We start from the raw sequence: 72,089 nt of genomic DNA, 5'->3' as shown, positions 1-72,089 counted from the left end.
TGCACATTGTCCTGTAATTGTGATGTTAAGGATATGTGCTTAAATCGGATTACAAAACAGATCAAGCAATGTTAGTAACCCTGGACAGCATTTCTTTCTCAAAGGTTTTGCTTCCTGAAAAACATTTGTGGAGTATGATAGAACTCTCCAAATGGAACAGAAATATAATTTTAGAATGACTATATCTTGTAGGAGTCTTGAATAACATGAAATTAACTTTTAATGACTATAATGTATGTAATTGCATAATGTTTTTGACATCTGCATGAGTTCTACAGGATTAAAGGTATTGCTGATTTTCTCAGCAGCTCAGTACTCAATGTCCAATGTATCTAGCTGCAGGGTTTAACAACAGGTAGCCAGTGTTGATGGATTCTACTTGCCCAGAAATCATTTTTCCATTGTGTCAATGTCCTGGTGAAATCCAAGTGTGAATGTAGAAAATATCTCTTCAGTGACATGTTGTACTGCATGGTCTTGTATGCTGTAAGGCAGGGGTGTCAAACTCACATCATCACATGATATATCGGGACTTTTCCCCCTTCGGTAAACCAGGTGTGGGCGTGGTCAGCACGTGACGCATCCGGTCCATGAGCCAGGAGTCTGACAGCCCTGCTGAAAGGATTTTTTTCAACCAGTTGAATATTGTTTGGTGCTCTATTGTTGCCAAGAAAATTCTAAACATCGTTGAATGCTTTCTCAGAAATTTTTGCTGGCCTGACTAACAGATCTTCAAACCATTGATGACCTATTTGATTCATGGAATAACAAAAGTGTCTTCCTTAATTTTAGAATCAGTTATTTCTGGAAACATCTCCCTCAAATAACAAAAACCTTTACCTTCCCTTTTCATCACTTTCCCAACATTTTTCATCTGTTGGAGTTTTAAGTGGAGGAAAAAAAATATCTATGTCAGGGAAACAAGTGATTCATGTGCCACATTTTTCTGTCTTAGAACCATATTCTTTTAGGGTGACCATTTCTTTTTTAATATAATGCAATTCTCCTGCAGGACCATTAAATTTTCATGGGTAACAACACTTCTTGGTAGATCCAAACTGCATTCCAAGCAAAAGAGCCACTGCTTTTACATCTCCACAGATATTCCAACTGTAGTTGGTGTACAAAATGTACAGAATAGGCAACACGTACTGAAAGGCACATGTTGCCATTGTGTTCCATGTTGATTAAAGCTCTTTTGGCCCATAAAAATCTTAAAGGGTCCCTAAATATATTGATGGTGTCTCACATAGAGCTCAAATTGATCGACATCACAGAATTGTTTTACACGGATCCCGGTTATCTCTGCACTGCACTATCCCTTCAAAATGATCCCTGTAAAAATTTCATAAAATCGGGAAAACTATTTTTACCTTTTAGAATGTTGAGACTAACCTCTTGGAGTAAAAGAATTCAAATCTGAAAATTACTAAAAATGCCTGTTCTCTACTTCCTCCAGGGAATGGGAACCAGACATCTCATAGGAGACGTTTTAACCTGGAGACAGTCTTATAATTAGGAACTTTCCCCCCTAATATTTAATTGGACTCCATCTTCCAAAAGCTAATTTTTATGCCCTATATTGTATAATGTTCATTGGCTTCTTCTGTGTGACTTACTTCAGGTAGTTTAACTCTGATATGGTATTCTTTCTTTCAGTTGAATTTGTTCAAGGTTAAATGTATCTTGTTCCTTCACTCCTTCCTTGTAGAGATTCCCCTTGTTGTGATTGTGGTGCTGATATGCAAACTATTTAACAGTTTTCCCACAATGTGCATTCTCTGGGACTCTATAAGACCTGCACAAAGCAATGCCAGAGATGATTGCTAGATAGCTGAATTGGAGATCCAGTTAGGAAACCACTGACATCATCCTATAGAAATTTTGTATATAATCACATGGATTGTTTGAGAAAAATAATCAAAATAGAGCTGGAAGGAACCTTGAATTTCTTCTAGTCCAGCCCCCTACTCAAGCAGGAGACCCTATATCATTTCAGACAGTTTAGCTGTTCAGTCTTTTCTTAAAAACCTCCAAAGATGAAGCACCGACAATTTCTGACAGCAAGCTTTTTCCACTGGTTAATTGTCCTCACTGTTAGGAAGTTTCTTCTTAATTCCAGTTTGCTTTTCTCCTTGATTAGTTTCCACACATTGTTTCTTAACTTGCCTTCTGGCATTTTGGAAAATAAGTTGGAAATAAGGTTGAATATATGGACTTTTCTTCTGTCATATTCTCATCATATATCTATGGAGATTCTCAATCATCCTGGTCATGGTTGTCCCAAATATGCTTTTTCAAGAGACAACTGGACTTTCTGGTCTTTCTTTGAAGATATCCTAGAAGCTTCTTCAGCTTCTTCAGTTGCCTCTTGAAAAAGCACTTTTGGGATTCTCATTATATGCTAAATAAATAATAACTTCTTTCTTTGATAAAAGTAGGTGGATAATTAAGGACCCCAGAATTAGGAATTAAATGGATAGCCACACCCTAATATAGAATCATGTCCATTGTATGAGTATAGGCCAATGTTTGCACAGGTCTTTTGGTATTTCCCTAAGTTTGCAATTTAGGATGCTGTAATGTTCTTCTTCCTGTTCTTAATATTATAGACAGGAAATAGACAAAGCCATCAAATGTGTTCACTCTCTCAATTTTCTAGTCATATGTAAGTATGTTCTGCTCCAAGTGTGCATTAATTTGCTTTTTTTTTTAAAAAAAGGAAGACATTCTTGGCATACCTCTCCTAATATATAGATGTGTATATATTCTTTTTCTAATGTATGCAACTTTGCCAGACATTGTCCTGAATCAAAATATATGCATTTAAAGTATATATGCACTCAAGTGAAACTTTTCTCGGATACATTCTGGGTTGTTGTTTTTTTTCCTAAATTGAGAACTGCATCGCTTCATTCAGGAAAGGGATGGTAATTGTGTTTAACCTGGCATGTATGTAGGTTTTTAGAATGTGAATGGAGTAAAACCACATCAAAATGCAAATGAAGCCCATATTTCTCTCACCCCTACTTAGACATGTGCTCCAATGCTTAATTCTTCAAGACAACTGAATTGGTTGCATTGCCTCCAGGAAAAAATATTTGGGAGTTGTGGAAGTTTCATTACAAAGTGTGTCTGTATACTGAAGAATAAAATACCCATTGTGGTATGTGCTTCAGACTTGCTTCCCTCCTTCTCCATCTCATCATTAACAAAACCATCCTAATTAGGACATTAAGTCTGATTGAGTTTGGATACATTGCCAAGTATAGAAATGTATTGGCAGAGCACGTTTATCATGGATTTCTTCCATTGCTTTTCATTGGTGCCTAATATGCTCAAAGGGGCAGGTTGAAATTGTAAAATACAGTTTTTAAAACATATATTTGTAGTTAGAGTTGAGTTCTGTCTCTATGTACTAATAATACAGTTAATCTCATTTCTGTTTAGAGGTAGTCCTCCTTTTACAATCATTTGTTTAGTGATCATTCAAAGTTTCAATAGCACTGAAAAAAAGTGACTTATAACCACTCATAACCACACTTATGACCATCACAGCATATCCATGGAAATGTGATCAGAATTTGAGCACATGGCAGCTGGCCTGTGTTTGTGGAAGCTGCAGCATTCTGAAATCATGTGCAACCTATCCAGGCAGCTTTTGACAAGCAAAGTCAAAGGGGGAAGCCAAGTTTACATAATGAAGCCATGATTCATTTAACAACTGCAGTAATAAACATGGCAAAAAGTCATAAAATCAAGCACAGCCTATTTAACAACTGCCTTGCTTAGCAACGAAAGAGCTGGTCCCTTTTGTGCCCATTAAGTCAAGGACTACCTGTATTCCAGTGGTGGTATTCAGCTGGTTCACACCGGTTCAAGTGAACCGGTTGTTAAATTACCCACTACCCCACTATCAAACTGGATCCTGAGCACTGCGCTGCAATGGAGAAACAGGCAATGGAGCAGCTGGCACAAGGGAAGGAGGCCACTTTCCCTCTTTCTTCTCCCTGTTCATCCTCTTTCTCTCGTGCTGGCTGCTTATTGCCCGTTTCTCCATTGCAGAGCAGCTCAGCACCCAGAATCCACCTTGACAGCCAGAGGGGTTAATTTAAGAACCGATTCACCCAGGTTCAAGTTGGGCCATGCCTCCCATGACAGCCAGCCTCATCCTGGGCAAACCAGTTGTTAAATTATTTGAATCCCACCATTGCTGTATTCCATCTTGGAATGTCCATGTATCTAGGTAATGCTTTGCTTGTTTGAAGACTGTGTTAGTCCCTTGCTTCATTTTGGTTTCCTAGGCTGTACAATCCAGTTGTGTTTTTGACTGTACTATCTACTATTTTAGCACTCCAGCCTTCAATTGTGAGCAGCACCTCTCACTTGCATGCTCTGTAGATTTCAGGTGTAACTTAACCATAAAGCTCAACAACTTCCTTTCCCAACTTTCCTTTGTGGTTAGAATATAAACTTGGATAATTGTCATATTAAAGGCTTGATAACAAAGTCAATCCAGCCATTGTTTTCTTCTTGCTTTTTGCCTTTTCTTTTAGTTACTCATGTCCTGAGTAGTAAGCAGTATAATGTTCCTTTTTTTAAAATAAAGTTTTATTTGGGTTTTCACACATACAAAATACAAGTAAAACATCTTTTCTGAAAATAGCATGGTCCCGGGTTGAACTTCTTTATACAGACACAAAACTCAATTTCATGCTCCTTTTTGTATTCTATTCCATATCTTATACTATTTTACATTTTCTATATAGTTTTTCCCCTCTTTTAATTTTCTCAATTTTATTTTGATTATCTCATCTCAATTCAAATCATTATATTTATACTTTTGTCTGTTCTGTTTCAATTTCATATTATCTTTTCTCATTAAACAAATTTTCTCCTGTAGTTACTAATTGAAGTATGACACCTTTATATCTTTTAATTACATCCATTCAACTCTTATTTAAACTTCAATATATACCTTAAGTTTATGACCTTCAATATAATGCATAATACATAACTTCCAATTGAATTCTCCTTGGTACATTCTTATAATACACACTATATTCTTTAAAAAAAGAAAGAAAGATTGTAAATATATGCAATTATAAACACTCATTCCATTCCAGTTCAGTTCTATCATTAATAATCATTAAAACCATAACATCTTTAACACTTCTTTTCAATTAAATATCATAGTTCCTTAAAAACACCTATAATCTCCATAATTAATTTTTTTCCTTATTTCTCTTCACATATGTTTTATAAATCATTAAATATACTTTTTCTTACATTTATTTATTGACAAGCATTCCACTGAATTACGATAGCTATTTTATCAGACATTTTAATTATACATTGTTTCATATTTTCTAAAATTATTTCTGCTTCTAATATAACCATACTATCTTATGTACCTTTGCAGAATCCCTTTTTCCATTAAGTTTTCACCCATTATCTCTAACTAGGCCCTGTTTCTCTATATTTTGCTTCTGTCCTTTGTAACTTCTTTTCCTTTCGTTTTTCCCTCTCATCTTCTCCCTCCCCCTTTTACCCCCTTGTCTCTCTACTTCTAATTCTCTCTTCTGCATTTCCCTCTTCTGTTGCTTTCTGATTTTATACTTATTTCTCTCTCTTTTTTGGTGGGGGGGGGAGTTGTTTTTCCCAATCTTAAACTTTCCATTCTCTTTCCCCCCTTTCCTTTCCCCCCCCCCATCTAAGATTTCTTGTTCATTAAAGATGGCTTCTTCTTTGTCACAATCTTCTTGTTCTGCAGGCATTTCTTGTTGTTTCTCATAATTCCAAATCTCCATTTCTAAAAGCTGAAATATGAAGCCAAAAGAACCTCTCCCTTCTTGTGCATCTTCTTTGTACTTTTTAAGTTCCATTTTCAGTTCTTCTAAAAGTGGAGCCATTTTAAACAGTTTTAAACAACCACCCGATTGATTTTAGTCATTCAAAACAATAACCAAGAATCCAGAAATCATCAAGTAATCCAAATAGTCCCAAGTTATATCTTCTTATTTCTTTTTTGACTTTCTCTTCCTGGGGTTTTTGTTGCGATATTTCAGTTAGAATGTATCTTTTGGACGTCTTGTTGAGATTTTGCTGTAAGTTCTTTTTTAATTCCAGACAGTCTTCTCCCTTCCAGATCCTACGCTTTTATTCTTTTTCTCTCCTTTCCTGTTTTCAAAAGCTTTTAATTATCCAGAAATCTTTATTATCCCTTTGACTTTTTATTTTCAGCATTAAATGCCTATTGATGTCAAAGTGGATTTTTTTCCAATTTCTTGCTTAAGTCTCTTAGCTGTCAGTATAGGAAAAGGAGAAAACCAAATCTTTTCCCTTTTCTTTCTCTTTCGCAGCTTAAAAATCTTCCTAGGGAACAATGTTATTGTTTTTTAACAGTTTCAATTCCAGGGACCTTATTTGTTGCTTTTGCTGTTTGACCCGGTTAACCAAAACTTTCTCTTCTTATCTTCCTCCTGCAGAAGTATAATGTTCTTATCACAGTATCCAATTTAGTCAATTTCAATTTATTTTTGCCTAAGATGTCAATATATAGTTGATCTATTTCATCCTTCAACATGCAGAACTTTCTTCCATGCCTTCATTTAATTCTGTCTTTGGTGCTTCAAATTTTTATTTTTATTTCATAACAAATTAATTAAATGTATTTAATTAATTTAAAGGCTTTAATAGCAATTAAATGCATTGAAGGCTTTAATGTTGCCACCTCGTAGACACCATTATTACTCTGAAAAATGCTTAGCTCTTCCTCAGTAATATGTTAAGTCCCATCCAGCCTTAGGAGGCTATCAGCTCGCACTGTATCATCAACCATTTTATCTTTTTTATCCACATGGTTTTCTTGGTAAAATAAATGAATAGCTGATCATTGCCTTCTCCTGCACAGTGTGAAATTGTGCTTTTTCTGTTGTTATTATTAATGTGATTATCCACTTCCAGCATCCACTATATTACTTCTGCCCAATACAGATGCATAATGTTTTTAAGTGGATGGCCTAAATGACCTTCACACATCGATGACTCTTTTATATACTCTTGGCTTATGACAATGAAGATTCTCAGTCATCCAAGTAGAGTTGTTTGGAATTTGATTCATAGAAACTGGACCTATTTTCTTTTTGTTTCGAGACATTTCACTACTTATCCAAGTACCTTCTTTAGACTGAGCAAGTTGATTAAGAGAAACCCTATCTATGTCCTGAGACCAACCTGGATGACATATATGGGGTCCCACTAACCAACTTACTCAGAATGAAGAAGCTACTGAGATAAATATTCTTGGAGATTCTCAGCCACCCAGGTCATAGTTGTCTCAAAGGAGCTTCTTCAAAAGGCAAGTGGACTATTTTTTGAGAAGAAAGATGGCCACTTTTCATCAACTGATGAAGCTTCTTGGATGAGAAGTGAAATGTCTTTTTCCTCTTATTAAAAAAAAACAGTCTAGTTGCCTTTTGGAAAAGCACCTTTGAGACTACTTGCAGAGAAACTTTTCAAACCAAAAAGAAAAGAAAAAAGAAAAAAATGTCCAAGTTCCATTATTCAGTTTCCAGATACTCTTGGTATGCATTTCTTGGTATGCTCATCAGTCCCAGGAACACACCACAGACCCTGACTGCAATGAGGAACTACAGCAGAACAGATGCAGGGATAAACTGTAACTAGCGATAAGTAAACAATTCAAGACAGGGAATAGAAAATTAGATCAGTACAGGTACCAATTATGTACAGATGGAATTGCACTGACTTTGAGACAAAAATCCCATTCTTATTTCCATCACAACCCAGGCCCTAGCACTGCTCCCTAAACCCATTATAACCTGGTACTCTTTAATTAATTGTTCCACAGGTCTCCAAAGAGAATACAGTAGAAAAACAGGTAAAACAACTAAAGTATGGTGCAGACTGATAAGAGTTTGCCAGATAAAGATATGAACCTAGGTGCTACAGATCTGGTTGCACAAGTCTACAATTAAATGAAGTCAGAAAGAGAGGAAGTAGGACCCTTTAGGAAGCTTAGTTAAATAAGGGCAGAAATGATGGGGCATATTGTTAGATTCTTTGGACTTAGTGAAGAAAATCAGAATTAGGAAAACTCCAATGGAAAAAAAATGGTTCCAAACAACCATGTGACTAACACTCCCCCCCACCCCAAACAACAGTGTGACTAACATTCCTCCACAAAAAACAACAACACACACCCCAATTCAATTCTGGAAAAATATTAAAGCATTGCATAGAAAAGAAAGAAGAAGAGTAAAAGAAATTTAATCATGGCTAGGAAAAAAAGAGGCAAAAGAAGAGATTAATTTAGAAAGAGTCAGCATACAGAGGCAAAGAGAATAAAAGGCAAAGCTTAAACTCTACTTCCGAGTAAATAAGAAGTAGAAACAGAGAAAATATGAGGTTTCCACATTTCTATTCACCTTTAGTATTCATGAACTCATTAAACATTGCAGTTCAGGCATATTCAGATAACCCAAGGAAGCAAAAAGATGAGTGGCTTTCCTGAATTAGATTGTGTCAGCAGAATAAAAGACCTATTTGCTGGTATCTGAAGTCTGTTTTGTGGCTTAGAATAGTGACCTGTTGTCACCTTTTTTATAGTTCTTCAAGAGGCATTGCTGGTAGAAAATTATGTGTGGAAAAAAGAAGCAGCTTTTTTTTTAGTCCATTCAATAGAACCTTTTGGGTGAAGTCTATAATCTGGTCAGAATAACAAAACAGAATAATAGAGTTGAAAGGACCTTGAAGGTCTTCTAGTCCAACCCCCTCCTCAAGCAGGAAACCCATTTCAGACAAATGGCTGTCCAATCTCTTCTTGAAAACCTCCAGTCTGGAGGCAAGCTGCTCCATTAGTTAATTGTTCTCATTGTTAGGAAATGTCTCCTTAGTTCTAGGTTGCTTCTCTCTTTGATTAATTTCCATCCAAGTCAAGACTGATATTGTGAATGTATGTCTCTTCATTAGAACCCCAAATCTGATTTAACATTCATTCATTCTATACTCTGTATTTCTATTAAACCAGATGTTTCGAGGCATCTGTCAGGGTTCCAAGTAATACAGTCCAGTGGTGGAATTCAAATTTTTTTACTACCGGTTCTGTGGGTGTGGTTTATTTGGTGGGCGTGGCTTGTGGTCATGTGACTGGGTGGTCATGGCTTGGTGGTCATGTGACTGGGTGGGCGTGGCCAACTCAATGCCACTCACATCAAGGGGTGTCTCACCTGGCCCCTCCCCTCCCAGCCATTCCTTGTCACCCAGCCTCAATTTATCTTTAGTTCTGTAAAAATGTTGTTCACCTTTTTTGACTTTATCATCTGCATACTATAGATGTACTTTCATGGACCACCGAAAGGAGGAAATGGCTCACATGCTTTATTCAAAAGTGTGATAGGCAACAGGCTTTTAAGGGGCTGCCACGAAGAAAGGAGGACAATGTATTTTCCAAAGAAGCAGAATGCAAACAAGAAGCAATGGATGGAAACTGAACAGAGAGAGAAGCAACCTAAAACTAAGGAGAAACTTCCTGACAGTGAGAACAATTAACCAGTAGAACTGCCTCTCTCCAGAAGTTCTGGGTGCTCAATCAGTGGAAGTTTTTAAGAAAAGACTGGACAGCCATTTCTCTGAAATGGTATAGGGTTCACCCCAAGGTCCCTTCTAAGTGTTATTCTGACACCCTTCCCAGGATTTCTACTCAGAGTTTGGCATCCTCAGTTTTCTTGCCTGAGCTGTGGGTTGGACTAGAAGACCTCCAAGGTCCCTTTCAGCTCTTGTAAAACACATGTGTATTTTATGCTCTGGACTATTGACATTGAATGCATGTAAACCCTGAAAAATATGTGGTAGCCCTGGGCAAAAGAAAGGTAGAAAAATCACTCTAGGTGTAGGGACAGTGTAAAATATTAACAAATGATAAATAATGGAACAATTAAAAATAATAGCACAGAGTTTTATCTCTCTCTCTCTTCCTATTTTTTTTCTTTCTTTCTCTACCTTCCTCTTTCTTTCTTTCTTTCTTTCTTTCTTTCTTTCTTTCTTTCTTTCTTTCTTTCTTTCTTCTTTCTTTCACACACACACACACACACACACACACACACAGAGCACTTAACAGACAAGCATTTTGGAAGCAGCTCCTTTAAATTTCTCCAAGGCTTGAGTGGATTCCCCCACCTCATCTGTCAGACTGCACTCCTTCTCACTCCAGCACTTTAACTCACAAGGGGAAAGTGATACTTTCCATGTGGAATCCTTGGAGAAGTTTTTAAAAGACCTGCTTCCAAAATGCATTTCTTTTATGCTGCAAAAGTGCTCCAAGGCTCATTTCACCCCCACCCCCTCTATCAAACCGCACTCTTTCTCACTTCCGACACTTTAACTCACACGGGAAAAGCGATACTTGCAGCGTCCATGCCTTTCTTACTTTTCCCCGGGGAGAAAGAGGACGCGGGGAATAGAAAGCTAGGAGAGCGATTGCAAGTGAGCGACCGGGAGACCGGGTTGGGGGCATGGCCAGTCAAGGATTGCCACCAGTTTGGTGACCCATGCCAAATAACAGCTATCAGTTTGCCCGAATAGGTGCAAATTGGTCAAATAGCACTTCTGACACAGTCATAATAAGCAGAACTCCGGGGCAAGCAGTTTCCTCAAAGAACAAGTTTTTTAGATATATCATATTGGCACAGGCTGCTGAAAACTGACTCTAAAGGTTCCCATGGTTTTCACCTAATTAAAAGTTTTGCCCCTTTTCCCCAAACAATCAGTCACATAATGGGGGCCACGGTGCCTCACATGTTAAGACCATGGCTTGCACATTGCTGAGGTCAGCAGCTCGGTGGCTCAATTCCCATGAACAAATAAATCACGGAAAGACAAGAAAGGAGCCTCTACCAATTGCCTGCTGGCATTCAGGCATCCCACAGGTAAAGATAACACTGCCCCCCCGCCAATTCTTTACACAGAATTCTTTTTTAAAAGAAATATTTTCAAAGAAATTCTTTTCACAGAAACTTCACTTCTCCTCTCTTCAGCCACCTGTGGGAATGTACTTGGTTCACAGGGGAAACTACTTAGTTTGTGCTACAAAACGCTAGCTATTTCTATTCACCCCTCCCTATCCCTATAAAAAACGTGCAGAGAAGAGCAACCAGGATAATTAGGGGACTGGAGACTAAAACATATGAAGAATGGTTATAGGAACTGGGTATGCTTAGTGAAGAAAAGGACCAGGGGAGACATGATAGCAGTCTTCCAATATTTGTGGGGCTGCCACAGAGAGGAAGGGGTTCAAGCTATTTTTCAAAGTGCCTGTAGTCCAGATAAGGAATAATGGATGGAAACTGAACAAGGAGAGATTTAACCTGGAAATACGGGAAAACTTTCTGACAGTGAGACAAATCAACCAAGGGAACAGCTTGCCCTTGGATATTGTGGGAGCGTCATCTCTTAAGACTTTCAAGAAGAGATTGGACTGCCATTTGTCAGAAATGGTGTAGGGTCTCCTGCTTTGGCAGGGGGTTCAACTAGACCCTTGTGGCAGCACTGAAGCCTCCAAAATGGCCCCGGTCAGGCTAGCTTCAGAGTTGACAGGAGCATTCATGCTCCACAAAATAGTCATTGCTGGGGGAAGAACTGAGAGCCAATAGTATGTCAATAGTATGTTAATAATATATGTTTATATTTAGATCTTACCTAAAGATAAGAATTCCCTTTTATGTCAAGAAGTGGGATACAAGGCAAGTCAAAAGTAGAAACATCTTATTTTTCTATTATTATTATTTTCATACCAAGCCTACCACCATTATTGCTCTCTATTATCTCCTTTCATTCCTTTAGATATCTTTTCTACCCTCTCTCTCCATTTAGTGATTATTAAGGCAGGTCAGATTGTTCTTGCAATAGGATTTGTTATTATTTGCAGAAGATTTTTAGATGTAAGGTAAGGGCTACAGCTTAATTATCCCAGGAAACATAATGCACTACCAATAAATAGCAGCTGTGAAAATAACTTCCATAACTTCCATATTTATCCCAAGAAAAGTGCATGAATATGCCCATAATGTCATCAGCATCAAACTCAACTTGAAGCTCATATTATATATTGAATTTGATAAATAAATTAGATGTTTCATGTAATGCATTTTATCTTTGGCATAATATTTTTGGTATCTTATTATGCCAAATTGCTAGACATGCAATTCTTTTTTTCTAAGTTCATAGTATAATGTTTTTGTAAGTGCTCTATTTCCCTTAGGTCAATCAAATTGATTCCTCAGCTTTCCAAAAAAAATCAAGCACAAAACAAGCATATAGACCATTTCTTTGGCAGGCAGGGAGGGAGGGAAAGGGTATGATGGAAGAGGGAAGGAAGGAGGAAGGAAGGGAAGGAAAGAAGGAACAAAGGAAGGAAGGAAGGAAGGAAGGAAGGAAGGAAGGAAGGAAGGAAGGAAGGAAGGAAAAGAAAGAAAGAAAGAAAGAAAGAAAGAAAGAAAGAAAGAAAGAAAGAAAGAAAGAAAGAAAGAAAGAAAGAAAGAAAGAAAGAAAAGAAAAAGAGAAAGAAAATAAATAAATATTTGGGGAAACCCTCATTCACATATCATGCATGACAACAAATGAAATGATAACAATTGATGCAAACAATGTTCTGACACATTTAATGTACCATTGGTAATAATGGACATCTCTTCCACATAAGTCTGTAGAGATTCTCTGTCATCCAGGTCAGGGGTCGCTAACCTTTTGAATCTCAGGGACCACCAAACTCTATGAAGAGTTGTATAAATCTAAGTGCTAATAAAAATATTATAATAAAAAGAAGTTAAAGACAAGAATAAAATGATTACAATGAAAAAGGTGAGAGAAGGGCTTCAGGGTGCTAATAAGCCCCATGGCTATGGGCTCTTCTTACATAGTCATATCTGCTGTATGTTGTCTCTGTGTGTGATTTTATATAACAATTTCAGTATTTCATTGTAGTTGTCCATCCATAATGTATGTCTTCAATCAATTCCTTCGTAAGTCAACACCAGGTCTTCAGTCAACTGAGTCTCTGGAACTGTAATGAAATTCATTTTAATAAATCATGCCAATTCATAGTCATGAAAATTATTTTTCTCTTAGAAAACCCCCTGAGAAATCCTTTCCAAGCAGTCAGCATTGGTAGTAGGCTACTTCTTCAAAAAGTAGGTTAACATTCCAATATATACATAATTTATTTTAATGCCAATTTGCATTTCCAGAATCGACATATGATCTCAAATACTTTCAAACCTTAATCTTCACATTTTCTCAATTTTATAATCCTCTTCTGCTATCAAAAATGTATATAAAATCACGGACATTTGAGAAAATGTAGACGGAAGTGTTTCCCTTTTTAAAGAAAATGTCTTGCAATTATATGTACATGCAAGGACATGCATGTGAGAAAAAAAATTAGCACGATAATGGTTGAATTCACTGCTGATGTAATTTACTTGGATTTAATTTAGTGTGAAAGTAGGAATGAGCTGTGGCTCAAGTATCCATGATTTATGATTTAGTATTTTATGTGAATCAGGCTATTATGCCTGGTTCAACAAACCAGGGCTTAGTACAGTGTCCAATCCAAGCTTATGAATGCATAGTGTTTATATATGGCATTTCTCTGTACTATTATGAAATCTCTCTGTACCATCATGAAATCTAAAAAAAAAAAAAGTGGCTGCTGCAAAATACAGCAAAAGGAAGAAAAAAAGAAAGAAGAAAAAAGCAAATACTTTTTCAAATATCCCAGTTTATAATTAATTTTTTTTAAGTCTATGAATATTTCAGGATTTTAACTATATGGAATCAATTGCTCACTTTTGTGGCTGCCATTCATATGTTTTATCGACTGTATGTAGTGTCTGGATTTTCCTTCCTGCACCTTTCTTTCAATAGAAGTCAGGAGTTTATCGATCTTCTTAGGTTAATGACGTTGTCTTAATTTATGCTGGCCACCCCTGTGGCAATGTATCCACTGTCTGAATCATCAATAAGGGCAATGAAGACCAGCAACCATTATTCTATCAAAGGAGGTAACTTAAAATGTAATGTTAGAAAATATCCTTTCACAGAAAGAATAGTGGAAGTTTGGAGCCAACTTCCAGTGGAGGTGTGTGTGTGTGTGTGTGTGTGTGTGTGTGTGTGTGTGTGTGTATGTATGTATGTATGTATGTATGTATGTATGTATGTTGTGGCCCCGATTCCCGAGCCTGTGCTGTCAGAGGAAGAGGACCTGGAAGATGAGGAGGAGTTTAACCTTACTTTGTGGACTGCCTCGTGATTTTCTGTGAGTAAAATTTTATTTACTATCAGTTTGGACTTGGCAGGCAGGACGTGTTGGAATGCCAAGAATATAATCAGTTCCAAATAATTAACTCTGTGAAGTCTGAGCCAGCTTGCCTGCCTGTGTTTGTGTGTTTGTACTCTTTCATCTTTTGGGAAAGAGGAAAGGCGAGACAGAACGTGTGTGTGTGTGTGTGTGTGTGTGTGTGTGTGTGTGTGTGTGTGTAAAATAGTATTCAGCTTTGTTCAGGTATTTTCCCACATCATTATAGTTGTGCTTTTAAAGTTGTAGCAAAGTTTCAGCAGACTCTCATCTGCCATTATCAGGCTTCTGTATTCTGTTCGTCTGTGAGTCAGACTTTCACAGCCGTTTCTGTTTGGCTAGCACCAAATTTAAAACAGAAACGGCTGTGATAGTCTGACTCACAGACGAACACAATACAGAAGCCTGATGATGGCAGATGAGATTCTGCCGAACCATTAGGTCTTTTTCTGCCATCAGTTGTCTATGTTTCTATGTCTCTAAACAGTTCTAGGAATAGACAGTTACAAAAAAAAAAAAAACCCTTTTCACCACCATAAAGACTTTTTCCTTTGCAAATCTGTCTAATGCACCATTTTGGAGTGGAATTTTTGTTTAGTGCAGACATGGGATTAGGGATCATATTTTACATTCAGGAGGAACCCAAGGGAGATACAGGGAGGAATAAAACTGCAGATATGCAATTGATTAACATATATTACCATATGCTAAGGCTATCTGGGTGCTTACCTTAGCAGCTATTAATGTACTAGTTTGCTAAGCCTATGTTACTGCTTACATGCAAAAATGGCATACAACTGCACTACTAATCATTAGTAGTCAGGGAAGTTCTTTCCTAGTTTTCCCACATGATGCTCACTATTTTCATCATAAATATGCAAGTGTGATAGTTATGATTGCAGTTTCTTTTCTTTTTTTAAAATAAAGTTTATTTAAGTTTCATATATTTAAAACATTTAAAAAGAAACAAACAAACATATAAACAAATATATATACATATATACATTTTGCAGCAGGTATTGAGCATTGGTTACACTTTTCTTTTCTGATTTTTTCCTTTTACCCCATAACATTGATGTGCTCTACCTTGTTACAATACCTTCCTCGTTCTTTTAATGTTTTATTTTCATAGAATACTTTATGATTAAACACACATCCTTCATAATTTCATAACATATTCAGCTGTCAAATGTTGCTTTTCTTTAACCATTCATACCAACAGTTCCAAACTTTGTAGTATTCACTATCTTTGTTATTTTTTAGTAATTTGGTTAGGCTGTCCATCTCTTTGCATTTTCATTCACATAATGTTTTCAATGCATAATAATAATTGGAGTTTAAACTAATTTATCTCCATCCCTGATGAGCCTTATTTACTGACCTAGGTCAACTGAGATCATGATAGAGGAAGTCCTTGATCGCAACTTCAACTGGCATCAGAATAACAGAATTGGAAGGGACCTTGGAGGTCTTCTAGTCCAACCCCCGCTCAAGCATGACATTCTATGACATTCCAGACAAGTGGCAATCCAGTCTCTTCTTAAAAGCCTCCATTGATGGAGCACTCACAACTTCTGGGCAAGTCATTCCACTAATTAATTGTTCGAACTGTTGAGAATTTTCTCCTTGGTTTAAGTTGGATCTCTCTTTGATGAGTTTCTATATGTTACTTGTTGTCTTGCCCTGAGGTGCTTTGGGGAATAAGTTGATGGCCTCTCCCTTGTTGCAGCTCCTCAAATATTGAACACTCCTAGTCAAATTTTTTTTACTAACCAGGCATACCGAATTCCTGCATCTATTCTTCATATGTTTTATTCTCCAGACAGGCTCCTAATCATCTTTGTTTCTCTTCTCTGCACTCTTTCGAGATTCTCAACAACTTTTTTACATCTTGGTGACCAAAACTGGATGCAATATTCCAAGAGTGGTTAAGTGAGGCAGCTGTTAAATGAATCGCACCAATTTTACAACCTTTTTGGCCAAAGTTGCAAAGTGAATCATGCAGTTATTAAGCGAATCCAGATTTCCCCACCGACTGCACTTGTTGGAAGTCAGGGAAAAGGTCACAACTGGTGAACACATGACCCTGGAATGCTGCATTCATTGTAAATACATGCTGATTGGCATGTATTTACAATGGAATAAAATTCCAGGCACTTGAATTTTGATCACCTGACCGTGAGGATGCTGCAAATGGTCATAATAGCAAGGATGTGTCATAAATGACCTTTTTTCAGTAGTGTTATAATTTCAGTCAAATGAATGACAAACAGTCATTAAATGAATGTTTGTAAGTAGAGGATGACCTATATGTGCAAGGGAGCCATTGCCTGGGAAGTCTGAATGCTAAATTCCCCCAACCAGCTCAAGACTGCCCAGCCTCTTGATCTTTCTGGGAAATCTCTGAGTTGCCAAATTCTCCCCCATTGCTCCTGCAGGTGCACATTCCATCACACCATAGTTATAAACCAGTTCTTATTTCCACTTGAATGCATCTCAGACACCTTTCATTTTATTTTATTATTTTGGAATGCTTTTATGACAGGAACTTGGTTCTACTGCTTTCGTCCTGCATTTGGACATGTCCCTGGAACATGCAGAAAGTAGCAAATAAAAAGAAGGATGAGCTCTCCCAGTGAATGTTTACAGAAAAGAGAATTTCAGCATTCCTGGGTTTCCAGCAACAGCAAAGATAGACATGACAGAATTAATCTACCCAATTCCTAAAGACAGAAAGTAATGTTTGAATTATGTTCATGGTGAGCTTGTTTCCAAATGAAGCTTGATAAATTCCAGTCTATAGCTGAAATAATGTGCTGTAAAGTCTAAAATAGTTTACAGCTTCTGTAACCATCAAATTGGAGATATAAAACAGGCAGTCAGATCCACTTTATTGTGCTTTTGAAGTAGATGTGCTGCTACAATTATAGTGATTTACAGTAGCACTAACATCATAAATTCTTAGGAATCCCAGTTAGGTACTGCATTTCTAAACTCCTTTGCAAGTTTCCTTTTCTTCTTTTAAGATCTGGGTATGCATACACACTCAGCAATCTGGCACATGGGTAATCCTTTCCTGGGCTATGCAGTTCAGAAATAAATTCATAACATGAATGAATGAATCAGTGGTGGGATTCCAATTTTTTTTACTACCAGTTCTGTAGGTGTGGCTTGGTGAGCGTGGCAAGGGAAGGATACTGTAAAATCTCCAGTCAGAGGTAATATTTGCCAGTTCTCCAAACTACTCAAAATTTCCGCTACTGGTTCACCAGAACTAGTCAGAACCTGCTGAATACCACCTCTGGAATGAATGAATGAATGAATGAATGAATGAATTCTTTATTGGCCAAGTGTGATTAGACACACAAGGAATTTGTTTTGGTGAAAATGTTCTCAGTGTACATAAAAAGAAAAAATACATTCATCAAGAATCATAAGGTACAACCCTTAATGTAACTATCTATAATATCTATTAAAGAATCCCAACAGGGAGAAATTAGAAATGGCTGGGTTTTTTAAAAAAAACATATACTTTACTAACTTTTCAGACCTAGTTACCAAAATCTTTCAGCAACCTCAATCTCTGAGAATACTTTCCTGGATTTTGGGGGGGAATTCTATTGTAGAGAAACAGCTACATAAAGACAAATCAATTTCATGCAACATGAAGCTGAAGTAAATGTCAAAGATGAACATTCAAACTAATAAGTCGGTGTCTTTTAAGATTTATCCTACAGATTTTATTTACAATAAGGATGTGGTAGGAAAATCAGTCCAGACCTGGAATGGAGTTTTCAGCCTATATAGTCCTCAATATGTTCTAACATGTATCCTTCCACTACCTAGGAGCAATAGTGTGCTATAGCATCAACAAAAATCTCTTCTCCCCCGCCCTGCAGCTCATGTTATCACAATTTCTACAAATACCTACAAAATTGTGCCATTTTAGCTTACCATGCCTATAAACTTATTGACACATATAGAGTTAGTCACCAAATTCTGCCATCTTGCCTTCTTGCCTTATCTAAAAGACTTCACCATTGCACACCTGAAAAACTAAGTTTGGGACAGATGATCATGAAGAAAATCTGTGTGGTGAGTAAAGGGTCAAACAGATTTCTCCAGCACTGCACATCATGGAATGCAATGCATCTGTTTTTCAGAGACAATTGCATAGGTGCACCACTGATATTTGTGCAAATGTAATTTTCCAGCAAGAAGGCCCTCAAACAACAAAGCACAGAACAGGAAATCAGATGAATTAATCAGCATGCAGGACATGCACCTCCGTACAATATGCAGTTGGGATTTGGGAGGTGTGTGTGTCAGCCCATCTGTAACCTACACTTACCCATCAATCCCTTTGCAGCATAGGTATGGGGCAATGGCTACAGTCAGTTAAGGACAACTCTAAATGAGCCTTAAGATTTGATTAGCACAAAATTAATTTTAAAAACTTATTTTGCATTATCTCTGTATGACATGCTTCCTTTTGGTTACAGCGATAGGAACCATGGTGGTGCAGCGGTAGAATGCAGTACTGCAGGCTACTTCTGCTGACTGCCAGCTGCCAGCAATTTGGCAATTCAAATCTCACTTGGCTCAAGGTTGACACAGTCTTCCATTCTTCCAAGGACAGTAAAATGAGGACCCAGATTGTTGGGCACAATATGCTGACTCTGTAATCTTAGAGAGGGCTCTAAAGCATTGTGAAGTGGTATATAAGTCTAAATGCATTGCTAAGTCTAAGTGTATTCCTTCCTTCCTTTTTTGTTAATTGGAAGGTATAATTAATCAATATATTTTGTAAAAGTATAAATTTCTATGGTAATGGAAGTATCCCTATTCAGGGAAATAACATTTGGGACACAAGTGATTAATTTTGTTTAAAAGGCTCCATTTTCAAGGTTGTTTTGTGTCTAAAGGAAGGCAATGGTGCTTAGAGTACTACTACATTTCAAAATTGGTCACTTAATGGGTATGTAAAAATCCATATCAATGTTCTTTGTATAAATTACAGTTACCCAGAGGGAGCAGTAACTTTGAAAAGTCCTTTTTACAATCTGTGTTAACCTTTTATAAGACATACATATAACTAATTGCACCCAATAAAACTTTCATATTTATATTTGCTTGTTAATTCCATTTTTGATAATGGCAACTCTCCATGCACATCTATGAAATAGTTACAGCTATGGATGCTCTTTCTGATGAATCTGAATTGTTCTGAATTTGAACACATTTTTAATCCAAACCCCTGATTACACAGTGGGCAGATTCTGGGTTGTTTTTGTTTTATTTTCAGTTTCATCTTTGGAATTCCAGGTAGTCCTTGACTTAAAACCACAACTGAACCCAAATTTTCTGTTGCTAAGTGGGACAATGATTAAGTAAATTTTGCCTTTCTTGCCACTGTTGTTAGATGAATCTCCGCAGTGGTTAAGTTAGTAATAAGGTTGCGAAGTGAATCTGATTTTCCCATTAACTTTGCTTTTCAGAAATTAGCAAAAGGTGTTCATGTGATCCCAGCACACTGCAAGCATCATAAATATGAACCCCTTTCCAAGCATTCAAATTTTGATCACGTAAACCCAGGGGATGCTGCAACAGTTGTAAGTGTGAAAAACAGCCATAAGTCACTTTTTTCAGAGATATGGCAACTTTGAACGGTCACTAAAGCAACTGTTGTAAATCAAAGACTACTGATAAAATAGAGAGCTTGGTATAGTCTTCTCATGAACATAAAAAAGATTTGCACTAAGTAGAATAAAATCCCTATTCAATCTTTGTTCATTCGTATTTCATTCATATTGTTCATTCATGACTATCATTAAATGTCATACCTTATGATTCTCAATTCTTTTTTTTAAAGCAAACTTTATTGATTATACCACTAAAATAACAAACAAACACAGACACAACATAAAGAAAAAGAAAACGAATAAAAATGAACAATTCCATTATCAACAGTCTGTGGTTCCTTATTTGTTATCATTATTGGTGTCATATTTACAAATAAGTCTTATCGCGAATGTGTAATTACTAACTCTTTAGTATTTAACAATATTTACTAATAGTAAATATAGTATTTAATCCTGCCCTTCTATTCTATTTTTTCTCCTTTCCAGCTTTTAAAAACTTTTAAATGTCCAGAAATCTTTATTTATCCATTTGACTTTTATTTTCAGCTTAGATGCCTATTAATGTCAAAGTGGATTTTTTTTCAGTTTCTTGCTTAAGTCTCTTAGCAGTCAGTATAAGGAAGGGAAGAAAAAAAATCTAGTCCTTTCCCTTCTCTCTCTCCTTCGCAGCTTCAAAATCTTCTTTGGGAACAATGTTGTTAAGTTTAAATTCCAGGGTACCTTATTTGTTGCTTTTGCTGTTTGACCCAGTCAACCAAAACTTTCTCTTCTTATCTTCCTCCTGCACATTCTTTTCCGGTCGAGTTCTTCTTTGTGGTGGCCATTTCTGACCACCGCTACAACCGCCTTTGGGAAAGGGAGTAATGGCCAGCTGGGGAGGAGAGATGGGGCTCTCCTCCACCCTGCAGGCAGTCTCCCCACTCTTCACTACTTCTACGGGGTGGCTTAGCCTCGAAACCAGCCATCTCGAGGTGCTCCAGCGGTGAGCACGGATCAAAGCCTCGGAGAGACGAGGTTTTGATCTGTCGCCAAAGAAGCTCAAACCGGAAGTCCAATATTTACTAGTATATTTTCTATTTTTGTTCTATTCAATTATATGATTCTCAACTCTTGATGAATGTATCTTTTCTTTTATGCATACTGAGAGTATTTACACCAAGACAAATACCTTGTGTGTTTAATCACATTTTACCAATAAAGTATTCTATCTATTCTATCTATTTTCCTCACCTGTTTTCATTCAGTAATACATTCCTTTTGACCTAGGCTTCCCCTACAGCCCAAAGCCAAGACCTCGTCCTGATAAACCCCTTTTATTTAATTTACAGTGAATTCCTCTCCAGCAAAGTCCCAGCCAACAGTTTTTCAAGATAGTTCACAATTACAGACCTTTATCAGGCTTGGAGAGTAACCAGGTCAATATCTTTCAGATGCCACAATACTTGGCAAAAATGTGAGGAATGAAGTAATTGTTTCCTGCAAAACCCTACTCCCCTTTCGCTCCTTTTTTATTCCCTATGGAAGGGGCCATTCACTGTACACCTGTGGCTTTACTCCCAAGTCAACCCTTGTTCCTTAGCTGTTCCCTTCATCTGGCAACTCTGCACATGCACACACTGGGAACAAGCTCCAGCTGTTCTTCTGCCTCACTGATGTCCAACTCCGAAGGCAGCTGATGACTGTCAGATGGCCCTGGCCCCATCTATGCCTCCAACACAGAGCACTCATCAGAGTCTTCCCCAGACTCCAGGACTGGCCCATGTTCCGCGCCAACCACCTCACAGTCTGAATCTGCTGCCAGCTCTGCTGGCCACTGATGAGCCACAACACCTTTAATATGGTCCTCACTTATTCTCATTCAACATTATACATGATTGTGAATATTTTTAGGACTATCATTTTGTGGATTCATTTACATGGCATTTCTTGGAAGAATAAACTAATTACACTATAAGGAAATGTATGCAAAGAAAGTTATAGTGGCTGAAGTTTCATAGAGGTCCAGTGTTTGAATATAATGGTTCTTGTTATCCAACAATATGCAATACAGTGGTAAGAAAAGTAAACCTCTGCATTTAGGTAGCAAAAATCAGGTGCAAAGGTACAGTACCGGACCTGTGAAAGGGATCTAGGTGTCCTTTTGGACTGTTGTTTATGAGTCAACAGTGCGCTACAGCTGCCAAAAAAGCCAATGCAATTCTAGGCTGCATCAACAGAGGGATAGTATCAAGAGCAAGGGAAGTGAAAGAAGTGCTCTATACTGTACTGTTGACAGTGCTGGTCATCACCATCCAAAAAAAGATGCTGAGGCATTAGAAAGAGTACCAAGAAGAACAACAAAGATAATAAGCATAAAAGATAATAAGACTAAATCCAATGAAGAACAACTGAAGGAACTATGCATAGAATTCTTTATTGGCCAAGTGTGATTGGGCACACAAGGAATTTGTCTTGGTGTAAATGCTCTCAGTATACATAAAAGAAAAGATACATTCGTCAAGAGTCAAGAATCATAAGTTACAACACTTAATAATAGTCATAGGGTACAATAAGCAATCAAATCATACTAGGAAACAGTCAATATAAATTGTAAGGATACAAGCGATAAAATTGCAGTCATACAATCACTAGTCAGAGGGGATGGTTGATAAGGAGTGATGAGAAGATTAATAGTAATAGTAGTACAGACTTTGTAATTGGTTGAACAGTGTTGAGGGAATTATTTGTTCAGCAGAGTGATGGCTGTCCTTGTGTCTATTAGTTCTGGGGTGCAGTGCTCTATAGCATCGTTTTGAGGGTAGGAGTTGAAACAGTTTATGTCCGGGATATGAGGGGTCTGTAAATATTTTCACAGCCCTCTTTTTGACTCGTGCAGTATACAGGTCCTCAATGGAAGGCAGGTTGATAGTAATTGTTTTTTCTGCAGTCCTAATTACTCTCTGAAGTCTTGTTGGGTTGCAGAACCAAACCGGACAGTTATAGGGGTGCAGATAACAGACTCAATAATTTCTCTGTAGAACTGTATCAGCAGGTCCTTGGGCAGTTTGAACTTTCTGAGTTGGTGCAGAAAGAACATTCTTTGTTGTGATTTTTTGATGATGTTTTTGATGTTAGGTGTCCATTTTAGATCTTGTGATATGATAAAACTTAGAAATTTGAAGGTCTCTACTGTTGATACTATGTTGTCTAGTATTGTAAGAGATGGTAGTACGGGAGAGTTTCTCCTAAAGTCTACCACCATTTCTACAGTTTTGAGTGTGTTCAGTTCCAGATTGTTCCAGTTACACCACGAGGCAAGTTGTACAATCTCCCATCTGCATGTGGATTTCTCATTGTCCAACATCCAATTTTGTGATAGATTCAAAAAGTTTATATATTTATACATTTATTCATTCATTTATTTGAAAATTGTATAGCTGCTAATCTCACAAGAAGTGATTCTGGACATCAATCAAATAAGAACAGCAGTTATGTAAATACAATCATAAAAATATTTTTAAAACATTAAAAATTAAAATATATTAAAAAATATGATAAGCCAATGTGAACTTATCATACTGAGTATACCCTGACCTGAGAAGTTTTGGTAGGCATGAGCCTAGTCTCTGTTCCCAGAGTGACACTGCTTTTAATCCTCTCCGAAGTCTTTTTGTTATTGTCACTTCGAATTCTATTTAAATATTTCATTGAAGCTTTCCCATTCCAAATATTGTCATTTGATTCTCATATATCTTGACTAAAGAGATTTACATTAATTAAAGTAATAACACAAAACAATCCACTCTTTGTGAAGAACATGGTCTTCTAAATTTGATAAATCAAATAAATAAATAAGGAAATAAAAATATGTAATGCTTTATTGTTAAAACTATAAAATACATATTCTGTGTTTCAAGCATAGCCATGTTCTTTGTTGTTATGACAGGGCTGGTTGAGTTGCAATTACAAAACTTTTCATAGTAAATTTGCTGAAAAGCATGCATGGCTGGGTATCATAAAGAATTCATACCAAGGTGTTAGGAGTGATTTGAGATTCCCATTAAAAGAAATAGCCTTAATCATCCACAATAACACTGCATTAATTATTGAGAAATCTAATCAGTAGTCTGAAATTGCCCGCATGAAATATTAAACAGTGGAACAAAGATGAATTTGTAGATTTGTGGTAGCCACACCAGCTCTTTCATCAGGTAAGCTAGGCTATTATTATTTACAGTAGCAATATGCTATGAAAATGATTAACTGATTGTGGAATCAGTTAATCCTGTCTCATAACATTCTAAGGATAGCTTTGGCATGAAGGGCAGGCATGCTATCTAATGTTTTTCAGACATGACCTATTAGCAGGTTTCTTCTTATATCAATTTGCTTTATCACAATCACATGTTGAAATCATAATCAACCAAATCTGTGCCTTAGGCAAAATTACTCAAGTCAAGGGACAGTGAAGTAACTTCATATTGACTTATTCCAGAGCCAATATGTTCCCATCCTAATTGGAAAACATTTAGCTTAATTCTGAACCTAATTAAAAGTGGGGGGAAAGCAACATTCTTCAAACCTTAAACCTTCCTCCTGCTATGCTATTTAACTAGCTGTTCTTAACACTCCAGTGGCAATCAGTAAAAGAAGAAAGTATGAGATTTTCTTTGTTCCATCCATGGCAAGCCGGGCAGTAGAGAGAAGTAAGTTCTGTTCAAAGTAGTTTCACTCTTGAAATCTAGGGGCTACTTGCATGCAATGCAAGTTTAGATATGTTTGCTATTATTGAGATCTCTACCCTGTATACCCTTCATAATCGGACTAAGACACGGTAGTGAAATAGTGATGGCGGTAGCAATGAGACACCAAAGTGGTTTGTAGCTTTTCTCCTTTGGAACTTGAGCTGGATTTTGAGATTCTACATGCTCAATTCTCCCATTTAAATCAAAGAAAGTTTACATACTTGTTATGTCCCACCTTCCAAAATAAACAGATAAGGCTGAAAGCAGCAGTCCTCGCAAATAAAGGCAGCAAACAGGAATCTTCACTGATAACAGCTGTAGATAGCCTCCACAAGATAGTCCAAGTTAATAGTTCCAACGAAATAAATCCAAGTCCCAACAAGATATTTCAGGTTTAAATCCTCCAAGCCAAAATCTTTGGTTCTCCTTGCAAACAAACACTTTGTTCCGGACAAAGTGCAAAGTCATCTCTCTCCCTTTATAGAGCAGCAGCTAATTAGTCTAATTACTGATCTGCCCTCCTCCTGTGCTCCCATTGGTTTCTTCTCGTAAGGAGACGCCTGCTTCTGACATCCACCCAGCAATCATCTAAATTATTATCTTCACCTGAAGTCTCCATAAGTTCCTCATTGTCAGCGGTTCCCGGCTGATAACCTGATTGAGAAGCAGAGGAGGTTGAAGGTTCAGGCCGGTCCTGCAAATCAAATGTGTCCTCCCTTGTAACATTCGTCTCCTCCTCTTCATTGAAATCACTAAAACTTGCTGATTCATACAAGTCCTCCTTGCTGGAGCTTTCATTCAAAAAACCTGTAGCTGATGCCGGAATCACAACACTATCCCTCACCGCAGGGCCCTTCCCCCAGGTCTGACGATCCGGATGCGGTTTCGAAGGGAAGCGTGCACGAAAGTCTCGAAGCAGATCCGGAGCATGAAATGTAGACGCATCCATCCAGGAACAAACCTCCGAATCATCTACTCTCCTCCCGACCAAGTACTGGAATCGACCCTTGAGCCAACGGGAATCAAGGACGCTGACCACCGTATCGTCAACAGCAGCCTCCTCAGGGGGCGATGATAACGGAATCGTTCCAGCAGAGTCATGTAGACGACAATCAGAAGAATCAGGAATCAAGAGAGATCGATGAAAGACGGGGTGAATACGCATGGAACACGGCAAAGTGAGGCGGTATGCCACGGGGTTAACAACTGCCTCAATCGGGAACGGACCAATAAACCGATGATCAAGTTTCCTAATAGGGCGATCGACCTTCAGATGTTTTGTAGATAGCCACACTTTATCACCCACAGCTAACGGAGGCGTTGCCCGACGGGACCAGTCTGCAAACCGCTTATAATCTTCTTTTGCCTTGTTCAATTGTTGCATCAGTAGACGGCGAACTGCATGTAGTTCTTCCAAAAACTCTCGGGTCTCAGGAACCGGGGAATCCATCATAGTTAATGGGAAGAAACGCGGATGATAACCCATATTTGCAAAAAATGGCGTGACACGAGTGGAGGTGTGCTGCGAGTTGTTAAACGCGAATTCTGCTAATGGGAGATATTTCGCCCAATCGTTTTGTCGCAAATTTACAAAACACCTCAAATATTGCGTAAGAATCCCAATCACCTTCTCTGTCCCGCCATCAGTTTCTGGATGGTGCGCTGATGCTAAACATACTTTCACTTGCAAAGCCGCCATTAACTGTTTCCAAAATTGCGCCATAAACTGGACCCCACGATCAGAAACCACTCTATCCGGCAGTCCATGTAGACGAAAGATATGCTGCAAAAATAACTGAGCCGTAGTGCGGGACGATGGCAATTTCCGACAGGGAATGAAATGGGCCATTTTAGTCAGCATATCCACTACCACAAGCACTGTTGTGAACCCCGACGAAGATGGTAAATGTGTCAGAAAGTCCATGGAGATCGCTCCCCATGGCCTACTTGGAGTCGGCAAGGGTTGCAAAAGTCCAGGGGTGCACCTGATGCCGCTCGCTTGCCTTACATTGAACGCAAGAAGCGACGTAAGAAGACACATCATGACGAACTCGAGGCCACCAAAAAGTCCGGGTGACCAAATGCAAGGTTTTGTGAAAGCCAAAATGACCAGCGGCAGGGTTATCATGACATTGTGTCATGATGAGAGCCCTCAACGGTCTGGTAGGCACATATAATAAACCCCGATGTCGAAGCAGATCGTCTTCAAAAGACCATGGAGAATTAGGGCCAACGTCCCCCTGTCTCTGCTACGTCCACGCATCCAAATGTTGCGCCTCTCGTAGTCGGGCCCGCAAGTCTACCGGTTCCTGCAGTACGGCTAGAGATTCCAGTGGTAACACGGTCCGTAAAGGAAGAGGATCTTCGGCACAAGTATACTCCGGTTTCCGAGATAACGCATCCGCCCTCCGGTTCTATCCAGTTGGAACGTAAGTAACAGAGAAATTGAATCTGGCAAAAAATAACGACCAACGAATCTGCCGTTGATTCAATTTCCTAGCCGTGGTCAAATGCTCCAGGTTTCGATGATCCGTCCGAACCTCTACCTTGTGCCGAGCCCCCTCCAAATGATGTCTCCAAGTCTCAAAAGCAGCCTTAATGGCTAACAACTCCTTTTCCCAGATGGTATAGTTGCGCTCCGAAGCTGTAAGCTTCCTAGAATAGTATGCGCAAGGAAACAGAAGTGCGCCATCCTCCGAAGCTTGTAACAGCACTGCTCCAATAGCGACATTAGAAGCATCTGTCTCAACCACAAATGGACGATCCGGATCAGGATGCTTCAATATCAGTTCGGTTACAAATGCTTTTTTCAAAGTGTCAAAAGCCTGTTGTTGTGGAGGCCCCCACACAAATGGAACCTTCTTACGGAGAAGCTGAGTTATGGGGTCCATTATTTTCGCAAAACCTGGAATAAAAGTCCGATAGTAGTTGGCGAATCCCAAAAGTCGTTGTACATCTTTGACCCGACGAAGAGCTTCCCAACTACACAACGCCTCAACCTTTTTGGGGTTCATAGCAATGCCCACGGGAGAAATGATGTGTCCCAAGAATTCTATTGACGACTGAAAAAAGAAACACTTTTCCAATTTAGCATAAAGTTTATGCTCCCGAAGACGCTGAAGCACTTGACGAACCTGCTGAAGATGTTGCTCTCTGGATCTTGAATAAATCAAAATGTCATCCAAATAAACTTATCCAGCATGTCTCGAAAAATATCGTTCATCAAATGTTGAAATACAGCAGGAGCGTTGGTCAAACCAAATGGCATGACGGTGTACTCGAAATGACCATAACGAGTGCCAAAAGCCATCTTCCACTCGTCTCCCTGCGCATCCGAACCAGATTGTAAGCTCCACGTAAGTCAAGTTTCGTGAAAATAGTAGCTTCCGTAACCGCTCCATCAATTCAGGAATGAGCGGTAAAGGATAGCTATTTCTCACGGTGATAGTGTTCAAGCATCTATAGTCACAACAGAGACGAAGTTCTCCCAACTTCTTCTTGACAAAGAGAACGGGTGCCGAAAGAGGGGACGACGAAGGTCGAATAAATCCCTGAGCTAGATTTTTATCCAAAAACTCTCGAAGTGCAACTAATTCGGGCTCGGACAAAGAATACAACCTCCCTTTGGCAATGGAGCACCCGGTATCAAATCCACGGGACAATCGTAAACACGATGTGGTGGTAATTGGTCTGCCTCCTGTTCACTGAAAACATCGGAGAAATCCGACAGCTCTGAAGGAATCGAGACAGCAGAAGCGACAATGTGTTGGCCTCGCGCAGACATGCCTCAGGTGGTCCACACATTGCAGACTTGGAAAAGAAACAGCATTCTGCGCCCAAGCCACCAACGGATCATGTAAACGCAACCAGGATACTCCGAGCACCAAAGGAAGATGGAGGTTCGAGGTGACATAAAACTTATCACCTCCTCATGATCCCCAATACGCATGCGCAATGGTTGGGTGGCAAAGCGAATAGGTCCCGACTTGAGTTCACGCCCATCTACGGTTTCCACCTGCATGGGGGGAGTCACAGACACTAAAGGAATTTTGAAATGTTTCACAAAATCATAGTCCATAAAGCTTGTCGTAGCTCCTGAATCCACCAGTGCCACGGCAGGAATTCCCTCCTTCTGGGATTGCAAGAATATACGAGTGTCCAAAAGTAAATGTCGAGGAGGGCCAGAATTTACTTCGGCAATTTGGGATGAGAGTGGAAATTGTGCCCTACCTAGGGTTTCCCCGAAGTCGGGCCTACCCTGTTTCCCGACGGGCCAGCAATGGTTTCTGGTACAGGTCCACGAGTCCCCTTCCGAGTGCAGGAATTTACAAAATGTCCCGAACCCCCGCAATAAAGGCACAAACCTTCCTGAAACCTTCTCGAACGTTCTTGCACCGTTAAGCAAGGGCGGAGTGCGCCTATCTCCATCGGCTCCTCTGCTGGGATCCTGGATTGGTAAACCCTCATAGGCGGGATGCATGCACGAGAAAACACAGATGGTTCCGCAATGGTCCGTTTACACCCACGTTGTTGTAAGCGAGCTTCAATACGTAAGCATTGAGTAATCAATGTGTCCAAAGTCGAAGCACGCTCTGCATGGATTAATTCATCCTTGATAATGTCAGACAAGCCCTCCAGAAATGCTGCCATATGAGCTGGTTCGTTCCAGGTAGAGTCCATACACAACAAACGGAATTCTGCAATGTATTCTTGCAAGGGACGTTTGCCCTGAGTAATATCCTTCAACTTTCTGTCCACAATTTGTGATTTAATCGGGTTCTCAAACATTACGTTCATCTGTTGAAGAAACCCCTGGAAATTGTCCAATAATGGGCTATCCTGTACTAATAAGGGAGTAGCCCATTTGGCAGCCTGCCCAGTTAACAAGCTAATAATAAACCCCACTTTAGCCCGGTCGGTTGGAAAATCTTCAGGCCTCACAGAAAAATACAGTTGGCACTGACCCAGAAATGTTGAAAACATGTCCGTTTGCCCAGAAAATTTTTCTGGCATAGCTACCGGGTTTTTCCTCACAGGGGGTGCAGGGGGCTCCAGCTGCAGCTGAAACAGTTTGAGAATTGGTAACAAACGTTAACAATTGAGTTACCTGATTCTGAAGGGACACGTTGCTCTGAAGTAACTGATTAATTTGTAACTGCTGCTGCTCCACCAATTGTTGCATTTGAGTTAAATCCATCGTTGCAAAGATGGTCTGTTAGGTCCGGAACAAAAATGTTATGTCCCACCTTCCAAAATAAACAGATAAGGCTGAAAGCAGCAGTCCTCGCAAATAAAGGCAGCAAACAGGAATCTTCACTGATAACAGCTGTAGATAGCCTCCACAAGATAGTCCAAGTTATTAGTTCCAACGAAATAAATCCAAGTCCCAACAAGATATTTCAGGTTTAAATCCTCCAAGCCAAAATCTTCAGTTCTCCTTGCAAACAAACACTTTGTTCCGGACAAAGTGCAAAGTCATCTCTCTCCCTTTATAGAGCAGCAGCTAATTAGTCTAATTACTGATCTGCCCTCCTCCTGTGCTCCCGTTGGTTTCTTCTCGTAAGGAGACGCCTGCTTCTGACATCCACCCAGCAATCATCTAAATTATTATCTTCACCTGAAGTCTCCATAAGTTCCTCATTGTCAGCCGTTAACCTGATTGAGAAGCAGAGGAGGTTGAAGGTTCAGGCCGGTCCTGCAAATCAAATGTGTCCTCCCTTGTAACATTCATCTCCTCCTCTTCATTGAAATCACTAAAACTTGCTGATTCATACAAGTCCTCCTCGCTGGAGCTTTCATTCAAAAAACCTGTAGCTGATGCCGGAATCACAACACATACTCATACTCATACTCTTCATTGCATTCATTGAAAAGGGATTTCATCATCCCTTTCAAAGGGAGAGAGAATTTCAACAGTACTCTACGGTGAGGAGTGCAGTTCCCTTTCATGTACAGATAGTCCTTGCTTAATGAACAATTGTTTATCCCAACGGCAACTTTTCAAAGGCAACTGGACTTTCTTAGGTTTTTTAAAGACATTTTGCTTCTCATTCAAGAAGCTTCTTCAGTTTTAATTGAATGATGGAGATTAGAAAGATTTATACTCCATGCAGTCATCTGGTGATTAGCTTCTTTCTAAGAGTCATTGAGGCCACTTGGAGGTTTGTCTGTGCCCTCAGGGTCACCTGAATAGATAAATATCCAAGTGGCCTCAACAACTCTCAATAAGAGTACTAACAACCAGGTGACTGCAAAGAATATAAATCCTTCCATTCTCCACCATTCAGTTAGAACTGAAGAAGCTTCTGGGATAACAAGAAAAATGTCTTTGAAGAAAAGTCAAGAAAGTGCAGTTCTGAAAAAGCACTTTTGGGGAAACCATCACCTGGATCACTAAGAATCTCCAAAGAGACCATTTGTTTAGTATCCGTTTGAAATTAGGACGGTGCTGAGAAAAGTGGCATGACTAGTCTTCACAGTTATGACCATCACAGCAACCGCAGTCAGATGATTGTGATTTAGGTATTTGGCAACAATTGAACATTTGTGATGGGGCAGCAACCTACACTCATGTGATTGCCATTTGTGATCTTCCCACTTGATGCACAAACAACCAGGATAAGGTTATCTTACATTGGACAGATCCAGTGACCACCCAGCTTACTGGAAAAGGCTAGGAATAAATTCTGTGTGCTACAGAACAAATATGAAGCCAAAGGTTGTGAATTGCCCATCCCTAATTTAAGGTTTGTATTCTTATTTACCAACTTTTATAGAGGTTTATGAAACATGTTTCTGATAATCAACAATTTGAAGCTATGAATTTTATTCTTTTTTACCGAGGCAATGCTCAATTATTCTTTTGTTATTAATTATCCACATACTGCTGCTTTGTTCCTTTACTGATCACCTGACTGGCTGCTTAATTAATTAATTCATAATTGTTTCCAAACTTCATTCTTAACTGAATTAATTCTCCACCTCCTTAATTTGTCTGAATATTAAATTAATTGAAGCCATTCTTTGTCTCTTAATAACTCCACTGTTCCAGAGTATTTTTCTCCCCTCCTCAAAGAAAATTAGCTCATTTTTAGTCAAAAGTAAACTTTATAATCCATTTTTAAATAATTCTGCTGATGTTCCAAGTTCATTAAGGAGATCACATATATTTTCTGTGTTTTAAATAGAAACTTCTTGCCTATATCTCTAGATATCAGTTAATTGTTATCTTCAATTTCTTCTACTACTATCTCCTTACTGAGTATCAGATAAAAATGAATACATCTGTACAATCAGATTAATGTCATTAACTGTTGAAAAACCAGCTCTGTTTATACTGGTAATGTAAAAGTTAAAGTTAGCTTCATTTATATTCTTTTCTTAAGTTGGGTTTGGCTTTGTTTCATGGCAAGACAAAAAGACAAAATTACAGAATTATATAGAAAAAGCAAGTCATTTGGAAAAATGAAAGCAATGAGGAAAAGTAAAAAAAAGAAAAGAATAAAACTAAAATGTGGTTTATATTTGTATGTATGCAATAACCTAGATAGGTAGATAATTAGTTATAATGAGAAACAGAAAAGTTTGAACATATGTATTGAATATTCCAAAGCAATATTTGCATAGGGAAAAGAAAATCATTGAAGACATTTAATAAATGGTGGCTGGATTTGAACAAAATTGCTCTTCATTATAAGGTTTTTCAGAACTCTTTGATGTGCCAGTTTTTCAGACAGAGCACTTTCTGAGACTTTTAAGTACTGCTAATCTAATGAAAGATGTACTTAAATTTTTCAGTGTTTTGCTACCACAAATCTGGCAGCTAACAAGTAAAAAAGGATCACTTTTTATGCTGCATTGATTTAGTTGTCTCAAGTATATGAACAATAGTCCAAGACCAATCACTATGAAACCATTCACCTGGAAGGATTAGTTAATTGGGTTTTGCTATCAAAAAACAATAGAAACCTCTGCAAATCTGCTTTAACCCAGACAACAAGGAAAGATAACAATTAATATGGTGTAATTTGAGTATAGTTTAATGACACATACAGTATTCCCCCTCCAAAAAACATAGAGATGTATCATATTAAAATTATGAAATTCTAGAATTTCATACTAATGCATTTACTATAGCAATAGTTTTATATATCATGTCACAGTGCTTTACAGCCCTCTCTCTAAATGGTTTACAGAGTCAGCATATTGTACCATATTGTACCAACTGTTGGCATTGAGCAGAAGCCGCCTGTAATATTGCATTCTAACCACTGTACCACTATGACAGGAAGCAGGTACACACCATACTCCAAAGGTTGTTAATAACCTTAGTTAATGAAATATATATGGTTTATGAATGGCTAATTATGAAGAGATATAATGATTTATGAAGGAATATAGAAGGAAACCTCAGTGATATTTGTAGTTATTGAAAATTGAAGAGAAACAAATAGATTCATAAAATTTAGAATTTACTACAGGAATCCCATTCCCAGTGCAGAAATATAACTCTAATATCTATTTAAATTCTGTTTAAGGATCTTCAACAAAGTGTCCATCATTTCATGAAGCATTCTGTTCCACAGGTGACCACATTTACAATTAGAAATTATTTCTTTATGTACAACTAAAATCTACTGCATTATAATTTTAGTCCAAACAAGTCTTCTCTTGTCCATGCTAAATCTACCCAGTGCCTCCAAATGATCCTCATAAGTTTTACTTTCCAGGTTCCTTTTCATCTTGATCAATCTCTCCTGGACACACTTCAGCTTTTCAATGTTCTTCCTCAAATGTTGCAACCAGATCTAGATGTATCAATTTGGAAAGATCCAGTGCAGGAAATGACTTCTCTTGATACAGTCTAAGATTTCATTGTCTACTAGTTTGCATTATACTGTTTCCTCATATTTAACTAGAAACTCTTTGAGACACCCACATCTTCTCATGTACTGCTGCACAGTATAGTCCCTATCCTATGCTTTCTTCGTGTTTTTTTATTTTTCCTACCAAAATTAAGATGTTGTATTTGCCCTGTTGGAATTAATCTTGCTGTTTCCTGCTAATTTTTCAAATTATTAAAATCTTCCTTAATTATGATACTGTTCCATAAGACTTGGTTACTCCCTCTTCATGTTCATCTGCAAATCTGATAGACCTCTGATTTTGTATGAAATTGACTTCTCATTTCAATCATTTATCAACATGTTAAACTGCGCAGAACATAGAATAGGATTCTGCAGTACTCCATTCAACACATTGTTGTTTCAAACTAATTAGTAATAGACCTCACAACATGACACACATAAAGTGCTTAATGTTTATCCCATTACTTAAAACAGTGTTTCTCAATTGTTTCTCAATCTCAACAACTTTATGCTGAGTGGGAAATTATGTTAATTAGTCCACACATCTAAAAGTTGTGGAGGTTGAGAAACATTTAACTAGTTTGATATGGAGGCATGAATGTACACTTACTGATCAACCAACTCTGTATCCACCTAATGGAAACACATCCAGCCCCCACGTTGATTAGAAATTAATAAGAGGCTTTACGAGAGTCAATATATACTTTTCCATGTTCTTATCTCAACTAAATTTTATAAAGAAGGAAATCAAGTTGATGTGACTTGACTCATTTTTGATAAGCCGTTATTGGCACCTACCAAACAATGTGTTCTTTTCTCAGTATATACTAAATGTTTAACGATCCATTCAACAGTTTTGCCCAACAACAAATTGATTATTGCATGGTTATTTTGATTCTTTTTATCTCCCTTTGGAACAAAAGAATAACATTTTCCTTTCTTCAGGTCTTTGGTTTTATATCCATTCTCCAAGATTTCTCAAAGATCAATAAGAGGGAGTATGAGATAATATTCTGCAATCTCTTTCAAAACTTAGAATCTCTGGTTCTAGAGATTTAAGTAATTCATAGTACACCAAGTGCTTCTGAACCATCTATTGATTGTTTGGCTTAGGTTGTCATGTTCTCTTTAGTCAATATCTTCACCTAGATTCATTTTAACATAGTTCAGCTTTGTGGAGAAGATCAAACAAACTAGGAATTTGATCCACTTTCTTTATAAGATTTTATCAACTTTTAGCAATGGGCCTACCCTTCATTTTTCCTTCTTTTACCCACCAAACTCCTTTGGTTTTTATTTTAATGTCCCTTTTAAATTTAATTTTTTTTCTGTTTTAGTCTTTCTAACTTTCCTTCTAGTTTTTAGCATCATTTTTTTTCAGGTAAAACTAAAATCTGCCTCCATAATCTCTTCTGTCTTTACATTCCTTGAACATACTTATCTTTGTAAAAGAACTATCAAGAAATGGGAGAATATTTCTTCCCCTCTCTTTATCTACTATGCATGCTCACTTGAGCTTGTAGAAAAAAAGTGGATTATCTGCCAAATTTCAGGCAGCCGACAGTCAGAAGAAGTAGCTTGCAGTACTGCACTCTAACTACGTTCTAAATGAAACTTTATGACAATGAGAACAATCAACCAATGGAACAGCTTGCCCTCGGAAGTTGTGGGAGCGCCATCACTTGAGACTTTCAAGAAGAGATCGGACTGCCATTTGTCAGAAATGGTGTCGGGTCTCCCGCTTGGGTGGCGGGTTGGACTAGATGACTTACAATGTCCCTTCCAACTCTGATTATCTGTTGTCTGTTACTGTGCCACCGAGGCTCATAATAAGATAATTATTGCATTATCAATGTAATAATAAGAATAAAAATGGATAGCTATTGCAGGTACAGCAGGATTAATTTCTTCATTTAGGGAGTTCTTCTGATATCACTAGTGATATCAAATTACGGGTATTGAACCCACAGACGTTCACACTTTAAATGATTCTGTAAACTTTGGCATTCAGTGCTTGCAGGAATGAATATATGGAAGCTTTCACAATAATATCTCCAGTCTACCTTCCTCTTAAGAAGGAAAGATACTTTTATTAGAACAGAGAGACATTCAAACCTCTGAGAGCTTAACAGAGGATAACTTATATATACATCCTGGGAGCTTCTAAGAATAAAAATATAAAAGTTGTTTAAGATATTATCTGAAATTCTCCCACAGCAGGGTTGCCTATGGGCCACACGGTATGTCTTTCTGAACTTTCAGTGGCTTTTGTGGTCCAAGGATTTCAAATTGCTCATATCTTTTAGAGACAGGATGAAGGGGCAAATGTGCAAATGACACAGATTATTTTTTACACTCCAACTGCTGAGATAAGAATCTCACTGCTCTTCTGACAAGGATAATAATTACTCAGACAGGGCAGGGATTCCAGTTTCAGTTAGTTCTCCTCTATTGTGATGGAAGGTGGATTTGAGTTGGACCAAATTGCTAGGCAATTCTTCCATAAATCCGAAACTGCTTATTCTGATAATGATAGTTCCCTTCTGAGTGCTAGTACTGTTAAGAAAGTGGTTGACATACAGAAGACTTCATCTTTCTTTCAGTCTACCTTTCATGATCACACTTCTTTTCTCATGAAAAACATACATCAATTCAATCCTATAAAGAACCCCCAGGGATTCTTGTAGTACAAACTTCTACTGTATTCCTATAATTGAGGGTACTATCTCTTATTTCATAAATATAAATAGCCAGCAACATAAATAGCCACAAGTGTGTGATTCCTACATTGTTGTGGCTCCATATCATGAACTAATATGACATCACTGAAATAAATATGCCATTCTTATAGAAATATAGAAATTTTAAAACTTTTTTCAAAGAAATTGCAGGAAAAATCTCACTTGTGGTTAACGGAACACATTGAGACCTTGGCACCCTCCTAGATTAAATTACCACCCTAAAAACACATCTTTTTCTTAATTGTAATTAAACAACCTACTTTTTGAATATTAGGGAAACATTTAACTATTTTATGTTTCTCTAGGTATGAGGGTTTGCATGCTAAAAACGGCAATTCACATTCCAGAGAGACACATATGCCTCTGCAGAATAACTATTTTTCTAGAGGTAAAAGGCCTGTTTAGAATTGCATATGTTTTGACTTGTTTGTTAAGATGAAGGAATCTTGGCATGGGATACCTTTGAAATGTTTATATCAGTTGGGTACATCTGTGCTGCTTAAGGTCTTCTGTATAGCACTTCGAAGGATGGGGAAGCCATTTTGAAGCCAAGGCTCAAAATGCCATATGCAAAAGCAACATAACTCAGTGTGTTTCTTATGCAATAAAATATCAAATAATAAGACCCTGAGTTATTTGCCAGAGAAAGCATGTCTCCTTAACTATGGCCAGGCAGCCAATTATTTAGTGGATATTGCAAAGGGTTGTTATCAGTGGTGGGATTCAAAAAAATTTACGAGTGGTTCTGTGGCGTGGCTTGATGGGCATGGTTTGGTGGGCATGGCAGGGGAAGGATACTGTAAAATATCTAATCCTACCCCACTCCAGGGAAAGAATACTGTAAAATCCCCATTCCCTCCCCACCCCACTAGCCTGCTTTCCAGCTCTGTTCTCCTGGGCAGGGCAACAAAAGAAGTCCCAGCCGATCAGTTGGGACTCAGGAGTCAGAGAATAGGTGGGGGCGGGTATAGAGGGTATTTGCTGGTTCTCCGAACTACTCAAAATTTCCACTACCAGTTCTCCAAAACTGGTCAGAACCTGCTGAATACTACCTCTGGATGTTACATTGTTTCTAACCAGAACTAAAAGGTATAAAACAGCACTTTGGTTAGTAGAAACAATCTCATTCCAGAAGTAAATACTATTTGGGAATAAGGAAGGAAAAACTTTGAAGGCTTGTATACAAAGAGAAAATCTATTCCAGGGGGCTTGGTGTTAGTGGTACTTTCAAGGAAACTGCTGCTTCAGAGTTGCTTTGGGAAACCAGAAGAGAACAGAGCGGAGCTTTGCGTTCCTTTTAAAGCTATCTCAAGCATGTTCCAGAACTGGAAGAGGTCCCTCCAGTCACGGGAAGCCTCTCAGAAATGTGAATCACATCACTGTTGTGGTGTTGACAAAATGATAAATAACTCTAACTTTTCCTGCCTTTTTTTTTAAACTGCCTTTGCAGATTGAAGCACCCAATCAAAGGATGGGATTGCATAGGCTTCGTATACATAAATGTCTCAGTATGATTTTCTACCGACTGTTTCTGCTCAGTCAAGAGATCCGCAGATCAGTCAAAACTCAATACTTTTTGATGTTGATAAACACAAAGGCTGTTTTTGTCAAATAGCCACATAATTCTATAATGAAAACCAGGAAGAATATTTATGGTCATAAGCAACTTTGAGACAGATAGATGATAGGTAAATGATAGATGATAGACAGACAGACAGATAGGCAGGCAGGCAGGAAGGTAGTCTTCCTGTATCTAGTACATTCAAAACCTTTTTTCTTTTTGGATGACCACTGCAAAATAAAAGAAAATGATATACCTGGAGAATGACTGATTTACAGTCCTCAAAGAAGTTCTTCTTTATTTAGTACCATCTCCTATCAGAGATCAATCACCATCGATGCTATTTTTTCTTTTGTTGTTTTTTGTATTTGCTTTTAGTCTTTTCTGACAATATGTAGTGCTATAGTTTCCCATTGCCTTTCACATTTCTCTTATATTACCATATGAATATTTGCCTTCCCATCATTGTGTACACAACTACAATTGTCCCAATTAACACACTTCTGTCTGTAGTTGCTCCAGATAGAACACCTGATAGATTCCTTATGGAGTCACAAAATTGTCTTTGGATACATGTAGCATTTTGATCAATTCAGTAACATTTTAAAAAAATATATGACGTTTTTATCAGTCAGTAATATTTCCCAAACATTAGAGTGACTATATCCTGCTAGCATTCTACAAAGTTTACACTGTGTTTATATTAAATATTTTATTTAATGGCCATTTCAACATCCATAACTCATTAGTCTAAAGAACTGTAGGTTGATCCAAGTAAAAAAGAAATGTTATGATTTCTACAGTGTGGATCAACCATATGGTTTGCATAATCAAGCATCTTGCATCAAGCACGCCATTTCATATTTTTTCATTTCATTTTTATACCTCTGGTATCCTTGTCTAGATATTTTTTTTAAAAAAATAATCCATATTATTTGGATTGATGTCTAACCAATCCAGATATCAACTTCATTATGATCTGAAACTGAGAGGGAAAAGTATGCTGCTGATGCAAGGATGGAGACTTTTCTAAGGAAATGAGGCATTATTTAAGTTCAATAGCAGAACGGAAATCATACTGCTGCCACACAAGTGCTGTATAATGGGGTGAAAGTGGGCATTGTAAAAAGAAATTGTTTGATTAGCAAGCTGTGACCTATAAAATTGCAGGAAGTTAAATTGGATGACCTGGGGACTTTATAGTTTGTGAATATTCACATTTCAGAAAAACAGAATCACTGAGTTACTCATGCAAAAGACTAAAACATTTTCATGTCACAAGGACATGAATCTTCCTGCAAGGAATATCATTTTAAAAGACTTAAAGGGAAGGAGTAGCAAGACTAATTGTCTTATTTATATCCACATCCTTACTCTGCAATCAAAACTAAGCTAGAATGTTCACAATGCATGCATTTAGTATGATTTGCTCCAATGTACAGATTTCATTATATGAAATATTTGTTTTGGCTTATTAAGAAGTTCTCAGTTTATTACAACCCTTATATTAACTGTTGAAAAAAGCATATTAAAAGCACAGTTTGTCAACAGCAATCTGGAAACAGACACGAAATTCTATGTAACTGTGTCTTTTAAAAAATCTAGTATTCTGTATTGAGTCTGCATTCATTTTGCTTTTTTTTTTCCTTTGAAGCAGCTATGCTTATGTATAATCAGAATGGAGTTCAAAAATTTAGAATGATTACTGAGTGATTCTATAAAAATGTAATCAGCAGACACATTGAAGTTGTTTAGGACAGCAAACCCTTGGTTTAATTGGAAAGACTAATCATGTGCTAGCAAAATCATGTGCAGAATATGCAAAGAATGATGTTGACAATTTCCTTACCACATGAAATAAATGGATAAAAGAGGATTTCCCCCTTATTTCCTCACCCCAAGAATATAATAGATTTTGACTCGCAATTATTGCTTATAGGCTCTCAAGTTATTTTCAATTCCTCGTAATCACATAAATAGATTTTCCCCTAGATGCTCTATCCCTAAACTGCTGATTGCACTCTTCTATCTTGCTGCTAGTTGTCCTCTTTTTGTCTTTCCTTTAACCTTTCTCAGCATTACAACCATTTTGCAATGTGATGGGTCTTCATATAATGAAGGAGGATAATTTGAGCCTGGTCATTTGTGCCTTGAACGAGTACTATCAGATAATGTATTTGATGATCCATTGGTTTGTTTTCTGGACTGTCCACTATGTTCTTAGGAGTCTTCTCCAAACCTACATTCAAAGGTGTAAGCACACCTCCTATCCTAATGTCCAACTTTCATTTCTATAGAGTATCATGGGAAATAACCTGGCTTGCATGATTCTCATCTTTGAATAACTTTTCCAAGGACTTCATGGCTGCTCGACTGAGTGTTAATATATGGCATATTCCTTGACTGTTTGTGACTTTACTGTTGATGGTTGATTGAAATAAGATTGGCTTTCTGCATTGTATCAGCTTCTGAGATGTCTAATGTTCCAATTGCTTGACTTTTGTTCCTTAAGGCAGTACATGAGGAATAAGGATAGATCAGTTTGTCTGCTTTTCAAGGGAACACAGTGGTGCATTTAAGGATATGTCACTATGTGATAGGCAATGACAAGCATTCAGGTATTTATTCTATCTTAAATGAGGCTTGTAAACTGACTTTGGGAAACTACTGCCATTCTTGCCATCAGCATTGGTACCTATTTTTTTATTTCTCTGGAGCAGAGACTATGCAAAGCAAAGATATCCTTAACCTACTAAAACCCACTTCCAGTTAAGTCATACTCCATTAATGTTGGGTTGTGCTGTACAGAATACAGAATAACACTCTGTTGGAAGGGACCTTGGAGATCTTCTAGTCCCTCCCCTGTTCAAGCAGGAAACTATATCATTGTGGACAAATGGCTGTCCAGTCTCTTCTTAAAAACCTCCAGTGATGGAGCACATACAACTTCTAAAAGCTAGCCATTCCACTGATTAATTGTTCGAATTGTTGAGAAATTTCTCCTTGGTTTTAGTTGAATTTCTCTTTGATAAGTTTCTACCTGTTATTTCTTGTCTTGCCCTCAGGCCATTTGGAGAATAAGTTGCCCCCCCCCCCGGTTCTATATGACAGCCTCCTAAATATTGACTGTTATCATGTCCTTCTCTTCATTAAACTAGACATATTCCTGCAACTCTTCATCATATGTTTTGTGGCCCCGATTCCCGAGCCTGTGCTGTCAGAGGAAGAGGACTTGGAAGATGAGGAGGAGGAACTGGGGATGCCTTCCTCCTCAGGACCTTCCTCTCTGGCAATGCCTTCCTCCCTGATAATGCCTCAGGTTTCATCAGACAACCGAGAGGAACAGCCTGAGATTAATCAGGAGGAAGGCATATTGGAGCAGCCCCTGACAGGGAGTCAAGAGGAAGAATGTTGGCTTGATCCTAAGCAGCGTCGTAGGGAGAAACATGAGCAGCAACATAGGAGTCATGGGAGAGTGAGCTGAGTCATTGAGCCACACTCCACAGGGGATAAAAGTGGGTGTGTTGTCGGCTGGAACTTTGTACGGGACAAAGTTTAATCTTACTTCAGGTTTTCTTCGTGAATGATTTTTGTGGTCTGCCTTGTAATTTTCTGTGAGTAGCTTTTTACTTGTTATCAGTTCAGACTTGGCAGGCAGAGAGTGTTGGAATGCCAAGGATATTATCAGTTCCAAAGAATTAACTCTGTGAAGTCCGAGCCAGCTTGCCTGCCTGTGTTTGTGTGAGTTTGTACTCTTTCATCTTTTGGGAAAGAAGAAAGGTGAGACAGAACAATATGTTTTAGTCTCCAGCCTCCTAATCATCTTTGTTATTCTTCTCTGCACCCTTTCTCAAAATCTGTCTTGTATCATGGTGACCAGAGTTCCAAATGCAGTCTTAACAAGGCAGTGTGTAGTTGTACTAATCCTTCTTCCTTGATACTATTTGTCTGTTGATGTAGCATACAACTGCATTGGCTTTTTTGGCAATTGCAGCACACTGCTGGTTCATATTTAAGTGGTTATCCACCAGGACTCTTAGTTCCTTCTCACAATTACTTCTGTTAAACCAAGTACCACCTATGATCCTATTCTTTACATGTGCATTTGGTTTTTCTTGCATAGTGTAAAACTATACTTTTCTCACCACTAAATTGAATTTTGTTGGATAAGCCCCAGTGTTCAAGTCAAAATCTTTCTGAATTTGAACCTATCTTTTAAAATGTCAGCTATTTCCCTCAAGCTTGATCTCTTCTGCAAATTTAATTAGTTCCCCCTTTATTCACCTGTCTAAATAATTTATATGGACATTGAAGAGTACTGGGCCTAAGATAGAGCCTTGAAATACCACAGTGAATACTTTTTCCATGTAGATGTAGTTCCATTGAGGTCTACACTGAGTGCAGTTTTTTGGCCAGATGAATCCATCTAGTGGTAATGTTTTCTATCTCACGTCTTTCCGTCTTATCAAAAAGTAGATTGTAGTCTACTTTGTCAAATGCCTCATTAAAGTGCAAGTATACTATGTCCACAGCATTTGATCCATCAGTTTATACACATTGTCAAAGGAAGCAATAAGATTTGTTTGGCATAATCTGTCTTTGACAAACCCATGTTGCCTTCTAGTAATAGATTCACTTGCTTTTATGTATTCACAGATCTGTTGCTTCATTATCTTTTCCAGAATTTTCCCTATTGAAACTTGATCATACCAAATAAATCTTGCTGCATTCTTTGACAAATAATATGTGAACACATGATATAGTGACTGAAGACAGTGATTAAATTTTGCTCAATGGGAATGTTATTGTGACATACTAAGTTCTATGATGCAGCATGGAAAGATAATGCAGAAGATATGACGTGGCTGTTTTGTTGACTAAGCAGTTATGCACTACGCTAAGACCACCTTGTTTAGATTAAAAGTCAACATGCAAACTACCCATGGGTTTCTGTTGACATGGGAAGTGTTATGTCTTTGGGACTGGTTGGAGTCCCCAACCAGGTCCGCTGTTTGAGCGGGAGCACCAGCCGCTCCCATTGGCTGACACCGTTTGACAGCCGGCTATAAAAGGCGGCTGTCAAGCGGTATCAGCTCTGTTGCCGCCAGCTAACCTGCCAAGTTAGAAGGCAGACGCGGCAACCCTTTATTCTTGGAATAAAGCCTTTAACGTTCACTCTGGCTCAGCCTCGTTCCTCCGCCGCTCTACAACACTGGCGACGAGGGCGGAATGCGATAGGAGGCTGCCAGACGTTCGATTCAGTAGAGCTGTAGCCACTAAGAGCGAAGCCACGGGCGCTGAAGCCGCAGCCGCCGGCGCTCACAAAGAGCGCGAAATTCAAAAAAGCCTCCTCAGCCGAGGAGACAGACACCGCCTGACAGGCGCAGCCGCAAAACACTCTTCTAAGAGCGCGAATTTTGAATCACAACTACTGAAGTGACAGGCACTGCCGCCTCAAAATGAATACCAATCCAACATTCCCACCCTTCAAGCCAGCCGAGGAAACGTGGGATTCATATAAAAACCGGTTCATCTACTTCCTCGACGCTATTGGTCTAACAGATGCTGCTGAACACAGAAAAAAATCCTTCTTCCTCAGCTACTGTGGGGCTGCGGTTTTTGACACCGCTACAGCACTAGTTGCCCCTCGCGCTATCAGGAGCATACCTTGGGATGAACTCCAAGAGATCCTTTCCAACCACTACTCACCTAAACCATCCCAGATAGCCAGGAGATATGCCTTCAGAACTAGAAGGCACGCTGAGGGGGAGTCAATTAATGAGTATATGGCAGCTCTGAGGTTAGCTGCCTTACAGTGTGGGTTCAGAGACTACCTAGAGGACATGTTATTAGACCAGATTGTCTGTGGGGTTAGAGACCTTAGGCTTCAAAGACGCTTGCTAGCCAAAAAGGATTTAACCCTAGCTTTAGCCGTAGAAGAAGCCCAAGCTGCTGAGCTCTCTGCCCAATCAGCAGCTGAGATTCAAGGAACTCCTTTAAGACCTAGCAGCTCCACTATTCATTCAGAGGAAGTTTCCCTTGAAGAAGACCCCATAGACTCAACAGACATTAACCGCCTTAGGCAACAAAAGCCCTCACAGGAAGGAGCTGGGCAGAGAAACAACTTCACCCCCAAGCAACCTCCCATTTGCCTAGCCTGCGGGGGTTCCCACTCTAGGGCATCCTGCAGGTTTAGGAATGCCATCTGTCTAAATTGTCAGAAGAAAGGCCACCTAGCCAGAATCTGCCAAGCAGGGCGAACCTTTCCTCAGAGACCTCCACCACCTTCTAATTTCCAAAGGCAAGTGGAGGACTGCTATACTTGCTACCACGCGAACCATACTTCCAAGACTCCTAATAAAATCCGTATTTTTGTTTCTTTAGAAGGTAAGCCTTGCAGAATGGAGGTAGACACAGGATCTGCACTTTCGATCATCTCCTGGGAAACCCTAAAGAAGATTCATCCCAGATTCTCAAAGAAGAAGCTGCAGAAATGCCACCTGACACTGCGGGACTACCAAGGCAAGAACATCCCTGTCCTCGGGAAAGGCAAGTTTTTAGTTCAGTTCCAAGGTTTTAAAGGCCATTTGCCTTTGGTGGTTGTTAATGGTGCCCTCCCCAGTCTGTTGGGACTAGATTGGTTCCCTTCTCTCGGCCTTAGCGTAACTGGGATCCATGCTGTCTCAACCTCTGACGTAGACACCCTATTCTCAGACTATTCTGATGTTTTTAGCAGCGAGCTGGGCAGCTATTCTGGCACCCCCATCTCCTTCACTGTGGACCCCCAGGCAATTCCCCTTCACCTCAAGCCACGCAGAGTGCCCTTTGCCATCCGTCCAAAGTTAGATTTAGAATTAGATAAGTTACTGAAGCAAGGGGTGTTAGAGCCAACTGACTTTGCCAAATGGGAGACCCCCATAGTCACCCCACTCAAGAAAGATGGCAGCATAAGAATCTGCGCAGACTATAAAACCACCCTCAATCGTTATCTGCAGGTCAGCGCCTACCCTGTCCCCGTTATCCAACATCTGTTACACACTTCGAACCCGGCACCATCTTTGCCAAATTAGATATGTCCCAGGCATACCAACAGTTCCCTGTTGATGATCAGACAGCTGAACTACAAACCATAGTCACACATAGAGGGGCATTCAAGTGCAAACGCCTCCCGGGTATTTTCCAATCCCTCATGGAAAGGATTCTCCAAGGTCTCCCAGGGGTTGTCCCTTACTTCGATGACATTTTAGTCTCAGCAATTGACAGACCTCAGCTCATACAAAGGGTCAGAGCAGTCCTAGAGAAGTTTAGGCAGCATGGCCTCAAACTTAAAAGGGAGAAGTGCACCATCGCCACTAGGCAAGTGGACTTTCTGGGGTATAGGATAGATGCCTCTGGCATCCACCCAGTCGAATCCAAAGTAAGGGCTATCCACGAGGCACCCACACCAACTAACAAAACGGAGCTTCAAGCCTTTCTGGGGCTGCTGAACTTTTACGCTTCATTCCTTCCTCACAAAGCATCTATTGCTGAACCCTTACACAGACTGTTAGACAGAGAATCCCCCTGGCATTGGGGACCCAAAGAAGCCCATGCTTTCAAGTCAGTCAAATCCTTACTCACATCTGATGCAGTTTTAATCCAATTTAATCAACAACTCCCCCTGGTCCTAGCTGCTGATGCATCCCCCTTTGGGATTGGGGCTGTCCTGAGCCACAGACTTCCAAACGGTTCTGAGGCACCAATTGCCTTCTTCTCTAGGACCTTCTCTACTGCAGAAAGAAACTACAGCCAAATAGATAAGGAGGCCTTGGCTGCAGTAGCTGCAGTAAAAAAGTTTCATGAATTTTTGTTTGGGCACCATTTTGAACTCATAACTGACCATAAACCACTCCTGGGTCTTTTATCAGGGGATAAGCAAACCCCACAGGTACTATCACCTAGAATGACCAGGTGGACTTTGTTCCTGGCTGCTTATTCATTCAAGTTGGTGCATCGCCCTGGAAAAAACTTGAGTCACGCCGATGCCCTTAGTCGCTGCCCCCTACCAGTCCCAGCCGAAGACCCAGCACCTGTTCATGCCATCTTTGAAGTAAATGAACTTAAATTGCCGGTTACAGCCGAAGACATTGCTGCGCACTCAAAAAAAGACAGGATAATTGCCCAAGTTATGGACTGGGTGGGAAGGGGGTGGCCTGAAACACAATACACTTCTGACTTTGCTCCTTTCAAAATCCGCAAGCAGGAATTGTCAAAACTACAGGGATGTCTGTTGTGGGGGACAAGGTTAGTCATCCCAGCCACTCTTCGTGTACCCATCCTAAAGGTACTTCACGAGGGCCACCCGGGCATTGTAAGGATGAAGGCTCTGGCCCGCAGCTATGTTTGGTGGCCTGGCATGGATGCCCAAATCTCCAGCTGGGTAAGCTCATGCCAGCCTTGCCAGGGAACCAGGGCTGCCCCACCAGCAGCCATGCCTACCAAGTGGGAAAGTGCTGGTGGTCCTTGGTCTCGCTTGCACATCGACCTAGCTGGACCAGTACATGGAAGGACCTTCTTGGTTGTAGTAGACTCTTATTCCAAATGGATAGACCTGGCCCTACTACCTTCAACAACCACTCAAGCAATTGTTAAGGCTCTGACCCGTTTCTTCGTTACCCATGGGCTCCCTGATATGCTGGTGTCTGACAATGGTCCCCAGTTCACGTCTTGTGAGTTTAGTATGTACGTTGCCAACTTGGGCATCAGACACATCCTTACAGCCCCTTTTCACCCAGCTAGCAACGGGATGGCTGAGAGGGCAGTCAGGTCAGCAAAAGAGGCACTTGCCAGGTTTGGCCAGGAAAACTGGCACTCCAAACTGTCCCGTTACCTCCTGAGCCAACATACGACTCCATGCACCACTACAAATAAATCCCCAGCAGAGCTCTTGATGGGGAGACGCCTTAGGACCACCCTGGACAGGTTGCACCCCCACTACTGCCCAGACACCCCTATAGGATCTGACAGTTTGATCAGGGACTTTGCCCTGCATGACCTGGTATACACCAGAAATTATGCAGGGGACCCTCTGTGGGTACCTGGTCAAGTTGTGTCAGTCACAGGTCCAAGATCCTACAGAGTACTCCTGGAAGACAGACGCCTGTGGCGCAGACACGTGGACCAACTCAGAAGGCGATGGAGAAGCACAGCCGATGCCTACGCAGCAACCACCAAGGAACCAGCCTACCCAGCCCAATCTCCCAGCACCGGGGGCTCCCTGCCGGAACCAGTCTACCCAGCTGAGAGATCCCTGCGGGACCCAATCCATTGCGCCAATGACGAAAGCTCCCTGCAGGACCCAATCTACCCTGTCGACCAAGAGAGTTTACTGGAGGACCCGGTCTACCAACAAGGGACCCCAAACCAACAACCAAGCGAACCAGTCTGCCGTCCAGACCGAGTGACTCACCATGGTCAACCCGAACAGGGAGATGCACCTAATTCACAGAGTGCCCCCACCGACCGAGTCCGCTCATCAACAACCTCCGAGACACTTCCTGGGGGCGAGGACTTGGCTCCAGCCAGCGGCTTGCCCATTCTTCGACGATCCTGCCGCCAGCGCAGACGACCGACCTACTTGAAGGACTATGCATGCTCCTGGCTGGGGGAAAGGAGTGTTATGTCTTTGGGACTGGTTGGAGTCCCCAACCAGGTCCGCTGTTTGAGCGGGAGCACCAGCCGCTCCCATTGGCTGACACCGTTTGACAGCCGGCTATAAAAGGCGGCTGTCAAGCGGTATCAGCTCTGTTGCCGCCAGCTAACCTGCCAAGTTAGAAGGCAGACGCGGCAACCCTTTATTCTTGGAATAAAGCCTTTAACGTTCACTCTGGCTCAGCCTCGTTCCTCCGCCGCTCTACAACAGGAAGTATGGAGGAGGAGAAGGAGGAGGAGGAGGAGGAGGAGGAGGAGGAGGAGGAGGAGGAGGAGGAGGAGGAGGAGGAGGAGGCATATTTGGAATACAGCCACTATTTTATTCTGAAGTCAGGCTTTAGTTAGTGGCAGAAAGATTATAGCCTAACTTCATGAACTTTATATAAGTCAAAAAGCAGGAATGCGGAGAATGTAAACATCAATAGACACTGAAGGATGGAGATAAAAGGAAAACCAGGACAACTTTCATGAGAGGACAGTGTTATAATAAGACTGTGAAGAATATGAGATTTGACCAGGTGTAGATTCTGAATTACTATTCCTGCTTGATCCCAAACTCTCCACTACCTTAAATGGCTACAATTTCACAGAATACAATAAAGATATTATTCCTAGTTGTTGTTTGTCCTTTTCTCAGGGCAAACCTTACAGCTGAACAATAACATTATTGGGTCTTAAGATGAATTCAAAAGTCACAACATGTAAAAGCTTTTCAGATTTCTAGAGTATTTTATTAGGCAACATATTTGAAATACCTGGTGTAATTTTTGAATTTCCTTGGTTCTTCTTGCCTCTTTCTTTTAATAAAGTTATTGTCCATTTATGACTGTTTTTCATGGGCCTCCCTTGTCTCTAATACAGGAATTGAAGCAAGAAATTTTGAAAAGTTACTTCTCACTGACTTCGTTATGAAGTTATGGACAAAATCAACAATGAAGATTCCTGATTGTCCATATATAATATAAGGTCTTTCTCTACTCCATGTGGTTGTATATCATGACAACAGTAAAGAAAAAAACAGTAATATGATGAAAACTACATTTTCCCAAGTAAACCATGTGGAGATCATACAGATGAAATCTTTGATTCCCCTCCTTCTTCCCTTTCTGCTTTTAAAGCAAGTGGTAACAACAAATCCGTATAGTGTATTGTACATTTATACAAGATCACCGTACCGTGGTTTAAGTATATGCTTCCTTCTCCAATTTTGATTGTGCTTCTTCTATTGCCCCTTTTAATTTTGCAAAATATAACACATTATCTGACTTCAGATTCACTCAAGTCATTTTAATAAATATATCTCTTAACCTTAGTGATGGTGTTTTATTGTTCATGCTTCTGACATTTAATTATGCCATCTCCAGCTGTTGATGGATACAAGGTCAATTGTTGATTAATATTCATTTCAGTGGAGTTAAACATTTGATAAACTCTTATGATAAACTCTTGGTCTATGAGCCACATGTTCCTTTTTGAATGCTCTGAGAATGTTTGAACGTGTTTCAATGATTATTGATTTTAAAGGAAGATCAAGTAGGAATGGTTAAATTGGTTATTTTATTTGAAGAGGAAGATACGTTTTCATTGGATATCACTTCTGGAATTTGTGCTTGTGAAGAAAACAAATTAAAACTTTGACTTTGGTTTTGTTGATTAGAAAGATTTGATGTTATAGGAATGGCTAATTATATATTAATGTGTAAAAGCAAAAAGTTGAAGTTGGAATGTGTTTGTCCTGTGTTGTGCTAAGAGGAGTTGGAAGTCAATGCTCATTTTCTTTCTTTTTTCTCTTTTCCCTTGTATCTCTTACCCCTTTCTCTCCACTTCCTTTCCTTCCCTTAATTTCCCATTTTTTCTTCTCTTCTTTGTATTTTATATAATTAAAATAAAAATATTTTGACATGAAAGACTTGAAAGACTAGGCTAGGGATAGATCATCATGGAAAAAATCAATGAGGTTGCAAGGAATAAAAAAACCCTTGATGTGCAGACCTGCTTCAAATGTTCTGTATTTTTTTGGAACAGTTAGGTATGGCAAAATACTGAATGAAAAGGGTGAACTCAAATCTATGCAAGAACTAGAGAAACAAGGAATAAGGATGATTTGGTTTTCATATGTGCAAATACATTCTAGATACAATGAAGACTTTAAAACAAAAGGTTTTTATGATAAATTAACTTGAGTTAGACAAAATTTTGACAGGTACTGATGAAAAGGTGATCAAAAAATTATATGGGTACTATTAAAGGTTAAACTAGAAAAACAACAAGTTAAAGAAATAATTATTGCTTGGGGAAAGAACTTTGGATATGGGATAGATTTAGAGAAATGGCAAAAAATATGGTCTTGAAATTATACAATGACAATGTCAGCATTTGTATAAGATGTTTTACGGGTGGCATTTTCCCCCAGCAAGAATAGCAAGAATGTTAAAGAATAAGTTGGAGAAATGTTGCAAGTATCATCAGATACCTGGATCATATTATCACATGTGGTGGACATGTGGAGAAGCTAAAAGATATTGGACTAAAATCCACACATGGTTGGAAAAAATGACAAAAAAAGAATATAGATTTAAAACCAGAAATATTTTATTGGGCATCATATCTGAAATATACAGTAGAGAATTGATATACTTGATTGTAAATGTATTAACAACGGCTAGAATTGTATTTGCTAAAAATTGGAAAAATGAGAAAATTCCAATGGAAAATGAAGTTATTAAGAAAATAATGGAGAAATGAGTAAATTGACATTTGAAATTAGAGAGCAAGAAGATAAACAATTTTATAAGATATGGGATTTATTTTATCAATGGTTAGACAAAAAAAACAGGGAAATGATATATTTTATAATGCTTTATAATATAATGCATAATAGAATTGTAGGGATAAAGTAATGAAAGGATATTTTATTATTGAATAGATTGGTGAAGATAATTGAATGTTACAAAATAGGTTAAGGAAAAATGGTGATCTGCTCACATAAAATGATGGGATATTAGTAACAGTCTAGCAAATAATTAATAATGATAACAATATAAAAATATATAGCGGAATTAAAGTATGAGAATTAATTTTAATTAGAAGGGAAAGACTACAGAGATTTTGCACGAGTGATTTGTACCAATCGACACACTGTATGTAATTGAAAGATGGTTATATGCTTTATGTTTATGTTTTGTTCATGTTTGGGTAAAAAATAAAAAACCTTTTTAAAAAAATGTTCTGAATTTTTTAAATATATAAATATGTAAAGAATTGTTTCTGTCTTGTTCAAAGGAAAAGTAACATCTCAACAGAATCAAATTAGACATTTTCCAAATTTTTGACATACCAAGCCTAAAATGTTCATCATCACTTCACTAAGCCAAATTAGCTCTCATTTTAGCAAACAACTTTTCCTGCCACTTTTAAAACAATCAATCAAAAAAATCAATTTTGTATTTATGCTAGGCAGGGGATGTACAACCAATTTTCTTTCTTCAGTGGGTCATTGAGAAATGTGAGAATGTATGAATGTGAGAAAGAAATATATTGTACAAATGTTTAGAAAAAGTATTTGATGAATATGAAATACTTTGCATGAAGATAGATTGTATAATGCAACAAAAATATGAAAATTAATGGTGGCTGTATTTGACAGGGATAAATGGTCTGACATATTGCAAGTTATGATCAATTGCAAGCTGCAATAAATGGAGAAAAACCAAAGAAAATGGAAGGGTGTATGTATGTATCCTCTGAGAGAAGTCTTACTAAAGATCAGAAAATGGATAAAGAAACTTTAAGGTTTGCAAATGCTGATAGAAATCTATTGGGTTGAATATGGCCTGTTCTAAGGAATGAACATTTGACAGAAGAAAAATTGCCTATATATAAGAGTGTTAATGTATGAAAGAACTGACTCCAGAAAAGAAATTCAAAGATGTTATGCCAGATGGAGTGAATAGTTATTCAAGCATGTAATGTATTTGTGCTAAAGAAATGTAAGACAAAAGGAAATCATAGTCTGAAGCATGGCCAGAAGCAAAGATAACCTCCTGTGCTTAAAGTTGTTTGATTTAAATATACACAAATCGAAAAATAAAGGCTACCGTGTTAACATCTAGAAAAAAAAAAGTATGCATTTATTGGCAAAATCCTTGAAAGTAAGGTTAGGCTACCACCCAGCAGTCAATTGACAAGAATATTCTTGTATACTTTTGCTTTGATTTGTACAAGTAAAATAAGTCAGATATTACTTTTAAACATGAAAAAGCTGAGATCAATAATCCTAGAGGATCCTTTAATGTGCAAGTACCTGTCCATTTCCTTTGACTCTTGCCCCAGATTAAAGGCTATGCTCCTTAATTATACTGCACTGAGAAATTAAAACAAACAAATTTTAGGTATTTCATATCTTAGATATTTTTTTATTCTGATTATCTTTATCTGTATCTATCTATATCATCTATCTTATATCTATCTTATACCTATCTCTATCTATAGATAGAGATAGATAGATAGATAGATAGATAGATAGATAGATAGATAGATAGATATAGAGATATAATCAGAATAAAGATATATATAAAAACTGACTTCCTGCTTTATTTTTTTCTTTATTACAATAATTTGTGAGATAAGTTGGGCTGAGGGAGAGTGGCTGGCTCGAAGTCACCCAGTGAGTTTTCATGCCTAAGGCAAACTAGTATTTATAGTCTCCTCTCTGGACTGGTACCTCAACCACTAGACCAGTGATGGTGAACCTACAACATGTGTGTCAAAGGTGACACACCACAACATTTTGGTTGACATACCAGTGTTCACCAAAACCCAACATCAATTACTTTCAAAAGCCCACCCATTCTTGAGCACTTTCAATGCCTTGGAGGTTGTAAGAGAGAATGGGGTGAGCTCTTGTGAAGCCTACAGAACCTCCAAACATTGTAAGAGAATGGGATATGTTTTTGTATGGTTTTCAGAGGCTACAGAGGCCACAGAAGGACATTCTCCAAAGCTGCTTCAAGAATAAAGCATTGTGCAACCCGGAGTTGCCTCAAATGGTCTGCATGAATGCATAAAGAATCGTTTTATATCTATCTATATCTATTGTTTTATATCTATATATCTATATCATTCAGGGGGAAGGATAACATGCTAGCAGAATCAAATTAGATTTTTTTCCAAATTGTTGACATACCAACCCTAAAATGTATGTCACCACTGCACTAGACCAAACTTCTCATTTTAGTAAATTAACTTTTCCTGCCACTTTTTTTAAATAGTTGGCCTGATATGCAAAATAATACCTTTCTAATTATAGATAAGGTTCTTTGCCTAATTTTTGAAAGGATACTTTTCTGTGATAAGAATGTAAATTCTGTAAAATGAATCAGTCCTGTACTTTTCATTTTGAAAGGACACTGACAATACTACTGTAGAGATGTGGAAATAACTAACTCCTGTCTGCTGGTTCCTGATAATTATATGCAAAGGGACACAGCTGGATCCTGGACAAGATGGCAGCAAATGTCATCCTGATTTGCCAGGAGCAGAATTAGTAAATTAAGAGAGGGGAAATGAAGGCTATCATCTATTTCCCCCTCCCTGAAAATCCAGGGTCAATGGTGCCACTGATTCTGACATTTCCAAGAGTAACCTTTTAATATAACCTTATGGTGTAAAATAATTATCCGCAGTTTGACCAGAAGGTCAGAAAGATATGGCTCATGCTTTCAAAGCTAAATCTGAACAAAAAAAGTTTGCAACTTCTTAATTTTTAAAATGAAATAGCCCTACTCCATAAACATGTCCATACCAGCAAGATGAGTAGAGGAACAATTTGTTTAATAAAGCTTTGGTAGATGTTGAATGAGGCTACGTGGTCCACATTATCTTGGGCAGAAACACGGTCTCATCCAAGATATGATTCTCCTTGATAGGTTGCATGAGCAAACAAAAATCATGATTATTGATTGCCTGTTTTAATCAGTAAGTATTTATAGCAAATGAAATTAAGTACTTAATTTGTATTAGTATTCATAGATTGTTTCATAGTAATTCCCTTTTATGGAAACAGGCATTGTTTTCACTGCATTTATTAATGACCAAATAGCAAAATAGCTATTCTGAATTGAAGATGAAACTTTGAGTCCTATAATTGGCTATGATGCTTGAATTGCAAGACTTAGTTAAATCACTGAAATCACATCCTGGACATAAACTGTTTCAGGACACCACTACAGGGCATTGCATGCCAAAACAACTAGACACAAAGATAGCTTTTTCCAATGCCATCACTCTGCTAAACACCTAATTCCCACTGCACTGTTTTATGTTTAAAGATATTTACCCATGTAGTATTGCTGTATTGCTATTATCCTTCTCATCTTCTCAGCTTTCCTACTATCTTCTCCTATTGGTATCTTATGATTTATCACTTGTTGTTTCTATCTTATGATTTATGATTGTATCTTGTGAGTCATGATCTATGACTTAGCACTTTTATGTTTTTATGTACACTGAGAGCTTATGCACTGGAGACAAATTCCTTGTGTGTCCAGTTACACTTGGCCAATAAAGAATATTCTTATCAGTGCCAGAGATGCAGCTGCCTTCCAAAAGTTGGATTATGTTGAAAATGAGGATCATATGACCACAGCAGCAGCTTGGCAGCACAACTGCCAAAGCACAACTTTCCCAAGTTTCATTTCATTTTGGTGGAAGTAATGGATCCTGGCATTCTTCAAATTAGCCTATTTAAGGTACCTTTTTTGATGATGTTTTGTCCTATGATGTACCATTTCACCCAGTCAAAGTTTATAGACTCAAGAGTTTTGGTAGTATCTAGATTACTAAACCAAGATTAGTATATGCACAAAGGAAGAAATATTCAGCCTTACCCAACATGGAGGAATGTTCGTTGAAATTGACAGAAATTGCTGAGATAGACAAACTCTTTGATTAGAGAAAGGACAAGGACTACATTTTTTCATGGCTGGAATTCCTTATGGACCTTGTGTCCAAAGATGGAGGAGGAGGAGGATTGGGAGCCTAACACAAAGGATAATTCCAATGTTCCTGCTCAGCTAAGTTCACTTGCCAACCAAATTGAGGAACAGGATAAATAATAGTGTGAGCTGCAAATCAATGAACTTTTCACATTATCTCTGATGTTATTTTACTTTTAGTTCCATTACATTAATGGGGGCAAGCTCCTAGCTCAAGGGCATGTAGATATAGCTGAAGCTTATTATGTAAAGGAATGATGTTACTTCCTTAAGCTTTCAATAAAGAAAAGATAAAGTTAGAACATCAACTAAGAAGGATTGGAAATACATTATTTTTCCTGGCTCTTGCAGGCTACGGAAAAGAGACAGCTTTCACTGAACTGAGCAATCTTTGCCAAATATTAATTTATTTCCAAAATAGGTGCTTGCAGTATAGAAAGTGGTTGGGAGCCACACAGAGTTAGTTGAAAGATGGAAGAAAAAGAAAGAAAGAAAGAAAGAAAGAAAGAAAGAAAGAAAGAAAGAAAGAAAGAAAGAAAGAAAGAAAGAAAGAAAGAAAGAAAGAAAGAAAGAAGGATGGATGGGAGGGAGGGAGGGAGGGAGGGAGGGAGGGAGGGAGGGAGGAAAATTTCTACTCTGGGTATTTCATGCAAATATTTCAACTTCACTGTTCTTTATGTGCCTAAGTTAACAATTCACACACCAATGACAAAGAAATAAGAAAAACACTTTCAATGTATAATAATTGCTTTAGACTTAGGGGAAGAAACAGATGCTTTTTTTTCAAATTTTCCAGCTGTGTTAAGGATTTCAAAGTAAACTAACGTATTACTTTTATTTTATTTATTATAATTTGGCAAACAGAAACAAAAACAGGAATAATATAAAAAACAATGGCAGGGACAATAGGCACATTTGTGCACTTATGCACACCCCCTTTACGGGCCTCTTAAGTATGGAGTAAGGTCCACAAAAATCAATTTGCGACTAAAACTGTGAAAAATTGTAGCTGAGACAACTGAATCAGGTAGAGCGTTCCAGACTCTATTACAAAAATTGTATTTTTTACAGTCAAGTTTAGAACACTTAATAGTGAGTTTAAAACAGTTGTTCATGCACGTATTATTGTGATCAAAACAAAAAAAGTCATTTATAGGTAAAACATTGCTGCGTACAATTTTGTATGCAATACCTAAGTCTGACCACAAGTGACACAGTTCCAGGTTATCCAAACCAAGAATTCCAAGCCTAGTAGCATAGGGAACTGTGTATTGTTACTTTTTAACAATACACAAGCACTATCATATATAGATCCATGCATGCATATTCACACACAACAACCCCACAAACACATACATGTATGTTTTTGTGCATGTGTGCATATACGCTCATCACACATCAAGGATCAAAGAGATGCTTTTCTTTTTCTCTGACAACTATTTGACTGAGGACTCTGTTATCCTCATTGCCAACTACATTTATTAATCTGGGGCCAGTTGGAGAAGCATTTTTACTATCCAGCCTCTCTAGCTTTTCCTCTTTGCATCAGATGATATTATCTATATAACCGAGTGTTGCCAATGGGACAGCAAATCAGTCAAATAGAATAAAAGCTGGTGAGGAAAATGCAGCAGAATTTATCTGCATGGCATTATTTTTCTCAGACACTAAAAATATTACCAAAACATAACACATGTCTAAAAAAAATTCTGTTCTGAACTTGACACCCTCCCAAATCTGCTGTATGAGTACAATGTCCAAAGCTTCCTAATGAAATGGCTAGCCCTTGGTCTCTGACATTTTTCTATGTGATTGCTTGTACATCTGGTTCAGCCCATGGAAAAATGCATCTAAAAACAGACCTGAAAACAGGTCTAAAGGTACCCTCTCTTCATTATGTGTATTTTCTCTCAAGCGAAGTATTTTTTAAAAATTCTTTGAGACTTTGAGCTAAGAGTTACACTGGAACATGTGGAAATTGGGAAGTCTGACAAGATTATGATGTTCTGACTTGCACATTAGTTAAGTGGATGTGGATCAAGGAGGAAATCGAGGGACAGATGCCAAGATTCTCTTGCCAGGAGAGTGGAGAAATATGGTTTTTCTGTACATAGCCTATCTATATGGTCTCCATAGGATTAGAGGACAAAATGGACAGTTTTGGAGGCATCAGGGTGCAGAATAGGGATAAGAAGTTATAGGGAGTCTCATCATCCTAGTAGCAACACAGTTCCTATTGCAATTCACAAAGTACAAGTTATAGCTCTCAAAACATCCAATTTGGAGTAACTCTGCCCTGAAGCTTACACTGCTTGCTACTCCTGGCTGGGATTTTTTAGCTAATTTCACAAATTCCAGTCCAGAACATTGGATGGCAAAAAAAATACAAAGAATAAAAATAAAGAGAAGATGCAGAAAAGAAAAGAAAAGAGAAGAAAACAAAAGAATGTAATAAAGAAAAAGAAAAGAAAGATATAAAGAAGTGATTTACCTCCTTCATAAGCATAAACAATTTTAATTTATCACCTCCTCTTAAAATACAATAAATGATCTCTTTGTTCTCTTTTCTTACCTATAAACAAATCTATTAAGCCTTGTTATTTCAGTCCTGATGTCAGCAAAAGTCCATTAAAGTTACTAGAGATAACAAGATATCTATTTTAACTGTGATCAAATAAACCAACTTTATATTCCTTCTTTTACTTTATCTTAATATTGAGTCTTATAATGTTGTAGAACTTGATTTATTTTCATTTTTTAAATTCTCCCTTGTCACAAGATTCTTTAAAACTTCAACAAGCCTCTTTTGTTAATCCAATATAGAAAAATTATCTAGATCACCTCTTGGTTTCTTCATCATTTTTATTTATTAAGACATCACCCAGTTTCTTTTGTATGTTCAATGTAATATCTTTACTATGTCAATCTTATACCCTGTGATTTATAAATTCACTTTCAAATCAGCCTCACTCTTATTCTGCCTCCATAACATTTTAGATACAATTCTCCATAGAGGCAGCTGTCCCCATTGACACTATTAAAATTAACTTCTGAATCTGTTGTTCAAAAATATTCTTCAATATGTGCAATGTTAGAATAGTTTGCTTTGTTCTTTAATTGTAAGTTGAACAGATCTGCCAACATCTAGAAACAGATCTGCCAACATCTCGAAACAAGTAAAGTAATAACTAGCAGTCAGCATTGGTTTGTTAAGACCAGATCATGCCAAACCAATCTTATTTCATTCTTCAACACAGTGACTCAATTAGTAGACCAGCAAAATACTGTGGACATAATATATTCAGATTTCAGCAAGGCATTCGACAAAATAGACCACAACCTACTTCTTAGTAAGCTAGAAGAAAATGGATAGATAGCACCACCACTAGATGGACTCGCAATTGGCTGGCAAACTGTACTCAGCGAGTAGTCCTTAATGGGGCTAAGTCTACATGGAGGGAAGTAAGTAGTGGAGTGCCACAAGGTTCAGTTTTAGGCCCAGTACTCTTCAATATCTTCATTAACGACTTAGATGAGGGAATAGAAGGGGAACTTACCAAATTTGCAGATGATACTAAGCTGGCAGGAATAGCTAACACCCAAGAAGATAGGCTCAAGATCCAAATGGATCTTGACAGACTAGAACACTGGGGCATACCTAACAAAATGAAATTCAATGTAGAGAAAAGTAAAGTCCTCCACTTAGGCAAGAAAAACCAAAAATACACATATAGACTGGGTGAAACCAGGCTCAATAGCAGTAACTGTGAGAGGGATCTTGGAGTCTTAGTGGACAACCAGCTAAATATGAGCCAGCAGTGTGCAGCAGCAGCCAAAAAAGCTAATGCAATCCTAAATTGTATTAACAGAGGGATACAATCAAGATCAAGGGAAGTACTAATACCACTCTATAAAGCCTTAGTAAGACCACACCTAGAGTACTGCATACAGTTTTGTTCACCACATTATAAAAAAGATGTTGAGACTCCAGCAAAAGTACAGAGAAGAGCAACCAGGATGATTAGGGACTGGAGGCTAAAACATACAACAAATGGTTGCAAGAACTGGGCTTGGCTAGTCTAGTAAAGAGAAGGATCAGGGGAGACATGGATAGCAGTCTTCCAATATTTGAGAGGCTGCCTCAGGGACGAAGGAGTCAAGCTATTTTCTAAAGCACCTGTAGGCCAGACAAGGAATAATGGATGGAAACTGAATAAGGAGAGATTTAACCTGGAAATAAGGAGAAACTTTCTGACAGTGAGACAATGGAACAGCTATAGTAGTATTTTAAATGCATCTATCTTATTCTGTTTGCAACTTTCTAACATCAAAATTATGAACACTCTTTTAGAGTTTATTCCAACAAAATTTATGTTCTCAAACTTATAGTTGAAACTTTCTTTCACTAAGGATTAAAGGAAACTCATTTGATATCGTCAGGCATGCTGATCCAAAAGTACCTAATAACTAATAGCTGAAAAGCAGTTAACTACCAATTTCTTGAAGTAGATAGAAAACAAACCATTTGAATTTAGCGCCAACTGTGGCTTGAACAAAATTGTTGTTTCCTTGACTCCCAGAGCTCAAAACCCACCAGAAACTCTATCTTGCAATTGCTTTGATGAAGAACTGTCTGGATACTTGTGGGTGATCTTGAGTCCTCTCCTTATCTGGAGAAAATTACTGAAGAACCTGTGTACTGATTTCTGCTTTATTCCACTGCACTTGCCTATGTTGTTGATTTGCTTAAGATGTTTTGAAGGGATCTTATTCTTTGGCATGGTACAGTGATGCTAAGCATAGTAGCCTGTTGATTATTTCAGAAATACTTTTGATATAGAAGTGTCTTTGCTATAAATTATACTGGTTGTGTTGAGGAGGGTTGCATAGTAAGGAACTTTTGATGAAGTTGTGAGGTTACCCGATGTGTTGGACGAGGTAGTATAGGTAGTCTGTTTCAACACAGTGCCTCTTGGCTTCTCATGAGCACATGGCTAGAGTCAGTTGATTTTTCTCTAATTTTGCCACTGTTTCCTCCATGAGGAGTCAGCTGCAACATGCAGTATAATGACTATCACAGCCACTACTTAGGGCCAGAAAGGTAGAAGACTGGCATATCTATGAACATCATCTGGAAAACATGATGAAAACTCCTTAATTTTACAATGGGTGAACAAACTCCACCAGTTTTAATTGATAAATTAAACATTTTAGATCAAGGAAATCTAAAATGTTAGAGAATTCCTGCAAGTTTGACATTTAGAAAAAGCACTCATCCATAAACACATAGAGAGCCCGTTTAACATACCATTTAGCATAGAAAACCTATGCTAAAGAAGGAAACAATCCCATCTAACAGCCAACGCCTAGATAAACAAGAAACCACATCAGATAAACAACCTCAGCCAAGGTACCTTCGAGGAGGAAGCTACATCCCCACCAAGACTGGCAGACAAAGTTTGAATATACTGTATAAACTGCCAGTAAATCCCATACTCATACTTTATTTATGAGTATTTATTTATGTATTTATTAAATTTATATACTGCCCATATCTCGTGGTTCAAGGCAACTCTCATATAATGATGATGTTACTTTGTCTGGTAGTGAAATGTCTGCAAGACTACAACTGAGGTCAGAGAGCACCAAAATCTCAACAATTTGAAGGTCTAGTGACACAGACATCAACAAATACTGTATTTCCATGGACAGGCAACATAATCAAACATTGATTTTAAGCAAATAAAAGTTTCTAAGACCTATCCAGATTCTATATTTTAATTTCCTACACTATGTTTTATATTGACTAGATGTGGTTCAGTGATAGATTCCATATCTTTGCGAGGAACATTCTGGGGGATTGTATTTGCTCTCCGCACTTACTGACTTAATCTGATCATATTTTTCCTGACCTTTTACTGCATTTGAGCACTTAATTAGAATCCCTGAGGCAGAACCAGTATCTAAAAGTTAATCTTTGACAAAAGTTCCCTTCATCAGTCAAAGCTGCATCAGTCCAACATAATTCCTCCCAGGCTATAGAAGCTTTTTCTTATTTCTACAATGTTGATCTTTGATTAATTTTCCCTCATTTGGTTTGTCAATGCCCCTCCTTCCTTCAGAAGGAAAATGCAGAATTTGGACCTGCCTACACACCAACCAACCAATTGGTTATGTGCCATAATTTTGCTGCTTTTGTTCCAGTTGCAGGAATAAACTCAAACACATCAGTGGTACCTTGTAATTTCCAAAAGACTTTCTTTATTCTCTGAAAAAAACAAAACAAAAAAAAGACAGCTACTTTTCAACTGTGAAGTACTCAGGAATTTCTTGCTTAAAAAAATACCTTTATTGTATTGTTGGAAGTAGTAGTTGCATGAGACTTTTTATTAATGGTTTAATTAGGGTTGAGCACTCAGACTTTCTAATACTGGTTTAGTTAGAGTTCATAAGTATTAGTTTTATGAGACTTTCTATTACTGGTTTCCCCTCCTGCCTATGGCAACTCAAGAGCAAGCCAGGAATGCTTTACAAGTTGACACTTACACAAATAAGGCAGGGCCACGTGCAGCTAAAGTGTTAAAGGTAGCACAGTGTTGCAATTTGAGACTTTAGCCTGAATTGAGATAGTGTTTGACTTCTATTAATAGATTATCAAGACATCCAAAGTCAGTTTATAAAGGGACTCTAGAGCACTGACATTTACCAAAATGGAACTTGGGTTACTTTCTTATGTAAAATCAGTTAATTTTTGGCACTGCTCAAGTGTGTTAAGTGTTCATTCCACATGGGTCTGAGACCATACATAGAGATCATAGTCAATAAATTTGTTGCAACCACAGTATGTGCTGCAGTGACTATAAATAGTGTTAGACAATAACAATAATTGAGAAATGCTTCGTGTGAAGAACTGTAATCTTTTCAAGAAAGATTGGCCAGTACATAAATGAATACAGTTGATCCTCAACTTGATAACACAATTGAGTCTAAATGTTCTATTGTTAAGCAAACCAGTAGTCAAATGTGTTTTGCCCCATTTCACTATATTTCTTGCCACGGTTATTAAGTGAATATCTGCAGTTGTTAGTAACATGGTTGTTAAGTGAACCTGGCTTCCCCATTGACTTTGCTGTCAAAAGATTGCAAAAGACAATCACATGACCCCGGGATACTTCAGTCATCAAAAATATGAGCCAGTTGCCAAGCATCCAAATTCTGATCATGCAACTATGGGTATGCTGCAAAAGATGTTAACTGTGAAAAAACAGTCGTAAGTCACTTTTTTCAGTGCTGTTGTAACTTCAGTCACTAAATAAATGGTTATAAGTCAAGGACTACCTGTGTAACTCATTAGATAGGCTTCCATGTTCCTCTTCATAGAATTTTTCTCTAGAAGAGCTGCAAAAGAAATAAAACCATCTGCCAATTTTTCCTAGGATTGGTTAGATAGGCAAATTTTTAAAAAGTCTTTCATGCATTATGTACTTACAATAGAGACAAAATGAGCATGGGGACAACATGTACCTGGAAGGAAAACGTTCTCTGTTTTCATTTACAGAACAAAGGTCACATCAGGTAAGGTAGCTTCATGGTTTTCAGGTAGTACACAACATTTTACTTATTTATAAGAAGTATTGACCAAAATCTCTAATTCAGCTACAAGTACTCTCTGGACCAATGCAACCAAACAGATTGCTGCTGGATGCATTAACTATTAACCATTTGAAATATGTACAAGACTTAATGTGCCTTGGCAGTCTATATGTTTTTTATCAGAGAAGCTGGTAGGATTCAGAGATTGTAATGAACTGTCTAATAGCCAAAATGCATCTTTACAAAACTGATGCCTCCTTAAAGAAATCAAGTCAAACGCTATGGAGTTTTCTATAACTACAAAGTTCTATAGCTACAAATGGAGTTTTCCATAGCTACAAAGTCTATGATGTTCCATCTTATCCTTACTACACATAGATAAGATAGCTAAGACTTTATCTACTTGGGGTCCACAGGTCTCAGGCCATAATGCATTACATATAGATAGATGGTAGGTAGGTAGGTAGGTAGGTAGGTAGGTAGGTAGGTAGGTAGAGATAGAAATAGAGATAGAGATAGAGATAGAGATAGAGATACAGATACAGATACAGATACAGATACAGATGATATATAGAAATAGGTATAGATATACTGTACATCTAAAAGCATCCAAGCCAATATGTGAAATAGTTCTGTGGTACTCAGTGCATCACTTGCAATGAATGCCAATCCTTGAACTGCTCAAGAGCCCTCTTATCTTTCATAGGTTCCTTAAGGTAACAATAAAATCAGAGCCACAAATGAAAGCCTTTTATTTTTCAGAGCAAAAATTTGATTAAAATATCTGGTCCTTCTCTGCTTCACTTCAGCTGCTATCTGTTGGTTCTGCTAGACTTGAATGCTGTTCTTATTATCCAGGGATCCATAAGCCAATAAATCACTATTCAGACATGATTTTCCAAAACAAAATCACACTATGAATGTTAAACTGTCTCCTAATGCAAGAATGTCAAATTTATCCCCTCAAACCATTGTATTGTGGATAAGCATATTAATAAAGTTATTACTGTCTAAACTCTCTGCATTTCACTGGTTTCAATTCCCCATTGCATCTGTTCAGAGATGGAAGAGATACAGTAGTGAATTTAGGACATTTAAAGCTCACTTGTATCTCTTTCCTTTTCAAAAGAGTATTGGAACAAAAAAAGTTTCTTTTTATTACCTGATGAACACAACTATTTCTTCCCAAGTTTCCACTGCTTGGTGTGTATAATAACCTGTACAATGTTGATACATATTGCACAATGGTTTTTCATAAATGACATTTTATCAACAGTATGTGTGCCTCTAATAGTTATAGTTTAATGAACCACGTTCTCCAAGGTGGGTGAAATTAAATTCATCATAGATTTGAAGACTGCACTGCAGTGAAACTGCTTCTCATTCAGTATGGAATAAATTTGACATTCTGAATATGCAGAAATACAAAAAGGGAAACAGTGTAACCATAGAAACTACCTTTGAGCAGTAGTAAAATACCTACAGAAATGTATTACTAATAAAGGTCACTAAGACAGTCCCAAATGACAGTAATTAATAGTGTTTATATGTATGTGGGATGTATGCGCACATAACATTAAGAAACAGATTAACATATAAATGCAATAGTTTGTGAATCACAATATTTGAAACCATAATTGCAAAATAAAGAAAATCTGACATTTTCATCTGCCAGTATTTAATTCCATTGTTTCTTTTTTAAAAAGATTTATCTTCTCTTACATGCCTGCTAATTTGAATTAGTTGAATATCTGTCTTTGACAGCTTCTCTAAAGAATTCAAATTCATCAGAATCAAGCACACATGCTTGTTTAGCTGCTAATCCCACAGAATTGAACAATATCTCCTGTTGCATTCCACGTTCCCCTAAATTTCATGTTTGTAAGAGAATATCTAAAATAAATTCTATAATTTTACTTTGCATCTTTTGCTACTGCTTTTATTTCTCCCATTTTAGATCTTTTTCCTCCCCTCATGTTTCCAAGCATGCCAAAGATGCAAATGAAAATAATGATTGCGGCACAATTCTTTTTGTGCAGTTAAGTGTTACTTATTCAGCCTTGTGCATTGAACAAGCATAGCACAGAGAAATATCAATAAAGATATGCACCTAAGCGTATCAGCTCTGAGCTTCTATCTTTCCCCCCCAATCAATGTGAATTTGGAGAATAAAGTTGTGAAGAGCCTCTACATAGCAAGCAATTTTAGCATTCCTGTTGTTTTTTTTTCTCTGTGTGGTTAACATTCTGAATGCAGCTGCCTTGAGTTTGCAAATAAACAGAAAAATGGGATATGACTTGAATGGATAAATAAATACAGAGATGGGGGAATCACAAAACAAGCACCACAAATGCAATATTTATAAAATCTCTATCTCTTATTCCATTATACCATTATTATGATATAGAAACCAATTTTGTGGAAGCAATGAAAGAAGTGATACTTTCTCAGAAGTGCAGGAGAAGGCATTTTATGTCCACTTTTCATCTTAGTCAGAAATAAGGATGTAACAACAGCTTTGTCAAAATATCTCCCTTATTTGTAAGAAACTCATTGGATTTTCTGCCTGGTGTTGAAAGCAAACTTGGGGGTCATCTAGTCGAGTCCCCTGACAGGAAAAGATTTGTCATCATGACCAGTTCAGATGAACTAGCAAATTTTTTGTGGGTATCAAAATGCCAAATAATGAAGGTCAGGATATGAAAGAAAGAAAGTGCTGTATTTTGTGGAGGTTTGTATGTACATATGCAGTAAGAAAGAAAGAGATAATGTTATAGTTTCAAGGATTTTTTTAAAAAAATCCTGTAGGCCCCATAGCAGTCTCCATTTCATCATTAATGAAACTAATCTTCCTTATTCATATTTAATAAAATATGGCTCAGTTAAGTATTAATATGACTGAAATTGTCACTAATGCATTCTGACTGTAAGTACCATAAAGCCTTCCTGGAATATCCCTACACCACTGCACAGAGTGATTGAGGGAAAAAAGAGAGAGAGAAAGAGAAATAAACCCCAGAAGAATCACCTTTAGAGAGCAATGTTGCAGTAACAGAACCTGGAACTTATTTTCCACTAGAGGATTCACTGATGAGCTGACCTCAGAATTCAAAATTCACAGTAGAATTGACAAAATGAAATGAAAACCAATCTGGAAAGTGATTCATATGAATCTTCATTCAAGGATGAGACAAAAAAATATTCCTGATAGGTTTTGTAGGTGTGGCTGCCCGTACACCATAAAAAAGAAAGAGGAAATTGATCGTCAGAGGAACCAAGTTCATTCAGTTGGCATATTAGCAATAATAGCAATAGCAGTTAGACTTATATACTGCTTCACAGTGCTTTACAGCAGTGGCCCCCAACCTTTTGGACCCCAGGGACTGGTTCCATGAAGAGAGGTTTTTCCACAGACCAGAGGGGAAAAGGTTTTGCATGATACCAGCAATCTGCAAATAGGGCTTTGCTTGTTTGTTCATGCCTCAGTTAGGTGCCGGTCCATGGACCAAGAGTTGGGGACTTCTGCTTTAGAGCCCTCTCTAAGTGGTTTACAGAGTCAGCATATTGCTCCCAACAATCTGGGTCCTCATTTTATTCACCTCAGAAGGATGGAAGGCTGAGTCAACCTTGAGCTGAGGTTTGAACTCCTGGTAATGGGCAGAATTAGCCTGCAATACTGCATTCTAACTGGGCAATTAAAGCCAGTCTGAAGCATTGGTTAAAGACACTAGGCTAGAAAGTAGTGTTCTCCAAGAATAAATATTTTTAGAACTTTCCAAAGTATAATGTACTGAACTGAACTGAACAAGTATGATTGGACACACAAAGAATTTGTCTTGGTGCAAATGCTCTCAGTGTACATAAAAGAAAAGATACATTCGTCAAGAATCATAAGGTACAACACTTAATACTAGTCAAAGGGTATAATAAGCAATCAAATCATACTAGGAAACAGTCAGTATAAATCGTAAGGATACAAGTGACAAAGTTACAGTCACAAGTGGGAGGGGATGGTTGATAAGAAGTAATGAGAAGATTAATAGTAGTGCAAACTTTGTAAATAGTTGGACAGTGTTGAGGAAATTATTTGTAAAAGTAAAAGGGTTCAAACCAAGCCCAATCCTAAATAACTTTCTTAGCATCAGTATTCAAAGGGTTTGCCATTATCCTTTTTTTTCTGGGATGATTTTTAATTTCCTAGTCTAGTTTACACTGTATATCTCTGGGATTTTCTAATGATCTTTCATTCAAATACTAACGATGACTGATTCTGCTTAGCTTTCAGGGATCAACCCATGAATGTCTCGATGCTGCCACCTAGGCCTAGATCTAAATACACTTCTCTATTCACAATGTATACATTGTGGTTTAAATATGTTTAGAAATTGTCATTTTCTAATTGTGCCCATGAAAATTGGGCATCTGTTATGAAAGTATTGATCCCTTATGCAATTTTCAGAAAATAATCCATATTGATCAAGTTTGCACGCAAAGCCAGAAAGTTGATTGCCTTTGGCTTAGAAGCACTTCTCAACTCACTTATAATAATTTGATAGCCTGTTTATTTACTTAACACAATATAGATTTCAAAATTCTATTCAACAAACCATTGTTTTAAACAAACAATGGCTTGATGTGACATATAAACCTGGTCAGCAAGATAAAGATGGAAATCAGATGGTTCTTCCTTCCCTCTGGGACACTGTGTTGGACAGTGATAAATTGTCAATTGTTACCTAAAGCATTGTGCTTTGGGCATGTCATTATGCTAATGCTAAAGCAGCATGGTTTTGAAAGAAGTACAACACAAAACATTTCCCTTGCTAATGGGCTTCTTGTTTTGTTTTTAAAAGCCCAGATAGTGGAGATTTAGAAATTGTGTTCCAGGTAAAAACAACAACAACTAACTGACAACAAATAAAGATTAGCAGAGATTCCATGAAGGAATGGGAAGACTCTCTAAAGACATGGAAAATATCAGTAACAGTTGAATTTCTCTTTCTTTTATATACATGAGTATTCATTATTCATCAGGGAGACTTAACCTCTCTGGCCTCATGTGCAATTAATGATCTGGTTAGAATGACATTCCCTTTAGCAGAGAGTTTGCAGAGTCATGACAAAACACCTCTGGCAAATGATGTGGGAGAAGAACAGATTTTTTTTTAATGGCAAAGTAGGAAATACCTCCAGAACTTCTACTCCTTCCAACTCTTGTACCAGGAGTATCCATGGGAGGCATTTGTATTTTTTTAAGCATAACAAAGGAGCCTGCTGCATCTGGATCTACAGTATATACGTGCATGCTCTAATCACTGAGGTGCATGTAAGTTGCATCTGTGTGGTGGTAAGAGGTGTATGTGTGTGGGTTGATGAACATGCATTTTCTCTGTGATTTGTTTTTCTCTTTGCATTCCTTTGTGTTTGTTGGGTGTAGGTGGCCACTGGGAAACATATCAGAAGTGCAATATGGTACAAAGTGTGATGTCTCCCTTGGACAATTCCTCTGATTCTTCTTTGGAGGCCAGCTCAAGAGAGGATGAGCTCATTGCTGGCACATCAGGAACTGGGTTAATTAATGATTCTGAACAGCCTGCCAAAAGAGATTTACAGGAGACTTTGACTGGATCAGTGAAGAGGAAGAGAATGAGTTACCTTCCATGGATCTGAGAGCATGCAGGGCAGAGAAAAGACAAGAGCAATGGAGATGTGCCAGATTATTTGGGAAAAGGCCTTACCCATCTTGATGGGCTGCACTGGAAAGCTATTTATTATGGCAGACAAAGAGAGGCTAGATCTTTCTGGGAACAATGTGTTTGGTTTATGGCTGTGTGTTCTTTGTGCTTCCTGCTTGATTTGCTTTGGTGTGATGACCCAGGGTAGGATACAAAATAAACACAGTCACAAAAAAACAGGTGAAGCCCGTTTTATTCCTTCACTTTGCTTCAAAGCTCCAAATATCCTTGACTGGAGACAAAAAAAAACCTCCCACATAAGCAGTTACAAGAAGGAGGAAATGCCATTTAAATTATAAAGAGTAAAAAACAACACAAACTAGGCAAGATAAGGCTTGAAGACATCCACAGATATCAGAACACACACTGGGAAGGATGCCAAACTTAGAGAGGAACAACAAACTAGAGATATTGCCATGCTTTGTTCCAGCACTCGCCCATACACATGTCCATCGTCTTATCCAGTTGTCACAGCTGCAGCCCATGTAGAGAATCAAGGCCCTCTCCATGTCTCTCCCTTATCCTCTCCTCCCTGCGTGCCCTAGGATGGATAGGGGATGGGCCTGGATCCTCCTCTGACTGCTCAGCTGGCCTCTGCCCTTCCCCAGCCACCTCCACAACCTCTGGAGCCACACTTCCACTCTCTGTTGGCTGTTCCTCCTCTCCCTCAGAGTCAGTCTCCACCAGGGGCATGACACTTGGAGACTCTGAACTTCTTTTGCCAAGTAAGCTCTTGTTGGTGTATTTCAGTTTGGTGTGGGAAGGTGGTTCAACTCAAATAAGTTGTTTGGTGGACTTATTTGTTGGAGCAACTTTTTATTGTTTTATGGGCTATTGGGCATTGCTTTGTGAAAAAATCCTTGGTTTGCTTGTAGTTGGATTTATTTGGGACAGTTCTAACTCTGAGTGAAGGGAATTGTTGGGGAACATTAATAAACTTTCTAAAACCACATTTTTGTGTTTGTATGAGTGAGTGAGACACAAACTCATGTTTTGGACTTGTACATTATCTTTGTTTAGACGTATTCATTTTATTTATGTGTTTATTAAACACATTAAATGTAGCTAGCCACCCATCTCCCAATTTTGGGCAGTGAATAACAAAGCAAATTTAGAACCAGTTAAAAAGAACCTAGATTATGGTGCCTAAAACATATCATAGCTGGATAAATAGATTGTGGCTGGAGAAGTAGCCAGATCTTATAGCCTTCCAGAACAATGAGCATTGAACAATGACTTGTGCACTGAAGATATTGCCTATCAGGGTAAAGAAACATCTGCAAGAAAACAGCCAGGCCCAGAGAACAGCAAGGATTCCAGGGTTGGGAATGTCCATACCTTGGGGTGGGGAGGTAAGGACTGTTCCAGAAAACAGGTGCTTCCTGCTTAGATTATTGCAATACAATCTACAAGAGGATACCCTTGAAGAGCATTTGGAAGCTACACTACAGAATGTACTGCTATGTACAATTGTGGAATGCATGTAATACTGGCCAAATAACACTGCTTCCTTAATCCAGAGCATGGTTTAATATTCATAGTGGTATAAATAGAATGCTCAGGAAAAAAACACTCAAAAGATATGAAAACATTGGAACTAATTGAAGCGTGGAAAAGCTCAATTTGTCACAAGAGGATAGCAACTGAGATAATTTTACTCCAGTTGGAAAACTAATGTACTTGATTTAAAGTTCTGGACTGAAGTTAAATCTATGTACAGTATCTTCATATGAATTGATTTTCAACTGGCATTTTGGAAGTGCTCACCTAAATTACCTTGTGTAGTCAAAGTTTAATCTTTTTGAATTAAAAAGAGAACAATTAAATAGATGGTGATACCCAAGTGTTAAACAAAATATAATAACATTTAAGGCTTGAGTACCACTATTTATTTAATTGTTCTATTTTTTTTCCTTCTCTTACTTGATTTATTTCTGTATTATGACTCTTATAATGTGCGGGGGGGGTTGCCTCTTCTGTTACAAATTAAAAAGAAATTTGAAGAAAAGAATGGGATGGGATGGATATGCTCTGCTTAATAGTCACTAGAATTTTCGACAACTATCCCTCTGCCTCCCCATAAATCCGCAATAAACCCAGCCCATTTTCAAACTTGATTTTATTTTCCTGACTTCTCCCATTCTGGTCCCATTCTGATCTGATTTTGGAGAAGTTATCCAGCTGGTGGACAAACAGACAGTCTAAAGCCCACTTGACACAACTGCCCTCCATCTTGTTGGATAGAAAAAGAAATAGGCCAATTCTAACACTCATTCTGGACTGCATTTCTCAGAATATGATTTGAGAATACCTCCATTTTTTAAAAAAAAATTAGATCAGTTCACAATCCACCACTCACAAATCTGGCAGATGTTCTCTTTTAACTAACAGCAACAACATCCAGCTAAGCCTAAAATAGATCCTGGATTACAGTCCTAAATATGTTGTTTGCAATAAATCCTGCTGAAAAGAGTGGGATTATATAAAATTTACAACAGCCAACAGGAAAGGTCATCAAGAAAATCTGTGATGGAATATGTGCCTACTTCTTAAAAAAGCTACCCACTGCCATAGCTGAACCTCTAAGTATAATCTTTGAAAAATCTTTTAGGACCAGCTCCTTGCCTAACCTATGGTCACAAGCCATGGTCCTCCCCATCTTCAAAAAGGGAGACCCCAGCCTAGTTGAAAATTACAGACCAATCTCTTTATGCTGCGTCAGCTGTAGAGTCATGGAATCAATTATTAACCAATCCATTATACTCCACTTAGAAACAAACAACCTACTCTCAAATAAACAATTTGGTTTCATGAAAAAACTATCATGTAATCTGCAACTCCTACACTGCAAAAACATATGGACTACACAACTCGATCAGGGCAAAGCAATAGACACAATCTACATAGACTTCTGTAAAGCTTTGATTCAGTGGTACACGACAAACTACTTCTAAAACTAAAATTTTACGGTATCTCTGGACACCTGCATAACTGGATAGAAGCATTCCTGTCAAACAGACAACAAATGGTCAAAATTGGGAGCGTCCTATCAAATTCTGTACCTGTCAACAGTGGTGTCCCCCAAGGAGTGTTCTAGGATCAACCCTTTTCATATTCTACATAACTGACCTCTGTGATCATATCAAGAGCAACTGCGTTCTCTTTGCTTGATTACATATCAGAATGGTCAAACAAATGGCAACTTCAAATCTCAACAAGTAAATGCTCTGTCCTACATATTGGCAAAAAAAATCAGAAAATAAAATACAGGCTGAATAGTCAAGACCTTGTTGACAATCCAGATTCTGTCAAGGATCTTGGAGTACTCATCCCTAATGATCTAAGTGCTAGAGCCCACTGTAACTACATAGCCAAAAAGGCATTAAGAATTGTTAACCTAATCTTAGCTTTTAGTAGCTTTTTCTCTAGTAATATTACACTAATAACTAGAGCATACAAAACATTTGCTAGACCAATACTCGAATACAGCTCATCAGTCTGGAATCTACATTAGTGATATTAACACAGTTGAGAAAGTCCAGAAATATTTCACAAGAAGAGTTCTCCACTCCTCTACTCGTTGCAGAATACCTTATGCCACCAGACTTGAAATTCTAGACCTAGAAAACCTAGAACTATGCTGCCTTTGGTCCGATCTAAGAATAGTATATAAAATCATACATTGCAATGTCCTACCAGTCAATGAATACTTCAGCTTCAACCAAAACAACACAAGAGCAAACAATAGATACAAACTCAAGATTAATTGCACCAAACTTGATTGCAGAAAATACGACTTCAGCAACAGAGTGGTCAATGTTTGGAATACTCTATCTGATTCTGTGGTTTCTTCCCCAAAACCTGAAAACTTTAACCTTAGACTGTCTACTATTGACCTCACCCCTTTCCTAAGAGGTCTGTAGGGGACGTGCATAAGCGCACCAACGTGCCTACCGTCCCTGTCCTATTGTTTGTTTGTTTTCTTACATGTATCCATGTATTCATAAATATGTTTTCACTTATACCTATTATCTTGTAAGCAATTGACAAAAATAAATAAATAATAAAAATAAATAATAAATAATTCTTGAACTGCTCTCCTTCTGGGCACTGACCTGCTTTAGCTTCTTGAAACACAATGCTTCCGAGGTTCTGTCATTTGAATAC

The 72,089-nt window shown here is 38.2% G+C and overlaps 1 long non-coding RNA gene across 1 annotated transcript; it reads right to left on the bottom strand.

Moving 5' to 3' along the window:
* Nucleotides 1–12,829: 12,829 nt before the first annotated feature.
* Nucleotides 12,830–62,212, bottom strand: LOC148126444 (uncharacterized). Its single transcript, XR_015742632.1, has 3 exons — nucleotides 62,119–62,212; nucleotides 61,933–61,992; nucleotides 12,830–13,081 (listed from the first exon to the last, which is right to left on the bottom strand). It is a non-coding gene; the product is annotated as an uncharacterized LOC148126444 (long non-coding RNA).
* Between the last annotated feature and the right edge of the window lie 9,877 nt (nucleotides 62,213–72,089).

Source organism: Pseudonaja textilis, chromosome 3, assembly GCF_049901715.1.
Source record: "Pseudonaja textilis isolate UNSWEBS1 chromosome 3, rPseTex1.2, whole genome shotgun sequence".
In the NCBI taxonomy this organism is placed as follows: Eukaryota; Metazoa; Chordata; class Lepidosauria; order Squamata; family Elapidae; genus Pseudonaja; species Pseudonaja textilis.
This window is presented reverse-complemented; position numbering and strand designations above follow the sequence as displayed.